At 38.2% G+C, this 72089-nt stretch overlaps 2 protein-coding genes and 1 pseudogene across 5 annotated transcripts in view; all 3 read left to right on the forward strand.

Annotated features, from left to right (window-relative positions):
• Nucleotides 1–21560: 21560 nt before the first annotated feature.
• LOC308502622 (translationally-controlled tumor protein-like) lies at nucleotides 21561–22064 on the forward strand (annotated as a pseudogene). Its single transcript has one exon. The product of its transcript is annotated as a translationally-controlled tumor protein-like (transcript).
• Nucleotides 22065–28612: 6548 nt separating this feature from the next.
• RXYLT1 (ribitol xylosyltransferase 1) lies at nucleotides 28613–46125 on the forward strand. Of its 2 annotated transcripts, XM_081060589.1 has the most exons (7): nucleotides 28613–28954; nucleotides 29843–29998; nucleotides 33203–33305; nucleotides 39865–40179; nucleotides 42111–42281; nucleotides 45001–45413; nucleotides 45956–46125. In XM_081060589.1, the coding sequence occupies exons 1-7, from the start codon at nucleotides 28786–28788 to the stop codon at nucleotides 46003–46005; spliced, it is 1377 nt and encodes a 458-aa protein (XP_080916715.1). In that variant the 5' UTR covers nucleotides 28613–28785; the 3' UTR covers nucleotides 46006–46125. The 2 variants fall into 2 exon arrangements, with proteins under 2 accessions (XP_080916715.1, XP_080916716.1); XM_081060590.1 differs by lacking the exon at nucleotides 33203–33305 and having other exon boundaries at nucleotides 28619–28954.
• Nucleotides 46126–64936: 18811 nt separating this feature from the next.
• SRGAP1 (SLIT-ROBO Rho GTPase activating protein 1) overlaps nucleotides 64937–72089 on the forward strand; it is a 247823-nt gene continuing 240670 nt past the window's right edge. For both annotated transcript variants that reach the window (XM_081060579.1, XM_081060580.1), the window contains exon 1: nucleotides 64937–65897. In XM_081060579.1, coding sequence (XP_080916705.1) covers nucleotides 65831–65897 — 67 coding nt within the window. In that variant the 5' untranslated portion in view covers nucleotides 64937–65830. The remainder of the gene's footprint in view (nucleotides 65898–72089) is intronic.

Consider the following 72089-nt stretch of genomic DNA (forward strand, 5'->3'; position numbering starts at 1 on the left):
TGGTCACGTAGACAGATGCAGAGAATGAGGAATTTGGAATTAACTAGCTACAGAGGCATGGGGCAGGGAAATGGAAACTTAATTTCAGATCCTTCTCAAAGTCACAATGTGAATCCAAGCCAAAGCCTGGATTGGTAGAAGAAGCAAATAAATGAGGATAAAGTCTAAGTAGAATATTCTTTCAATGCGCTGCATAATAAATGATCCAAAAATTTCGTGACTGAAAATAACAATTGTATTGCTCATGATACTGCAGGTGAGAAATGCAAGCAGGAATCAGCAAGGGTGGCCCTTTTCTACTATATATGTTTGCAGCTGAGAATGCTCAACTAGGTCTGGAGGATCTAAGCTAATCTCACGCGTAGATCTGGGGCTCGGTGCTGACTGTGAACCTGGGTCCCTTGTTCCTACTCCATATGGCCTCTCTCTCTTTATGCAGCCTCTTATTCTCCATGGAGAGGGAGACCCACATTAGGACCTGATGCAGATCACAACACACTGGACATTGAACCAGTAAATAATTGGATTATTTAGCAGGTCTTGAGAGCAAGCTGGGTAAAGTTTGCGCTCAAGAGAGACATGAATTGCTGTGGCCAGAGGAAAAATTATAGAAAATTATTTGCAAAGATGGCCACCAACATGTATGTTTATTTTCCCATCAAGTAGCAGAAATCTATTTTCCTTCCCCTTGGATTCATCTGGGAGCTCACCTTGTGACTTGCTTTCACCAACAGAATGTGGCAAGCAATAATTCAGTGCCAGTTTGCATCCTACCCCTTTAAAATCTGGCCACTTTTATTATGATAAAAATAATAAATGTCTTAGAATACAGCCAGCATGGAAAGAGTTAGGCTAGTAAATGATGGTAGATTTCCAGAAGACAGAGAGAGAGAGAGAGAGAGAGAGAGAGAGAGAGAGACAGAGAGACAGAGAGACAGAGAGACAGAGAGACAGAGAGACAGAGAGAGACAGAGAGAGAGAGACAGAGAAGGAGAGATCCAGCCAGCCCTTAGCCATCCAGTTACCTTGAGCCTAGGTGCCATGTGAGTAAAGCCATCTAGGACATTGCAGCCCTAGGTGAGCTCCCAGCTGAATGCAAAAACATGAGTGACCCCAGCTAATGCCACATGGAGAAGAGACAAGCCATTCCCAATGAACTGTGATCTAACTTCCAATCCACAAAATTGTGCAGGATAAAATTGTTGTTTTAAGTCACTGAGTTTTGGAGCGCTTTGTTAGGCAGCAATATCTAACTTTAACAGATATTATCACTCCAGCCAAATGAATGGAAACTTAAGACAGGTCTTCAGTCTGGGAGAGAAAATAGGGTACTAAGCAGAGACAATGATGCAAAAGTTTAGTCATATGGGCTTGGTGGCACTTAAGGAAGGCTGGTATCAATCTTAACTTCCTCTACACTGAGAGGAATTAGCTGTTAAACAGGATAAAGAAGGTTAACGTCCCTCCAGTACTTTGGATCTTTGGTGTGCCCCTGTTCATGTTCTATGCTTCTCTGCAGGAATATTCAATTTTTGTTCCAGGGCTCTTTTTACATAAGCAAGTGGATTTACCATGAAGCTAAAGAAATTTAAGTTCAGGATCCCTTACTTTCACTGATCCCTTTCAAGGCCTTAGAAGTTCCAGCAATGTGTTCACTTGATGAAATATTTTTTTTTAATTTTGCAAATAATTATATGTGAATGACGTCATGAGAATTTTAGAGATCTATCTAAGGGGAAATTAAATTAAGCATATATCTAGTTTGGGTTCAGAAGAATACGTATATGTTTTACAATCACTTCCTTGTATAGCTAATCTATTGCTGGTCTTTTGCTACTACCCATTGTGCATACACATCAGGCATTGTTATGTGAAGTTGCAGGCCAAAAATTATTATCTTGATAAAGGTTTTCCCAAATTTGACAATAATCCTAAAAATGTATATGGCACCACCAATGAGTTATGAAGCAGAAATAAACATTCCTAAATGATCAATAATTTTTAAAAAAAAAACACATTTCAAACAACTATGCTGGAGAAAAAAATAATCTAGCTTTAAAAAGAACAGGAAGTAAGCTCCATTTTTTCATAACCGAAAGTGACAAGTGAAATAGAGTTAATTTCATAAATAACAAGTATGATGGGAGAAGTATAAATAGGGCTCATTAGAGAAAATATTACCTTTCAATCAATTTTAATGGACTTCTTCATACTCCAAAGAGTTTAAGGCACTAGATTATTTCCTATGAAAAATTCTGAAAATAGTAAATCAAACAGATTAAAATTTTAATTTTTGAAACAACATTGAGTAAAGACCAACTATCCATGTTAATCAATTACATAGGGTTGTATTTGGCTCAGTGGTCAGGCAACAAATTGCTCTATTTACAATACTAATTCATTTGTGAGAAAATGGCATTAAGCTTAAAGTAACTGATTAAAGCAAACCACACACACACACACACAAAAAAAAAAAAAAAAAAAAAAAAAAAAAAAAAAAGAGGAAGAAGGGCCTAAAATAAATGAGGAAAGACCCAATAGAATCAGAGGAGAGAAAGTTCTTCCCTGAAAGAACACTACTGTGGTTCTCTCTCTTGGGGTTTCCCTTACCCCAGGGCCGCCTACCTAATCCTACTCATCCTTCAAATCCCAGCTTCCAAGCCATGATTCTAGTTATCATTCCCTGTTGTCTTCCTTCTTCTTTGTGCTTCTTCAGTACATTGTTTTCTTTCATTCTTTTTAATTTTGTTTGTGTTTATCAACCCCACGTAAAGCACATTATATGCCTTTAGTATATAACATACAATTTAGAGCTGGAAGGAAACAATAATCTCTTATTTGTGCTCTTTCTGGCAGCCTTGGGGAAACGAAGTGGCATCATGGGCAGCCATTTTAGTCATTGATGGTGAATGTTACAAAGGTCTGGGATGAATTAAATTACGGAATTGATGTGTGCTATGTGACATGACACACATGTGATATGAGGGGCCTATATTGGGCTTGAAGATTATAGCAATTTTTTGTTCTCTCATATATCATAGAAACACTAAAAACAACTAATAGAAATCATTCCTTTACAATTGGATGTTGACTATATATATAATCTCATTACTAAATAGAGACTTTTTTGAAGTGCTCGATTTTGTTTTTTAATCATTCCATGTTTCCATGAGTTGCTAGACAAGAGTTTGGTTTTGTTTTGGGAGTGGGAGGATATGGAAGGAGGATGAAAGTTCTGGGAAGAAGTGAGAGACAGACAGTACACAGGAATGGCAGCCAACTACGAATAGCCTAGAAAGTTGGACTTTGTTTTTTGGGGGAAATAGATGCTTAAATGGCTAATTTCATGAATGACTTCATGAGTCTCTGAAAGTAAGGATTGCAAATTGGTGTTGTGTTAAGAAAATGTTGAGCAAACCTGGTGCGCGGCCATGCCTGATCCTCACCCTACCAAGGGCTCAGTGCAGTTTGGTGTACCCCGAAGACTCCAACATTACCAATGCATGGCCTGAAAACTATCATCCTCATGAAGAGCATTGGCAATAAAAATGGTATTGAGGCACAGTGGCAAGAAGAGATTATGGAACACTAAAGCAGACTTGTTAAAGAGAACCTTTGAGATGTCTCCTCACTATACCACCTGGAAATATCAGAAATAACAGGCCACAGAGAATTTACAGGATTGCAGCCTAGGATCCTGGGTGAGCAAGGGGTGATAAGTGCCATCATAGCTGGGGCATTTATGTGGCCTTGCTTGTGCTCAGAGGCTGAAAAGAGCATTTAAATTATGTTCTCATTCTACAGATAACAAAACTATGGTCAAGTAACCCCAAATGACCTGCCCAGGATTTTACAGCAAGCTAATGGCTGAGTTAGAACTACTTCTCTGTTGATCTCCTGGGAGACTATACCGTTAATATGGGGTTGCTGGATCAAGTAAAAGTATTATTTTCTCTAGTATTACACGTCTATTGAAATTACTAATGTCTAATAAATGCTTTGATTTTCTACTATGAGTAACTAGAAGGCATTGTTTAAAATGGATTTGTTATTAAATTAATGTAACACTATATGCTTGAGATTCAGAAAAACTTTAAATAGAATTCCCGACCTTACTCTTGATACAGATATTTAAATTAATCAACTAATATTTATTGATTTATTGATGCCTGACTACTACATCATCAAGGAAAAATAATTTCTTTGCATTAATCTTACATTCTATGGCCTCCAAATCTTGTGCTTTTGTGTTCTTACATCTGCATTTACAATCTTTCCTTCTCCTTTGGCACACAGTTACTTCTTTCAGTTCCAATGTGCCTCCATCTGGTAGCTTTCTTCAAATTGCATTCTAATTACCCACTTTTTATTTGCTAAGAACTAGGAAGTCCGTTGAAAAAATGGTTGAACTGCACATAGATGGAGAATGAATAGGCCCTGGAAAAGCACCCATGTGCTGTCTTAGAAGCGGAATACAGTGGCTTTAGTGCTTGGATTAAATAGTATCATCTTTGGCTGCTCAGAAAATTTTGTTGAGGAATTACAACCGCGAGATTGCATTCCAGAAGACTGAGCTACCAAAATAAGTGATTTTCACCTAAGTATTGCCATATGGACGTAATGCCCTGTACACAGGTTATGAGCCTGGTTGCTAAACTCTACAAGAATTCTAGATTAGAAAGCTGGATTATACAAATATGCCATTAAGATACTATTTACAACAAAATAAAATTTGGAGATTATTTAAATGTCCAAAAATAAATAATGGTTAAATAAATTAGATCACATTCACACAACCGATATTCATAGCTTAAAATACATTTATAACATGAGGAATTATTATTGTTATCCAATAAAGTTAAGAGGGAGCATTTAAAAATAGCATATGATGGGGCGGCCAGGTGGCTCAGTTGGTAGAGCGTGAGCTCTGAACAACAGGATTGCCAGTTCGATTCTCACATGGGCCAGTGAGCTGCACCCTCCACAACTAGATTGAAGACAATGAGCTGTCAGAGGGGTGGCTGGATGGCTCAGTTGGTTAGAGCACAAGCTCTCAACAACAAGGTTGCCAGTTCAATTCCCACATGTAATGGTGGGCTGCACCCTCTGCAACTAAAGATTAAAAACGTCAACTGGACTTGGAGATGAGCTGCGCCCTCCACAACTAGACTGAAGGACAATGACTTGAAGCTGATGGGCCCTGGAGAAACACATTGTTCCCCAATATTCCCCAATAAAATTTATAAAAATAAATAAATAAACAAATAAATAAATAAAAATAACGTATGACAATAACAATAACTAAACTTTACTGAACACCTATTTCATATCAAGCACTGTTCTAAGTGCTTTATATGCAAAAATGTCTCAATTATGGGGGGAAATGTACTCAGAAAAATGGGACTAGAAATTTACCAAAAATATTAAATAGTAATGTAACTTATAAATAATCTTCTTTTATATAATGAGCATGTATTATATTAATGAGAAAAATATTTGTATTTTGAGGTTGACTATCTTTCAAAGAAAATCTAGCTCATACAAAACAATAGCAGAACAGATTTTTATCTCATCTCCCCTTAATATAGGACACAGAGACCTAAAGCAGACAAGTGCGCAGTTTCTTACATATATTTTGGAAATCCCAGAGCAGCTAATCAACAAGCATATCTCCTTATACTATTCTATTTCCTCTATAATCTGGTGTAGTAGTAATTCAAAAGACCTATTTCAAATGGCTGGCATTGACATATACATACTGAAACATTTGTTGTTTGCTATTAGAAACTTTTTTTTCTTAGCAACTTTCAAGTATATAATACAGTATTATTAACTATAAACTTCTGAGGTGGCTTGTTCACTCTGACATTTGAATACAGAGTCATTTATAACAAAGGAAGAGCCAAAGAGATGAAGGCCAAAGAGATCAAGGGAATTGTCTCAGGAAAAAATATAATAAACAGGTATAAATTAGTCCCATAAATCTTCTGTCTTTGGATAATCTTAATTTTCTGTTCATCCCATGCCAGTCCCTAATGCCAACAATGCTGCTAGGAAAAAAGCTTATTGAAACCTTCCGCTAGATAGACCAGGTTGATAAAACCTAAGCTCATCTGATCAATCTTAACAACACAAAAACAATTGACCATTATATGCCTTCTGATTTGTTGCAGTCAGAAGTACCACATAAGTGAAGGGATTAGACAGTGCAAATTAGTAGTCAAAATATAGTCACAGGGATATGAAATACAGTATGGGGAATATAATCAACAATGTTGTAAAGATTATGTAGGGTACCAGATGGGCACTGGACTTATCAGGGGGATCACTTCATAGACTGTGTAGATGCCTGACCAATGTGCTGTACACCTGAAGCTGAAGTAGAATAATATTGAATGTCAACTATAACATAGAGTACAGCATAGGGAAGATAGTCAATGGTATTGTAACAGCTATATACGATGTCAGTAGGGTAGTAGATTGGTGGGGGGGGGTGTTATTATTTTGTGAGGGGTGTAAATGTCTATTATGTTGCTTTGTATACCTGAAACTAATTTTTTTAAGTACTACCTCAGAAGTATTCTTGCCAAAAATCAAAATAAATCTGATCTCTGTTTTTGTGTGTTTGAAATTTTCTACAATCAAAAGTTTTTAAGGAATGTTGATGAATTGACTGCAACTTGAGGAAGGCTCGAAGCAAAGCTGCCAGCAACAATGCCTGACCTCCACAGAACTGTCTGAGCAGGAGAGAGTCATGCTCCATCATATCTTCATAGCTTTGCCTAAAAAGCTCTTTCCTTTCTTTCTCACCTGGACACCTACAATTCATGCTCAGTACTTACTAATTGAAGCATTACCATCTCCAGGTCTCCTACCTTGATTCTGCCAGCAAGAAGCAATATAACATGGTATATAAGAACAAGGTTCATGAGTTCAAACAACTGGCTCTGTGATCTTTGTCAAATAATTTAATCAATCTGTGCCTCCATTTCCTCATGTGTAAACGGGGGATAATTTCTCATAGGGTTATTGAGAAAATTGAATAAGATACTACATATAAAAGTGGTTGGAACTGTTCCTGGAATATCGTACGCACTATTTTTCTTTCTAAGATTAAGTTAAATTTCTTAGTTTTGTGGTCGCAGCCTTCCATGACCGACCCAAAGTGTAGAAGTTGTGCATTGGCTCACAACAAGTCTCATCTGCTTGTCTTCTGGTTGAAGAAATTAGAAAGCTTAAAATATTACTCTGACTCCCTTGGGCCTTGCATGCAAGTTATGGCCACAAACAAGATTTGAAGGGCAGAAATCAGTGGGAGTTCATCATCCAGCCAGTCTCTGCTAGCAAGCATCACCTTGGTAATGACTGAGTCTCAGATTCCTTGGTATTTGGTGGACACACCAACATCTTAAGCTGGATCCCTAACAGTAGAAGTTATGAATAGCTACGAGGATACATTCTTTGGTTTCCTAGTGTCCAGAGGCAAAAGCACAGTGGCAGTGAGGTGTTGGTGGCAGTCTTAACTTTGACACAAACTTTATGTGGCCTAAAGGATGGGAGCTCCCTTGTAGGTCAGTTCTTTATTCTTCTGAAGACATTCTTGGAGGCCCAGCCTAGAATCTGCTCCTCCTGCCTTCTAAAAATTTTGTGAACAACTAATTCGCTATTTTATTTATTTGGGTGTTTTTTTGTTTTTATTTATTTTTTTAATTTTTATTAAATTTATTGGGGGTGGCATTGGTTAGTAAAATTATATAGGTTTCAAGTGTACAATTCTGTATTACATCATCTATACATTACATTGTGTGTTTACCACAAAGAATCAGTTCTCCTTCCATCACCATATATTTGATCCCCTTTAACCTATTCTAACATCCTCCCTCCACCCTTACCATTTGGTAATCATTAAACTGTTGTCTGTGTCTATGAGAATTTTTTTTCTTGGTTTGTCTTGTTCGTTTATTGCTTTCAGTTTTATATCCCACATGTGAGTAAAGTCATATGGTTCTCTACTTTTTCTGTCTGACTTATTTAACTTAGCATGATTATCTCAAGATCCATCCATATTGTCACAAAGGGTAGTATTTCATCTTTTCTTATGGCCGAATAATATTCCATTGTATATATGTACCACATCTTATTTATCCAATTATCTTTCGAAGGACACTTCGATTGTTTCCATGTCTTGGCCACAATGAACAATGTTGCAATGGACTTAGGGGTACATATAACTATACAGATAAATGTTTTCAGATTTTCAGGGTAGATACCCAGAAGAGGGATTGCTGGGTTGTATGGTAACTCTATTCTTAATTTTTTGAGGAACCTCCATAATGTTTTCCAATTTACATCCAATTGTACCAATTTACATTCCCACTAGCAGTGTATGAGTGTTCTTTTTTCTCCACATCTCCAACACTTGTTATTACTTGTCTTATTGATAATAGCCATTCTAACAGTTATGAGGTGGTATCTCATTGTGGTTTTGATTTGTATTTCCTAAATAGCTAGTGAAGTTGAGCATTTTTTCATATATTTGTTGGTCATTTGTATGTTTTCTTGGGAGAGGTGTCTATTCAAGTCCTCTGCTCGTTTTTAATTGGATTGTTTGTTTTTCTGTTGTTGAGTTGTATGAGTTCTTTATATATTTTGGATATGAGCCCATTATCGGAGGTGTTGTTTGCAAATATCTTCTCCCATTCGGTTTGAATTCCTTACTGCTTCAACTATCTGGGTGGTTCCATTTCCTGCAATGAACCCTAACTAACAATCTAACCTACGCCATTTGTTGTCATTTCTCCCAACATAAACTCTGCAGTCCAGTCAGTGTGCTCCCCGCTTCCTAGATGTTCCATGCTTTCTTCACCTTCCCACTTTTCTCACGCCAAATCTACTCAGTCCCCTCCTCCCTGAAATCAATCCTGTGATCCCGAATCTCCTATTTGAAACTACATTTTTAGCACGCTCCTTAGCTCATATATAGTTGTAGCTCTAACATAAATAATTTTTATTTTGCCATTTTTGGTAAAAGCAACCTGCAACAGTAAAACAAATATTAGGAAAGTTTACATACATATGTTCACAGTCTAGCCAAGAATATTTCATAAATCACTTCCAGATTTCTGTAGATGTCATCATATAACTTGGAGATTTTTTTTCTCAGGGCTTTGTAGGGCTTTTCAATATCTATTTAATGCCTCTTACTTCTAGTAAAAGAAATATCTACAGCTCCAAGTTCAACATATAAATAGCGTTAAGCTAAGTTATATTACCCTTGGGGAATACAAGATTTTAAATCAAAGAAGCCAGTTTAGACCAAAATATATAAGTGTTTCAAGATTTGAAATTTTTATTTTATTTTATTAATTTATTTTAAGGATTGCACAGCTCACAGTGGCCCATGAGGGGATTGAACCAGCAACCTTGGTGTTATTAGCACCATGCTCTAACCAACTGAGCTAACCGGCCACCCCAACATTTGAAATTTTTAAATAGTGATAAATTTTAACACCTTTTACTGTGAAGTAGGATATGGACCCCAATCTATATTCAGGTATTTATTTTAAGGTCTGAAGATAAAGATTTTGATACCATTTGTACAGTAATCTTGGACAAGTAGTTTATCTGAGAAAATTATACAATTTATCTGAGAAAATTATACAATTTAAGTAAACAGCAACATAAAATATGTAATTCTAAAACAACTGAGATTGTCATGGACTCAATAAGAATTCTACGGGGGGGTGGGGATAAGGGGGAAGCTGAGGGGATTAGAAAACAGTCGGTAACCACCAGATGGCCTCAGGGTTTTTGAAAATTAATTTGGGGAACGTAATCAATAATCTTGTAAAGATTTTGTAGGGTATCCGATGGACACATGTCCCATTTGGGAGACCACTTTAGGGATGCTGTAGATGCCTGATCACTGCACTGTACACCTGAAGCTGAACAATAATGAATGCCAACTATAATTTTATATATATAATGTGATGGCTTGGTGCGATGTCGGAGGGATAGTGGATGGGGGGAGGGGGGTATAAATGATGAACGTCTAAGTATTACCTTGTCTTGTGCACCTGAAACTAATGATAATAAAAAAAGTTATTAAAAAAAAAAGAATTCTAGACACATGTTCCTCTCCCATGTCTTCTCTGAAGTGGCTTTTTCATTGCCCAAACCACTCTGAACATTGTGGGAACCAACATGCTTCAGTAGAAATCTTCCTGTGAGGAAAGAAATCGTAATTCAATTTTGCTATACTCTGATACCTGTGCTGTAAAAAAAAAAAAAAAAAAAAAGGTAGCATCTGATAGATTCAGGGTCTTATGTAAATTTTTTAAAAACTTGAAATAGCTCAAGTTTTAACTCCCTGCTTATTAAAAACTAGAGCTAAGGCATGCTTCCAAAGGGCTAACCTGACAAGCAATTTGAATAGACAAGCAAAGCTATATGCTCAAAATTGTCTTGATTTTCTGACACTGACCCACTGTCAGAAGAAAACTCCAAGTATCCCAACCTTCTCTTCTCTTAAGCCAAGTTCATTCCAAGTAGACATCTTGGTCATAACACCCCTGATGGGCCATCCTTCCAACCTCCACACATGGCCAGTATATTTGTTTTCTGTTGCTGCTGTAACACATTATCACAAATTTGGGAGCTTAAAACAACACCCACTTATTATCTCACTGTTATGGAGGTCAGAATTCCAGAGGGGCTCAGATGGGTCCTTTGCTCAAAGTCTTATCAAGATGCTGGCTGGCCTGGACTTTTCTGGAAACTCTGAAGGAGATTCCACAATCAGGATCATTCAGGTTGCTGAATAATCCCCGCTTCCTTGCTGACTGTCAGCCAGGGGTCATTCTCAACTTCTAGAGGGTTCCCGCTGTCATTGGCTCATGCCCCCTCCTTCAAACCCAGCGACAGTGATCCCAATACTTCTAATGTTTCAAATCAATCTCACTTCTGTTGCAGTTCTCTTCCTTTTCTGCCTTCTTCTGGTTTAAGGGCTCACGTGATTATGTTGGATATACCTAGAAAATCCAGGAATCTCCCTATTTTAATGTCAAATGGCTAGTAACCTTAATTATATCTCCAAAGTTCCCTTTTACCATGTAAGGTAATATATTCATAGTCCCAGGGATTAGGGACTACAGAATCTCCTTAGGGACCATAATTATTCTGTTCACCACAATCAGACATGTCTGAAACTGAGACTTTCCAGCTTGAGTACCTATTTCTTACAGCATTCAGTGGACTGGGGTCAGGGGGCGGAATATCTTTATTCACAAGTGACCACTTCAAACCCCTGAGAATAAAATGTATTTGTTAAATCTTATAATCATTGCATAGCAATAAATGTATTTATACTCTTGCATCCAGTGTCTTTTACCAAAAAATGTGGAAACTAGTTTGATCCTATGCAAATTATAATTACAAGGTCAGTATTCTGGATAATGTATTATATGTGTTTGACAGTGTGTGACTATGGGTGACAATCAGACTAATATGAAATGTTGTGGCTGTATGTGTGTAGAATCAACGTAATAAACTGTGGGGGGAAAGCCAATTGGACAGCCAGACTTTTGAGTTTTTGCATCAGTTCTACTACAAACTATCCATGTGACTTTGAACAAATCGTGTAAGAAAATCTGGTCCCAGTTTTTTCTATTATAAAGTTGGGTATATTGTTAGGTTAACATCTAACAGATGATTACTTGATGTATCTCAAGTAACTTGTATTTATATAAAGTAAAATTGCACATAAACCATAGATCAACTGATTAAAAATATTTCTTCATAGGAAAATTGTAATTTTATTAAATTTTCTACTATTATCAAAAAGATAAATAACTGTTGGAGAAGATGTGAAGAAAAGGGAACCCTTTTGCATTTTGGGGGTGTAAATTGGTACAGTCACTATGAAAAACAGAATGAAGGTTCCTCAAAAAGTTAAAAGTAGAACTATCATCTGATCCAATATTATCACTTCTGGGTATTTATCCAAAGGGTACTGTCTTGTAAAGATATATGCACCTCCATATTCATCGCAGCATTATTTACAATAGCCAAGACATGAAAACAACCTATGTGTCCACTGAAAGATGAATAAAGAAAATGTGGTATATATATTCAATGGAATATTATTCAGTCATAAAAAGAAGGAAATCCTGCCATTTGCAACAATATGGGTGGACCCTGAGGGCATTATGCTAAGTGAAATAAGTCAGACAAAGACAAATACTGTATGATCTCACTTACATGCAGAAGCTAAAAATAAATAAATAAACTCAAAGATACAGAGAACAGATTGGTGGTTACAGAGGTGGAGGGTGTTGGGAGAAATGGGTGAGGGTGGTCAAAAGGTACAAACTTCCAGTTGTAAGACAAATAAGTCTTGGAGATGTGATGTACAGCATGGTGACTGCAGTTAACAATACTGTGTTGTATATTTGAAAGTTTCTAAGAGAGTAGATTTAAAAGTTCTCATCACAAGAAAAAAAATGTTTAAGGACATGTAATGGATGTTAACTAATCTTATTCTGGTAATCATTTTGCAAAATATACATATATCAAATAGTTATGTACACCTAAAACAAATACAAAATTATATATCAGTTACATTTCTATTATTTAAATTTCTATGAAGTATTTTTTATTTCTTTTTAGAAAAATAACCAAATTTTGTTCCTTATTCATCTCACTGCTAACAAAAGGGAAGTTTACAAGTTTACTAATCTGCTCCTTAAGACACAAAACAAAGTTTAGTTGTAAAAACATTCAACATTTCAAGATTCATATATCTCCTAATGTGAAGCAGGTAATTATCATAATTTCTTCCTTAGCGGCAACATAAGCAGAATAAATCCTGCAAATGTTTTCACCATCATTTTTTTCCTGTGATGAATTCCAATGCTAATCACTCTTCCTCTTACAGTCACAACAAGCTCCCTTTGTTCCAGTTGGCAGCATCTATTTTCCAGTGCACAAGCAATTGCACAAAACATTTTTAGTAAAATATACATAATATGTGTTTTGGGTACAAGAGGTAATGTCAGCTATTACTTGTGCACCCAAAACCCACATAATGTGAATAATATTTTTGACTGTACTTAAGTGTCCCTGTTAACAGAATCTCGGGTTGTTTTGCCCTGAAATTGTTCATGGTTCGAAAGATCTTACAAACCAGATAATCCCACAAACTCACATTTTCTGTTACTTGCTTTAATTTCAAACTACCTAAATGCAATTTTTTTCAGTTGAACGATGACAATCAATCTCTTAAAAAGTAGTTTGTATTTCCCAATAGCTGCTGATATTTAGAGTTTATAACTTCATTCATGAGACAGAAGTGTACAATGCCTGGAATTTATATTGTCTGTTCTATTTCCATGTGACATATTCATACTGTTTCTATTATGGTTACTTGAAGGTATTTCAAAAGGCAGAAACCACCTCTACTTGTATTGCTCTGTATATTGTGGTTACCCAATAAATATTTTTGCATACTTTATTAATAAAGTTCATAGAACTCAATAGAGTATATAATAAAGTAAAGAACAGTCCAGTTCTACATAATGCTAATTAATTATGACCTGAAGGATTATGTTCAGTTCTTTTCTGTTCTGTTCTGGATGCCACATTTTTAAAATTAATTTTATTCAGGTATAATTTACATACAATTATTTGCACCTATTTTAAGTTGTTAATGAGTTTTGACAAATGCATACACCCAAGCATAACCCACCAGCATCATCAAATATATGTGTATGTATGTGTATACATATATATAGGCATACACATATATTATGTACATGTGTGTGTAGATTTGGGAGAATATTTTTGGTGTAAAGTTCTTTCAGTTTTAAAACCAGTATTAAAACTGTATTAAAGTATACTGTATTTCAGTATTAAAAACTGTATTTCGGTATTAAAACCAGTATTAAAACTTATGTAACTATCTCCACAATCAAGATACTGAATAATTCCTAAAATTGGATAATTGAATAATTACCCTAAAACACTCCCTGTGGTGCTTACCCCTTTGTAGTTCAGCCCTTCCTAGACACCCAGACCCTGGCAACCACTGATTCTGTCCCTGTAGTTTTGCCTTGTCCAGAATGTCATTTAAATTCAATCATATAGTAGGTAACTTTCTGAGACTGGCTTCTTTCACTCAGCATCATGCCTTTGAGATTCATTTATGTTGTGTACATCATAGTTCGTTCCTTTTTATTCTTAAGTACTATACTATTATATGAATATATACCACAGTTTATGTATTTAGCCATCAAAAGGCACTTGGGTTGTGTTCAGTTCTTGGCGATTATAAATAAAACTGCTATGAACCTTTTGTACATTTTTTGCATGAACTTAAGTTTTCATTTCTCTGTAGTAAATATGCGAAAATGGAATTGCTGGGTCATATACTAAATATATGTTTACACTTATAAGAAACTGCCAAACTATTTTCTGGAATGACTGGGATGTTTTGCGTTCCCAACAGCAATGTATGAGAGTTCCAGTATTCTTACTACCACTTGGTAGTGTTGAGGGGTTTTTTGTTTTTGTTTTAGTTTTTTGTTTGGTTTGGTTTTGTCAATCTAATTGGTGTGTAGTGGTTTTAATACACATTTCCATAATGGTTAATAATGTTTAGCATCGTTTCATGTGCTTATTTGCCATCTGTATATCTTATTTAGTGAAGTATGTTTAAATCTTTTGCCCATTTTTTCACTGGTGTTTGTTTTCTTGCTGTCAAGTTTTGAGAGTTCTTTATATATTCTGGATACATTGTTTTTTCAGATATATGATTTTCAAACATTTTCTCCCAGTCCATTGTTTGTTTCATTATTCTCTTAATTATTTGCTCTTTTGCAGAGCAAATCTTTCTAATTTTGATGAAGTCCAATTTATTCGGGGGTTTTTTTGGGATTTTTCATTTTAGAATTCATGCTTTTGATGTTACATCTGAAAATTTTTTGCCAAACTAAAGGTTATACATATATTTCTCCTATATATTCTCCTAAAATCTTTGTAATTTTATACCTGTGATCCATTTCAAGTTAACTTTTCTATAAGTTATGAAAATTTGGATGTTTTTGCATATGGATGTCCAATTCTTTCAACACCGTTAGTTGAGAAAGTACGCTTTCTTCACTGAATTGCCTTTGTACCTTTGTCAAAAATCAATTGACTATATATTTGTGCGTCTACTTTTGGACTCTCTATTCTGTTCCATTGATCTATAGTCCATCATTTCACCAATACCATACTATCTTGATTACTGTGGCTTTATCATAATTCAAAATCAAGTACCATGCTTCCTCTAACTAAATTTTTTTTCAAAATTATTCTAGCTATTATAATTCCTTTGTCTTTTAATGTAACTTTAGGAATCAGCTTGTCTGCATCAACAAAATATCCTTATTGGATGTTTATTTGAATTTATTTAAATTTATATATCAGTTTGGGGATAATATCTTAATTAGGTTAGGTCTTCCAATCCATGAACACAGTATCTCTTCATTTATTTAAGTCTTTCTTTTTTATTTCATCCTTGAGTATTTTTTAGAATTTAGCATATAGGTTCTGTACATGCTTTCAGTTAGAGTTATACCTAAATTATTTTTTATGGAACTATTGGAAATTATATTGTTTTTGTTTCAGTTTACAATTGAACATTGTAGTACATAGAAATACTAGGTGTCACAATTTATAATGGAACTTTGCAGAAGAAAATATAAGATGGTGAACAGACTCAAAACCATTTCAAATGAGAAATATTTAAGGGATTTGGGAAATTTTAGCTCAAATAGAAGACTCAAGGAGACTAGAGTATGGTAGCTGACTTCAAACAATTGAAATGTTCTAACTTTAATAGTCATATATTTATTTTATATGAAGTCTGAAAGCAGTTTAATGTTAATAGGTAATTAATGCAAAAATCAGAATTTCAACTACTTACCGTGTTTCCCCGAAAATAAGACCTAGCCAGACAATCAGCTCTAATGCATCTTTTGGAGCAAAAATTAATATAAGACCTGGTCTTATTTTACTATAATATAAGACTGCATCTTCATAACATAATATAATTAATATAATATAATATAATATAATATAATATAATATAATATAATATACCAGGTCTTATATTAATTTTTGCTCCAAAATACACATTAGAGCTGACTGTCCAGCTAGGTCTTATTTTGGGGCAAGCAGGGTAGTATGTTTAAAATTCATCTGTAACAACCTGGAACTCGGTAAGAAAAAAGATCTGTGAAAATTTTATCATAACTTTTCCTATCCAAAATCAGACAAACTAAATGACCTACATATTCTTAAGCTTTTAGAAACATGTTCTCTGAGCTTCCTGGATCTGTGGTTTTGTGTCTGACATTAATCTGAGGAAATTCTCGACCATCATCATTTCAAATATTTCTTCTGTTCCTTTCTCTTTTTTCTCCTTCTGGTATTCCCATTATGCATATGTTACAGCTTTTGTCGTAGCCCCACTGTTCTTGGATATTCTGTTCTGTGTTTTTTTTCAATCTTTGTTATCTTTGTTTTTTGGTTTTTGAAATATATCAATATGTCCTATTGATATATTTCTAGTTCCGAGATTCCTTTCCCCTTGCTTTTTTTTTCTTTTTAATCTATATGCTGAAAAGCTTACATATCTTTCTTTAAAAGAGTCAGGAACTGTGACAGGTTTGAGATTTTACCTTACTTGGAAGCTAATAAATCAGCCTGGCACAGTTTCATGGTGCTGGCAGAAGACACAGGACTCCAGCATCAGAGTCAAAGACGTGGCGAGTAGCCTGAGGATCATGTTTGCGCCAGTCCCCCCCCATCCCCTTAGTCTCCCAGGGCACTGCAGAGGGGTCCAAGTGGATGCTACACACGCAGAGTGTTTTCATCAAGCACAGAAACCTTGAACTTAGGGAACTCCAATCTTTTATAATGGTCAGTAAACCTGCTTGAACTCTTTGCCTCAAATTAAATCATCCTTATGATACTAGACAGTAAACAAACCTGCTTTTTGCTCCAGGGGAGGACACTACTTCCATCTTCCAAGGCTGTTTGGTATACAAACATCTCTGACAAGATAGTCCAGAACAAAGATGGCCAATGCCTTTGCTCACAAGACATGCAATAACATGAGTGATCCATGTAGAATTGTCTTGAAAAAGAGAGAGAAGGGAGGAAGGGAGGGAAGAAGGGAAGGATTAAGAAAAAAGGAGGAAGAGAGGGAGGGACAGAGTTCAGCATTTGGGAGACTTATATACCGTGTTTCCCTGAAAATAAGACCTAGCTGGACAATCAGCTCTACGTGTCTTTTGGAGCAAAAATTAACATAATTATTATATTACATTATATTATATTATGTTTATTATATTTTATATTATATTATAAGATGTATTAGAAGATAAGGTCATATAGTAAAATAAGACCAGGTCTTATATTAATTTTTGCTCCAAAAGACGCATTAGAGCTGATTGTTCGACTAGGTCTTATTTTCAGGGAAACATGGTATATTCCAAAAGGAACAAATTACCTCTAGAGGTAAATGTTGCCTAAATTAAACTTGTTAGCTACCTATACTGGAATTGTGTGAGGCCAGAGAGCAATATACCATAGCTCTTTGTATTTAAATGACAAGAAAATTTATAGCTAATGGGTTATTTGAGGAACAGTTGCTGGAATTTTATCCTCACGTCCATGAGCAAGTTGAAATTAGATTATATTATCTCAGATATACTCAGCAATCGGGGTTCTCCCTCCATCTCTGACCTTTGCAAAGAATAGCAATAAAATTGTCCTAAAAGTTCTTTAAATCCAAGTTTGATTCTAAACTGCCTTTATTCAAGAATATAAGCAAGACTGAGCATAGTATTCTAGAATATAAGCAAGACTGAGCATATTTTGAGGCCTGATGGTGTTATAGGAGTGTCAGTTCTTCTGCTAACGCAATGAAGAATCAAAGGTCAGCCAGCTGATTAATATGCAAGGAGGGTTTATTAGTGTCTCAGGGAAGAGAATGGGCCTAGCCCAGTTGGGGGAGAAGGAAGGCGGAGGAGAGAGAGAGAGAGAGAGAGAGAGAGAGAGAGAGAGAGAGAGAGAGAGAGAAAGGACAAGGGCCAGAGAGAGACAGAGAGAGTGCGCTCATCCGGAGGACTTATAGTTTGGTGGGTGGGATGAGGGAGTTACATGTTGATTTGGCGGGAAAAGGTGGTACATGCTCTTCCACGGGAGGGTGTGACCTCCTAAGATGAGTGGAGGTCTGTTAACTCCGATCCTTATCTTGCTCCAGACCACGTCTTGTCATCTATTGTTGTACAAACAGATTCGTGGCTGGAAGCAGTTAATCAAAGCTAATTATGAACTTTTTCTGTAGACTCAATGGACCTTTTCCCACCCCTCGTCCTCCTCCTATATTTTCTAACTTCTACTTAGCAACGGAAATAAGACTAAAGAGATCTATTTAGGATGAAAACTTGGGATAAAGACCTGCGTATAAGTGGAATTAGTGACAGTATTTTTATATCTGTGGAGGCCATGCCTGCAGTATGGGCCGTGATGAAAGATTCTTGGCACAAATATCAATATGGCAGAGCAGTATCAGTGTAGACATCTCCCAGAACCAGCTGATGGCACCTGAACTGGGCCTTACCTTGGTGCTACACACACAAGACATATTCAACAAACCACAGTGAAAGAGGAGGCGAATAACAAACATCATGGGATATCACATGTAAGACACTTTCAGCAGGAATATCAAGGCGGTAAGTGTCCGTGCAGAGTGGATGGTGGCAGAACCAGATAAACCTTTCTTCTTTTCAATTGGTTTTCTGTTTTGCTCCCCCAGATTGGAGTAACCTTGGAAACATGACTTAACTTATAGAAGAGTGATCTCATTTCTGAACACAGATATCTTTAATGACAAATTTAGAACTAACCTGGTGACATCCTTTTTCACCCCAAGCAAACTCTGCCAATTCAAGAATACAGAAACATACAATTTTATGTGCAATACAATTTTAATGTTACCATTTATATTAGCATATATCAGAAATCTCTAATAAAATAAGTTGTATTTATATAGTTAAAACTGTGTCTGCAGCTCCCTCCTCTGTTCACTTTCTTTAAATGCAGTTTCCCTTCTGCCTGAATAATTCATCTTGACAGTATTGTTTAATTCCAAAGTTTTCAAGGTATTTTCTTTGGACAACTCTATTTCTATTAAGTAACATTTTTTTTTTCTAACTTAAGCTACAATGTCAAAGAAAAAGAGCAGAAACTCTATTACAAAGATTATATAAATTTCTCTCATCAAAACACTCAACATTTATTTTAATCACCAGATAGCTTTCAAGCATATAATATTTTTAGTTTAAACTGGAAACTTGGCCCATATCATTCAGATATTATTTTTCTTGGCTGCCTGTATTACACGTCTTATACATAGTTCCATACATACTTGTAGAATGAATTATGCCACAAACTATTGATCAAAATGTTCTCAGAGTAACTTTTTTTAAAATTTTTATTGGGGAACAGTGTGTTTTTCCAGGACCCTTCAGCTCCAAGTCAAGTCGTTGTCCTTCAGTCTAATTGTGGAGGGCGCAGCTCAGCTCCAAGTCCAGTCGTGGTTTTCAATCTTTAGTTGTGGGGCGTGCAGCCCATTACCCCATGTGGGAAGTGAACCGGCAACCTTGTTGTTAAGAGCTCATGCTCTAACCAGCTGAGCCATCCAGCCACCACATGAGTAACTTTTAAGGTAATAAACAAGACTAGTCCTGTCAAAGACTATTAAGTTGGCTCTGCTGGTACTACCTCAGTGTCAGGGGCATAGCTTGTCCTCTTGCCCCAAGAAAGGTCCTTTTGAGCAAGATCTCTATTTTTCTCACAGCTGGTGCCATCACTAAAAATAGTGATGAGCACATAGTCACTATCTAATACTTATTTGTTGAATGAACAAATGAATACTTAAGACCATTCACCAGATTCCTGCTGCCTTCAGGATAAAGCCAAACTTCATTATTGAATACTTGGGTCTCAGTGGCCTTTCTAACTGTGTCTCTTGAAGAGACCACTGATTTCTGTCCTGTAACAGAACTTCTTTGCCCCAGGACAGTTCTTGGACATTCTAGAACACATTTACAATCTCTTGCTTAACTACCAAAATAGACAAATCATCATATTGTGGATAGATTTTACCAGATTAATTTTCTGGAGGCAAATTCATCCCTAAGCTCTTGTCAGACACTTCTACAAACATCATTGTATCAGTCAGGGGAAGCTAAGTAATACTGGGTTAACAAATAATTGTAAAATCTTAGTGGCCTATAAAACCTGAGGTTACTTTTTCTCGCTCGTAGCATATGTCCACAGCTGATCAATAGTGAGGCTTTATGTATAATAGTCACCCTCAGTCCATCAGCACCCACGCTAAGGGAACAGAAAGCCATCCAGAACATGCCAAAGTGACAGAGGGGAAAAAAGAGAAAGGCAGAGAATATGCTGGTTCTAAGCTTCTGTCTGGAAGTGACACACAATGCTTCTGCTCAAAGATTTATTAGCCAAAGTAAGTTATATAGTCACACCTGAAATCAAACAGGCCAAAAATGCATAATTCTCCTCTGAGGATGGAATGCAAATATTGGTAAACAATAATACATTCTACCACCATATGTACTGAAAATTGAAATGTAGAATGTCAAATGTCATTTAGTGGCCTCTGGATCTATACCCAGGATAATCTCACAAAGACTGGGGGGGAAAAAAGATCAAAATATGCCCTTTTGTTTTATACTTTAATAATTGGAGAAATGTAGGCTAAAAGTTGTGTTCATGAAAAACAAAACTTACAAAACTATTATAAAATTAATTAAAACAGTTACAGAATTCCTTCCAAATTCCTAGAGAAGATAAAAGCAAATTAAAGAAAATTCATACAGCAAAAGACTTTTTAAAAGAAAAAGCAAAGATGCACAAAATATATAAAGCTTAACAAAACAATGCAGAATACTACATATAGCAATTATACATACACAAACGGCTTCAAGTCCCATAATGAAAGGCAAATACTAGTTAAAAAGTAAAAACCAACTGTGTGCTGAGAGACAAGCCTAAAGTAAAATTTTAAAAAAAGGTAAAAATAAAGGAATGGACAATTTAAATTGTAAGCACAAACAAAAAGAAAACTGATAGGGATCAAATATATGGTGATGGAAGGAGAACTGACTCTGGGTGGTGAACACACAATGGGATTTATAGATGATGTAATACAAAATTGTACACCTGAAATCTATGTAACTTTACTAACAACTGTCACCCCAATAAACTTTAACTAAAAAGAAAAAAGAAAAAGGAAAAAAGAAAGCTGAGAGTGAAATTTCAATTCAGGTAAAGCAGAGTTTAAATCTAAACTCTCCATCCCACCCCCAGTGCCTCTCCAGCTGCATGGGACTCATTCATGGGACTCATTCGGAGCTCCGAGCTCCTACTACTCCGAGCCAGTACCTCTGTTCTCTCCTTCCCGCCGCCACCTCACCATCTACCCCGACCTCATCAGCCATGAGGAGGTGTTCTCCGACATCTCCAAGATCCGGAAGTTCGCAGACAGCCTGTGCCTGGAGGTGGAGGGGAAGATGGTCAGTAGGACAGAGCGTAACATTGATGACTCACTCATTGGTGGCAATGCCTCCAATGAAGGCCCTGAAGGCTCAGTACCGAAAGCACAGTAATCACGGATGTTGATATTGTCACGAACTATCATTTGCAGGAAACCAGCTTCACAAAAGAAGCCCACAAGAAGTACATCAAAGATTACATGAAATCGATCAAAGGGAAACTTGAAGAGCAGAGACCAGAAAGAGTAAAACCTTTATGAAGGGCACTGCAGAACAAATCAAACACATCTTGCTAATTTCAAAAGCTACCGGTTCTTTATTGGTGAGAACATGAATCCAGATGGCATGGTTGCTGTGCTGGACTACCGCGAGGAAGGCGTGACCCCATCTATGCTTTTCCTTAAGGCTGGTTTAGAAATGGAAAAATGTTAACAAATTTGGCAATTTGGATCTATCACCGGTCATCACCATAACTGGCTGCTGCTTTTCATCCACCCACCAGGACTAGAACAATTGGGACTGATGTTATCTTGAGCTCTTCATTTATTTTGACCTTGATTGAACTGGAGCGGAGCCATTGTTTTTAAGAAAATCATGTCATGTATATTGTCTAAAAATAAAATGCATTTAAAGTCATTTGAGAAAATGCCTCTTACTTTAATACTTATTTAAATCCATCTTGTGTAGTGTTTCTGGAGAAGCTAGAGCCTGGTTGTAGGCCACTTTGTAAAGCATAAGACTGTCTGCAGATAACTTCTACAAAGAAAACTACTTCTGGGACTAGAACACCAAAAAAAAAAGATCAAAAGTCTTAATTCTGAGTTGAAGAGAAGGACAAGACCATGCTCACAGCAAAGCCAACACTTCAAGTGAATTCCTTAGACATTTCATCACCTACAAACGGAAGTAGTTAACTCTGGAAGACATTACCAAAACAACAAAAAGAGACTAACACAGTTGGAAAAAAAGAATTAAATGGGACAATTTAATAGTGATAAAAATAATAATCGACAATGGAGAGAGAGTAGTTATTAACTATTATATATCAGATATGTCCTCACCAAACAGGAGCTACAGCGTCAGTCCTGTGTGAAGCAAGGGAGTACAAATAAACCCGTTGCATAAAGTCTACAATTTTAACCTGTCTTATTTGAAAATGTGAAATTCTGTCCGTAGTACTGGGAAGCTGTGAATTCGCTTATTGGCTGCTCAGAAACTTGAAAGAAAAGCAAAGTCACCCAGAAAAATAAAAATCTAAAGTCTTCTACAGTCATATATGTAGAATCTACATGTTCAAGACCTGCTTAGAATAAGAACCAAAAGCTAAGATCGTATTAAAATTAGTCTAGATAAATAAACAGAGGTATCTTCTCACAGTGAACTGTTAATACTCTATAGCAATGAGAATGATCAACACCACCACACACAAATATCGATGAACCTCACAATTATGATGTTGAATGAAAGAAGCCATTCAGAAAACTATATAAAGTTTAAATACAAACAGACCTAATTGACAGTGGTAAAAGACAGGCTGGTATAAAATTAACAGCAACCCAAACCTTAAACCTAATCCTAGTCCTAACCCTACACATAACCCTATTCCTAAACCTAACCCTAAACCTAACCTTAAACGTAACCATAAACCCTAACTTTAATTCTAACCCTAACCCTAATTGTCACTCTAACCCTAAAAAGAGAGAGAGAGAGAAGATGGTGGTTACTTCTGTGCAGCTTAGGGGTGGTAGTGACTAATAGGGGGCCCGAGGCTGGCTTCTGAGATATGGTAATGTTTCTTCATCTCAGTGAGCGTTTCAGAAAGGGGTTCACTTTATGAAAATGTGTTAAACTGTATACTTATGATATTGCCCTTTTCTATACAGATGCTGCATTTTATACTTTAATAAATATTTGCCTTATAAGTTATACTTCACCAAAAAGGAAGGAAAATGGGTTCTAATTCATTGAAACTCAATTAAAAAACAAAACCCACTCTTTAGAGACACTTTTCCCAACCCAGGGCAATGTTCATTTGTCCTTTAACCAGGAAACACAAAGCTTCCTCAGGAGAAAATACCAACCTTTACCTGATGAAGTCACCTGGAAAAAATGACAAACATTCAAATACAACAAATACCAACAGTGATGTTGGTAACAGAATTTTGTAACGTAAGTTTTGAGATCCCAAAAAGAATATCGGAAGAACCTGTTGATCAATGAAAACTATTTATCAATGAAAGTTATTAGAATTACTGTAGTAAGGAAGAACACAACCTTGGTAGAGTCTAGGTAATGTCTCGGAAGAGGAAAATCAAGACAAGGTATGTATAGGGTTTTAGGGCCTGGGCTAGGCGATTTTAAAGTGAGTCTTGGAAGGCAGGGAACTGGGTGAGATTGTATAAAATGTATGACATAATAATGTTGGATAGATGAACACAGTGAAACTAGGACCTTGAAGCAAGTTTTTGATAAGTAAGCTATTTACAATCTTAACCTCCAGGAGCAATTATTTCCTAGACCAAGTAGCTAAGTTAGATTGGCCTGGGCCTAGTACTGGATAGTGAAAATCAGGAAAGTATGATTTGGTCCAGAATTGATTAGCATAGGGACAAGAAAATATGTTGTTTTCAGTGATGTATATTTATATTTTCAAATATAAAATAGATACATATATACAAAAATATTTTCAAATACAAAAAATGATATATTTTTTCAACTACAAAACATTTATAACCATAGTAAGTAAAAATGTAAATTAATAATAAATGTTTAAAATATATTGCTATTCAAATATGTTATTAAGAAATAATATTCATAAAAATTAATTTTTCAAAAATAATAACCTTAAACATTAAATAAAAATAAAATAAAACCTAGAGTGGGGAAGGAGGACTGGAAGAGTTCTCGTGCTCTAGAGATTGTAGTCGGCTATCATTCTAAAGGAGAGTATTCATATACTACCAATAATAAGTATTTTAAATCTATCATAACTACCATCATCATTTCTAAAGAGTGTTCTAGCCCCTCTGCTCCTCCAGGTTCTCTTAAATTACTAACGATCACTGAATCATTGGCCACCTCCAATGCCAGGTTCTGTTTAAGGCAAGGTTGAAATGCACTTGTGATCCCTGTCGGTTATTATCATTGTAGAATAATGTTATAGAATCCATGCAGAACATATATACAGAAACAAAATATATATTTAAGTTTTGTGTTTTAACTAATATCCATTAACTCTATTATTTGTTAACCAAATAAGTTGTCATGAGAACAATTTCAACCCTGATGTTAGACAGAGCTGGTTCAAATCTCAATGTTGCCATCACAGGTTGTACAATTTAAGCCTGATTTCTCGAATGCAAAGTGGGGGATTAATGTACTCTGCAGAGTTGTTGTGGAGGTTAAATGATAACCTATGCATAGGAAGAAAATAATTAAAATAATACACAATCTAATAAGTGCAAAATAGAAAAACAGAACTGACAAATCAAAAATGGTTGAAAGGGAAGGGAAAAACAAATAATAAAATAATCAAATTAATAATAAAATCTGAAAAATCTAATATAAAAGAAAAAACAAAAAAAAGGAATGAAAGAAGAGAGATGTCTGAACATTCTTGAATCCTAATCAAGTAAATTTTTCTCTTGGAAAACTTAAATTGCCAAAACAGACTCAAGAGCTATTTCTTTACAAACATAAACAAACCAAAGAAATGTTACTAAAGATTACCTCCAAAAATAGTTCTAGGGCCAACAAATATTACTGGAAAGTGCAGTCAAACTGTCAAGGACTAAGTGTTTTGTATGCTATATAAATTCTTCTAGGCCCTAAGAAAAGTTGGAATGCTATCCAATCCATTTGAGGTAGCTAGCAATAACCCTGGTATAAAACAAACATAGCAGAGTTTATAAAAATAAAAGTAAATCTTAGACTATTAAATGTGCAATATTAATATAAAGTGTCCATTCTGTTGGATTACAAGCCATCAAGACCTTGTGATGAAAAGTCAAAATTAAGAGGGAGAGTATACCAAATGTTTACATTCTTGCAAGCACAAAAATGAGATGAGCGACACACAGAGAAAGGTTTAACTAAACAGCACTAAGAGAGGTTGAAACATATTTTCATCACTCCTGGGGCCCTCAAGTAGACAGACTCCTTTTCCAAGTGGATGATATTAGAAAAAAAGCACATACAAATTAAGTCAGTGGTATATTAGAGATGAGCCAAACGGGTTCTAAATATCTGTGGCTATTTCCCAGGATGATGGCTACCAGGAGGGTTTCTAGTGAAATAGAGTCCACAGATATCTGTAGCATTTATGGATATAAAAATAATAATCCTAAACAGCTTTTGATTAAAGCTGGTGGATCACATGTAATACAAAAAATATTTGTAATGAAATGTCACAGCAGTGATAAAATTGTGCATGGAGTTTAGAGGCTGCTGGGGGCGGGGGCATAAATGAGAGAAAGATTGACAGAAGTGATGCTTGCACAGAATCTGTATCTACTCATCATCTAGCTTCAGTTTCACCTCATGATTCTGCTGTCTCTAACCATTATATTCTAGTTTTGTTTCTTCGGCTGTTTATTTGTTGGGTTGATTGTTTAAAGAAAATATTACAATTTACTTACTATCTCCCAATGTCAATAACTTTCTGTAGTTGCTTCATTTATTTTCATAACCATCATAGTCACACAGAAAAGAAAAACGTGTCTTATTGAGAATGATTCTTTTAAATTTAATATAGCTATAGTTAATGACTTATGAGTTGTTACATAGCCAACCCTTTCTAGAAGTATCTTACAAAGGGTTTGAAGCAAAGACTTCTGGCCAAGCTGTGAAAATCTCTCTAAGTCGTTAATACATTTCTTGAGTATTACTGAAACCTTGATAAAGTTAGGGGAGAATTTTGGCCAGGTAGCACAAGAAATTTGTACTGTGGACTTCTAAAAATAAACGTGTACTATTTTCAGGCAGCTAACCGAAGGCATTAGGGTTTAACAATATCAAATCCTAATGATTAATAGTTCTTCCTTTTGCAAACAGAGAAGAAAACTTCACCAAATATGATCAGAGTTCATTATTCGTATCTGATATTGTTAAGCAAAAAACCAAAACAGGATGATCTGAGGGGCAAGAACACAGAACTGAAAACAGACACAGGGATTCTAGTCACAGCTTAGCCACCAACAAAGTATAGTCAAGTCACCTCAAATATCTCGACCTAAATTTCCGTCAAGTCATAAAATTCTTATCAAATTATCTATGATGTCATTTTGGAAGACACAGACCTGACCCCAAGAGCATAAAACTCAGGAAATATAAGTTTGTGCTAATGGAGGGGATGGAAACTTTATCTAGAAAAATTGAGGACTCTACATTGGGGTAGAGAGTTGAATCAGTCAAGGTACAGTGTGAAAAGGCTAGTGTGAAAGCCACACTAGCTTTCTGGCCGTCAAGACTACCAGATACCTTGAATAGCAATTACAGACACAACTGACAAAAAAATTGTACTCCAGTTTCACAAGGCTTGACATAGAAAGCTTATTGGCAACATTCAATTTTACAGCCTCTATTTGACAAAATACTGCACACCTGGGTGCTTTCAAGTCACATCATAGCAATAAAACTTAATTTTTAAAGTATTTTTATTATCATAAGATATATATGTGTATATATAGTGCCAAAAAATGTATACACATTTTAAAAAAGGAAAACTGTATTAAAATTGTAATGCTCAATATATACCAATAACAAAAGATGAATACAAGTCACATTTGACTTCTGCAATTACAAGAGGTGCTCAAAGTGGTTATATTACTGTCCAGACACTTCTGAATACAGCGAACTACCTGCTTGAGCAACATTAACCAAAGCATCCGTTTGTACACATTTTTTTGGCACCCCCACTATACAGGGTCTGACAATTAAGATCGTGAACTCATCCTAGAAAAAGTGTTACATACCTTATTGTTGAATATCACTATGGTCACCTTTTAAGTACTCCCCTTGAGAAGCTATGAACACCTAGTTCACCCTTCAAAGCAACTTTGGAACTCTTCTGGAATGGCTGTCAGAATTGTTGTCATATTACCTACCCTTCATGTCCTGAATGGCATCAAAATGTCTTCCTTTTTCCTTTATTTTAGGGTAAAGAAAGAAGTCATTGGGGGCCGGATCAGGTGAGCAGGGAGAGTGTTCCAATACAGTTATTTGTTTACTGGCTAAAAACTCCCTTACAAACAGTGCCGTGTGAGCTGATGCATTGGTCCTGATGCAAGAGCCATGAATTGTTGGCAAAAAGTTCAGGTCGTCTAACTTTTTCACACAGACTTTTCATCACTTCCAAATAGTAAATGTTGTTAACTGTCCAGTTGGTACAAATTCATAATGAATAATCCCTCTGATATCATAAAAGATTAGCAACATTGTTCTCGAACTTAATTGTCAGACTATACATACATATATATTTCATAAATTCGCCATTCTAACCATTTCGAAGTATACCATTGCATTGAGGGGCATTAATCACATTCACAATGTTTACCACTGTCATGACTTACTTATTTTTAATGGACATTTATATTCATTCATCTGTCAATGTAGCAGGCCCCACATTAAACTCTGGGGATTACGTGTTAAACAAAAATGGATATGATCTGTGCCTTAGTGCCTTCATGGACCACGGGTGGGAGGTGTTTTATTTTTCCTTTCCCATCAGATAACGGCAGTCTTTATGTATACGTGGAGGAATGCAGGGTTGACAGGGACAGTGGCTATACCGCAAAAGTCCGGGAGCAGAGCGGGGTATGGGCGGTCTTCCAACGCCAATTCCAGAGTCAGAGGCATGCCAGGTCTCTGCGCCCCCGACGGGGCGGGGCTGACGATAGGGCGGGGCAGAGAAGGGATGGGAGGGGCTTGGGAGCTCTGGGGGCGGGGCCTGAGCTGGGCTTGGAGTGGGGAGGGACGGAAGAGCTGGGGGCGGAACCTGGGCGGAGCGGAAGAGCCGCCAGCCGGGCGGGTGCCGGTCACTCCCTCCGCCGGGACCCCGGCCTGCAGCGGACGCCGGCGGGGCCGCGGCGCTGGGGCGGCTTCTACTCGGGCCCGGCTCTTTGGTGGCGGTGGCCTGACGGGAAGCCTAAGTGGGATGCGGTTGACGCGGAAACGGCTCTGCTCGTTTCTCATCGCCCTCTACTGCCTCTTCTCCCTCTACGCCGCATACCACGTCTTTTTCGGGCGCCGCCGCCGGGCGTCGGCCGCGTCTCTGCGGAGCCTCCGGAAGGGGGCGGCCCCGGTGCGGGAGAGGCGCGGCCGAGGTAGGACCCGGGTTGGCGGCCGCGCGACCCGGCTCGGATTGGCGGGGAGGTCAGGGCCGGGCGGAGCCGAGCAGTGCGGCCGGGGTCTCGCTGTGGGTCCGGGAATCTCCCTGTGGTGGCCGGTATCGCTCCCGGGCCCCGGCGCGCTTTCCCTCCGCCTGCTCCCTGGCCCCTGCCCCGCGCTCGGCCCTGCCGCGGTCCTCGCCCGGCTCCCACGCGCTCTCCCCGCTTCCTACCCCAAAGCTGACGGGCTCGCCCACCTTTAAAACTGGTCTTACGTATCCGAGACATTCTCACAAAATGCCTCAGAGTCGCGGAAATGCCACTGGGTTTAAACACATCTATTTCCATATCGCAACAAAGAGCCTCCTCTAAATGCAATGATTTCGGAAACCCAGGGCCCTTTACCTCCAAATCCTGGACCCCTGTCCTGTATTTTGACCTGTGCCAAGATCGGTCTCAGACTCATCTCTCCCTTTTTGCAGAATTTTAGCACAATAGTATCTAAACCTGTTGGACACTTTACATTCTGAAGTCAAGTTTTTATGTGTAGGTTACGTGTATATATACAATCGATAAAGAAATGTGAAAGTTACACTTGTAACTTGATACATATTATCCAGTTGTTTTAGAAGGTTTTTGTTTGGGAAAGATAATTTTGTGTCAACATTTTATCTCTGAGATCTTTCAGAGTAAAGGACTAATAAAAATTAGATTCTGATATCCTTTTTTTCTTAACGTGTGTGTTTAAATTCAGTTGAAAATTCAGTTGCTTTACCTCTTAGGTTGAAATTAGAGCTCCCTAACGTCTAATTGAAATGGCTCGGATTTATCTACAACGCCAGATCTACCTTACTGATAAACACTGTTACTCTCTTTAAAACACAGAGCAATCTACTTTGGGAAGTGAAGAATGGAACCCTTGGGAAGGAGATGAAAAAAATGAGCAACAACACAGATTTAAAACTAGCTTTCAAATATTAAATAAATCCACAAAAGGGAAAGCAGACTTCCGAGTACAAATCTGGGGCAAAGCGGCCATTGGTAAGTTACTGTGTAGAGCTTAGAAATGTAAAAAGCATGTCTAATGTACTTTATTTTTTTAACAATTCATTTTAATACGTTTATAGTTTATTTCATCATTTGTTAAGGTATCATGATACATTTTTTTTTAGTTTTTTCAATATTTATCCTTTCTGTTAAGCAACATCTATGTAAATACACATGCACACACATATTCTATTGTGGGTCTTTAGCTGAGCACAGCTTTATTTGTATATACAAAGTGTGTGCAGACCTCAATATAGTTAAATACCTACGTCAATTGAAATTTCATGAATCTATGTTTATTGGATGCTTGATACACAGTATAAGATGTGGCTGCTGTCCTTGATGGCCAAACAAGTTTGGGAACCATTGAAGTAAGCAAAATTCATTGTCAGTGTCCGGGAAGGGGACATAGTATATAGTTGATTAAACTTGATTGCCCACAAAAACATTTTGCACTGAGTATCATGAACGTCTAGCATACCACGTTATATATTATGCTCAGTTAGAGAATGGAACCCTCGATTCTTAGAAGAGTCAGAAAGAATTTAGTGAATTCGAAGGGGCTTTATTTGGCCTTTAAACATGAGTTGGATTTATATGTTCAGTGAGGGATATAGATAGAAAGTACCAGATGAGAGGAAAGCGAAAAGAAGATAAAGCCTGGCCCATGTTGTTTCATAAATTCATTTACACTTATATGCAAAAATGCATCCTTGAAGATTTCTACCAACCTCTAAATTTCAGGTTACCCAGCCAGGCCTCCAGTTGTCAAGTTCTAACAATTTTTTTTCTTTATAACATCTCTAATATTAATTTCTTCTTTCAAATTACCATTTCCCCATTCTAGTTTTTAATTAAATATACATCTTAACAGGTTTTCATATTTCCAGATTGTCTCTTTTTAATCCTATAAGCACAAAGTGGCCAGATGAGTTTTGTCAAACACTACTTTCATCAACCTGTTCCCCAAGCACAGTCATAGGATATCAGTTATAAACATTGCTATTTAAAAGGGAGAAAATGGAAGTAAAACTGAGTCACTGGTCCAAGCAATTTTGAAATCCAACCAGGCAAACTCCATTACGTTTTAAGGGCTGGAAATAATCTGTGGCTCAAAACATTGCTTCTGGCCTTTCAGCTCTGCCCTTGGAGTCATTCTTTTCCTTTTTCATGAAGGGTAGCATGTGTTTTCAGAGCAGTTTTATCAGCCTGTTTCCTGCAGATGGGATAGGGAATCCAACAGCCTTCTTTCATTTCACCCTCTCTCAGTCCCTTATAGGCCAAGCTGGCAGTGTTTCTGCTGGTATACATTCTCAAGAACCTTGTGGGTCTTCTGTGTATGTCACAAGGATTCACTGCATTAGACAAGAGCTCTACCACCAATCTTTCCTGGATAATCCCATTTCTATTTCTGGTTTCTGCTAAGATTACTGAAGGAGATCGGAAAATTATACATCGAATACCTTCAGAGAGCTCTCTATGCAACTAAATAGTATGATCTTTTTATTTTTCTGAGTCACTGGCCTAAGGATATCCAGTCACATCCTTGGCCTTCTCTCCAGAGCATTCTTTCCTGACAGTGAATCTCCTAAATTTTCACCTTTTTGCAATCTGAATAGGCCGAGAATTTCCCAAATCATCAAGTACTGGTTCTTTTTTACTTAACAGTTCTTCTCTCAATCTCTCTTTCCTCTCATGTTTTACTATAATCAGCAAGAAGAAACCAGGCCACAGCTTCAGCACTTTGCTTGGAAATCTCTTCAGCTAAATATCCAAGTTTATTGTTCACAAGTTCTGCTTTCCACATAATTGTAGGACACAATTCAGCTAAGCTTTCTGCCGCTATACAGTAATGTGACGCTTAGCAGCAGGGATACGTTGTACAAAATGTGTCATTGGGCAATTTTGTCCTTGTGGGAACATCGTAGAGTATATTACACAACCTAGATGGTATAGCCTACTACTGTAAATGTTTGTGCTACACTGTTATATGACTAAGAGCACAGTAGGTGTCTTTACACCAGCATCACCACAAACACGTGAGTAACACGTTGCACTGTGACTACTGCATGGTTAGGCATAGGAATTTTTCAGCTCCATTATAATCTTGTGGAACCACCATCACATGCAGTCCACTGTTGACTGAAACGTCATTATGTAGTACCTGACTATATAATAAGAATCTTCTTTTCTCCAGTTTCTAATAACATGTTAACTCGTTTCCTGAGCCTTCGTCAGCAACGCTTTTAACATGCATATTTCTACAGTCTGCTTATTCTCTAAGAATGCTGTGCTGCCAACTTTTTTGCAAATTCTCACTAGCTGAGTCATTAGCGTCTAAATTTCTACCTACAATTGGTTCAAGACAATCTAATCTAGGGTTTTTAAAAATCATACTCTCAAAATGCTTCCAGCCTTTTTCCACTACCTAATTCTAAAGCCACTTCCTGAATTTTAAATACTTGTTACGTCAGTATCCCATTTCCAGGTACAAATAATTTATAACTACATAATCTGTAGTTTCCTATAGCTGATATAGCCTATTCCTGAAAATTTAGTGGCTTAAAACAACACAAATTTATTATATTAGATTTCTGAAGGCAGAAGTCTGAAATGTATCCAGAGGGCTGTATTCCTTTTGGAGGCTTAGAGGAGAATCCATTGCCTTGCCTTTTACAGTTTCTAGAGGCCACTGCATTCCTTGACTCATGGCCCCTTTACTACAGTAAAGGACTTACTGTTGTAATTTACCGTGTTTCCCCAGAAATAAGACCTTATTATAGTAAAATAAGACAGGGTCTTACATTAATTTTTGCTCCAAAAGACGCATTAGAGCTGATTGTCCGGCTAGGTCTTATTTCCGGGGAAACACGGTACATAGTACTGTAACACACTTCAGGATAAAATAGGTAGTAAATATCCAGTGATAGAGTTTTCTCAAATTTAGAGTAACATTATTAACCCATATTTTCCCACATATTATACTGGCAACCTCTGAGTTCTATCTCATATAGTAGCCGCCATGCTGATGGTTTTGAGCTATTGCTTGGTAGCACTGCCTGCCAAGGGACCAAAGAGGAGAAATAAAATCTGGTTTCATAGTCAAATGATATAAAAGAACAGAACTTAAACTCATCCCACACATCTGAGTAGATCAGACAGTAAATGTTTTTCTTTTTTTTTTTTTTTTTTTACCAGGTTTGTATCTCTGGGAGCATATTTTTGAAGGCTTACTTGAGCCCACTGATGTGACTGCTCAGTGGAGAGAAGGAAATTCAATTGTAGGAAGAACACATTACAGGTATTAATCATACAACATTAACCTTTGATGTGTTGCCATACAATGTTTTATGTAAATCCTAGAAGGAAAATCTATTCATAGAAAATATTTCCACTTCAACTTGTTGTGAAGAATAGAGAAATAAATCTCATGAATATACATTCATAGTTAAAGCTTACCTTGAACATTTTCTTATGAAATTGGAGTACAAAATACTCCTTTTTGAATCATATGTCTTTAATTTTTATCAAAGCATTTCTGATTATATAGAAAAACTCATGTTCCAGATTTTGTAACATTTCATTATTGATGAGCATTTAACATTTCATACCTTGGAGGAATAATACGTAAACTTAAAAATATTTTCATTTTTCTCTTTCATATAATAGTTCTGTTCACATATTTTTTTATAATAGGTGATATCATAGCAATTGCTATGACTTTTGAATTTTTATCAAAACATTTCATATATAAGTTCTATCATAATTTAATGATACAGATTACCATTTTACTATAATACTCAGAAATCTCTTTTTGGACTTAATAAAACCAATGTATCATTAAGACTTTGAGCTTTTATTTTTATAAAACTTTTATCTATGACGGTATATTTTCTATTTTTAATAGAATTAAGATTTTACTTACCAAAATTGTGATAATTTTATATGATATTGTGATAATTTTATTTATAAATTTACGTATCAGTTGAAATCAGAGGTCACACATCTCAGAGCATTGTCAATTGTTTGCTGTAATGTGACCAAATCTATATTGTGTTATTTTTATATGAAAGAATGCTATTTTCTATTAGATTTTGCTTTTTATTGAAATAAAAATACAAATAATTAAAAATGCTTTTTTCATACAACAATTATATTATTAGGGGGGGAAATGTGAACCAAAGATTCTGGTTTCTATTAGGATTCCATTTCTTTCTTACTGAAATCAAGAGGAAAAGTTATACATAGTTAATCTCAATTCTGTTTGAATTTTCACTGCTATTTAATTATTTACACACACTTGAAAAGCAATTTCATTGCATGACTCTTTTCAAAGTAATCATTTACTTGAAAAGTAAACAGGTTTTTCAAATCATCACTGGTAATGATTATTTTCACTTTCATCTCTAGGTTTCTATCGATCTACTCCCATTCAAGAGCTTATACATAGTCCTAAACTTACAACAGTTAGATTAGGGTGTTTGAAAGTAAGTGTGTATTATGCATATAAATCTAATATTTTGGTTTTTAAAAAGTAAATGTGTAATGGGTATTAGTCTAATAGTTCTACCCATAATATATAGAATTTTCAGAAAAATTCTTAAAAATTCATAGAGAAGTTAGTATGTACTGTTACTATAATGATAGCAAAGGATTTGAGCAAGCAGCATTAATTCCCAAAAGAAAATCTTCCCCTCTGAAATTTTTACCGCAGATTTTATATTATGATCAAATAGCAATGCTGTTTTCTCTTAGGATTTAAGAGAATCGTGTATTCAAAGAAGTTCACTATTGTGGAAGATTTTTTTTTAACAACTTATTAAAATTTTAGGCTCATGAAAAGTAGTATACTTAATTTATCCAAAATTAGTACTTTTATGGAATTGCAAATTTTGAGTTGAATTGAGCTACATGGGTACTAACTACTTAAATGTTTTAACACGTTCATCCTTATTTGACCAAAAGTGAATTAGAAGTAATGGGTCACCGTGCAGAAATGGAAAGTTTTTCTAGTACTATCGGGATACTTGTTATAAATAAGTATAAATACATTTTGTTTAAATAAACCTGTTAGTTTAAAAGAGCTTAAAGGGTTGATCCAGCTCATGAATGCTTACCAATTCGTAGTTCCAACGAATGTAATCCAGTATACTAAGTAAATAACCCAGAACGGAACTGGAACCATCAGTCAGTTCACATGCTTATATTGACTTGACCAGCACATTCTTTTCATATAGGCAGGCTACAGTTGATACCCAATTATTTGAGGGTTGTTTGATTAAACATGGAATCAAAATATGGGCTTTAACTATATGTAACACTTCCAAACTCCACGTGTTTCTGAAGGGAATAAAGGACTCATTATTCACGACTGAATCAGAAACATGCATCGTCTGTGCTCAGGGTATGAATACTCGTACATGAACACGTGTGGGGCACACAACTTCTGAGTCAGCCTGATGAAGCCCTGTCACCTCTCGGGAGTGTAGCAGTGCAATTGAGTTGTTAAGAGCACAGACTCTGCAGCCAAACTATCTTCAGTTCAAATTCCATCTTTACCTCTTACTAGCTATCTGAGCTTGGGCAAGTGAGTTTCTTCTCTGTGCCTGGATTTCCTTACATTTAAATAAGGAAAATATAGTTTCTATTTCAAAGGATTGTTTTGAAGATTAAATACATTAATAGATGTATAGTGCTTAGAATAGTCTCTGTCACACAGTAATCACAATAGAAGTCTTGTTATTAGTTTTAATATTTTTACTATTATTTAGTAAGGTGATGGGGTGGGTGAGGCCAGGAACAAATCTGAGAAATCTTTTTGGGCAAAATTATCAGAATTTAGGGGTTATTATATGCGAAGATGAGAGCAAGAAATGAATCTGACAACTCCCTGGTTAATAGCTTGCATGACAGGTTAGTTGGTGTGCAGTCAAGACAGAAAATACAGGAAGAGGAGCAGGTTTGTCCACTCTTCTGGGCCACTGCACAACACTTCCTGACCTTCTCTTTCTCAGCAGACAACCCTGCCTCCTGTTTCTTCAAGAAAATTGAATATACCCGTAATTATCTCCTTTAACTAGTTCCTCTAACATTTACCTACAGGATCTCTCTGATCCCTCGCCTAACCTTATCTCTTTCCTCAGCTCTCAGGGAGGTGATGTCCATGGTTTAAGGTTAGCTCCCTAAACGCGTGCATGCCTTCTGCCTCTTCCAAGACTTTGCTCCATCAGTTACTTCCTTGGTCTCCTTTATCATCAGCTTTCACTTGTTTCTGCTTTCTCACCTTCTCATTTGAACTTTCAAGAGTTGTCTACACTCACTATCACCACTTTCTTATTTACTTCTTAACCCACTGCAGTTTGACCAATACACCTCCCAACACACACACACACACACACACACACACACACACACACACACACACAATTATCTGAATCTTGCAGGATTTTTGAACTCCTAATTTTCTTTACCTAAATCTATGCTTCCCAGACTGTGTACTGAGGCTTCCTGGGACACCACATACCATTTCAATATTATCTGTGGGAAACACAGTTAATACCTCACATCTGTCAGACACCATACAAATTGCTAGCTTAAGGTAGTTCATAGTTTCAACATTAGATTGCCTTACATTCATTTCAGTGATGTCATACCTTTGTGAAGCTGTATTTTCCATGGTTGCTGTGAAAAAATGCAGGTGGAAGAGGCAATGGCAGTGGCAGTGTTACTCTGATTCCGAGATTTGGGAAGTTGTGTAGCGCTCAATAGGTGCACACATTCCTTTGTAAGTATTTGTGGTTAGTTAAGAATGAAATAGGAACTTTTTTTCTTTCAGTGTAGTATATGTATTATTTTTTAAAGTGGCTTCTAAGCTGTTGGAACATAAATACTTACTAAGTTGTTTGGACCTAACAACTTAAAAAACTGAACCATTACTCGTTTATTTTGGCTTGGGATACACTGAAAACAATTACTGGAACCAAGGTACTGAAGGTACTGGAACCAAGAATGTTTGGGAACCTCTGATCTACACCTTAGCTCCACAGTATTGACCCTGTCTGCGGCTTTCACCATCACCTAAACATGGCCTTGAGGTCTGGAAAGCCAGTTAGTCAGAGTGGAAGGGCCAACATGCCTGCTACTAGAATGTAAGAGCACTCTATAAAATGGAGCTGTGGAGATTCCAAGATGGGTCAAATGTGCTCTGAATGAATCATACTTCATTTTTGTTAATTTGTGTGGATCAAAAAATTTAGAAGTATTTCTTTCACATGAAAGTGACATTTGAGAGACTATCTTACTGTACTATTTTAATACATGAACTGCAACCAAGTATTAACAACACTTATAGCTCCCAAATTAATGGCATGTGAACAAAAGTTTTGCAATGTCCACCTAAGTCAATACTGTGGGAAAATTTTCTGCACTTGATCTTAGCCAAAAGGCCGAGAAGCGATTGAAAATTTTCTGGTCTGTTGTTTTTTTTCCTGTACAAATACAGCATATTTCCAGTTACACACTCTTGAATCACAAGCTTAACTGCTTCTCTGCCTTTGTTCATATTGCTTATATTTCCTGGAATACATTTCAACCTTCACCTTCTTTTCCTGAATCCCCTTTCACTGGAACTACCTCAGCAATTTTATTCTCTATCACTTAATACAGTATTTAATATATACTCTCATGATAATGTTGTACTATAAAACACTGGACAAGTGTTTATTGTATGCTTACATAAAGTGATGATGGACATACGTCATTTGAAAAATGCATTATGCTTTAAAGTTATATCAAAGATAGGCAATAACAAATAACGCTATATCTTTCAAGGCATAGTTAGAGAATCATGGTATTATTAGATGCTCTTATTATAAACTATCCTGATTAAAAAACATTTTTAGGCATATTCATGTCTTATCTTGTTAAAAATCAAAATGAAATATTATTAGATAATTATCAGTGTCATCCATAGTAAAATGTTTAATGTCTTTTAAAAAATAACACAAAAGTTTGTACAGTACTCTTTAAAATAGTTTGGGCATATGATCTGTATGGGCTTAATGTCAAATAACTAAGTTTGAGTCCCATCTCTGCCATTGCCTATCTCATGTCGACTAGCTTTATGCAAGTCACGTAACCTCTCTCAAGGTTTTCATTTCTTCCTTCATAAAGTTGACCTCGGGTGGGGAAGGACAACTGGAATGGTTCTCGTGCTCTAGGGATTGTAGTCGCCTATTACTCTAAAGGAGAGTATTCATATACTATCAATAATAAGTATTTTAAGTCTTCGTAACTATCATCATTTCTAAAGCGTTTTCTAGCCCCTCTGCTCCTGCAGGTTCTCTTAAATTACTAAACGATCACTGAATCATTGGCCACCTCCAATGCCAGGTTCTGTCCAAGGCAAGGTCGAAACGCAGTTCTGATCCCTGTCGGTTATTATCATTGTAGAATAATGTTATAAAATCTGTGCGGTACATATATCCAGAAACAAAATACATATTTAGGTTTTGTGTTTTAACTAGTACCTATTAACTCTGTTATTTGTTAACCAAGTAAGTTGTCATGGGAACAACTGAAACCCTATAGTTAAGGCAGAGCTGGTTCAAATCTCAATGTTGCCATCACAGTTTGTACAATTTAAGACTGATTTTCTCAAATGCAAAACGGGGGATTAATGTACTCTGCATAGTTGTTGTGGAGGTTAAATGATAACCTATGCAAAATGCCTATGTGTCATGTATGTAAAAGGCACTTAATAATTGTTAGAGTTTATCCCCATCTATAACAAACAATAAAAGTAATAGTTCAGCATATTAAAAGATTCTAGCAGGTTTTAAAGAATCCAGGACTGTTGTGACTAATTTTAAGATATAGTAAATTATGTTTTTTATATTTAATACATATTAGATAAAAATATTTCAGTGGTATTGGTGGTTCTGAGCAGCACCTAGTATGAAAATATGAATTATAAAACAGTCCTATTCCTTTTATGATAGTTTTTTAATACCATAAAGAACAGAGTAATACAACAGATTCTCATTTACCTACCACCCAGAACTAACAAATTCCAGCTCTCTTTCATACTTGCTTCAGATATGTAACTTTTCTCTTAAAAGAATTAAATATTTCCAATAAAAGTGAAGCTCTCTTTGTACTGTTTTCCCAGTACCTTTCCTCAGAAGCAGCCACTGTCATGAATTTGGTGTGTATCCTATCATTCACATTTTTATGTTTATGTTTATATTAGATACATATACATAAATTATATTTTTCTGTATTTGCTTTCAAATTTACACATAATTGTCATATTTATGAGTGTTCTACCTTTTGCTTTTTTCCTTAACACTATACTTCTGAGTCTTAACCTTCATGGGATGTTTATAATGCCATTCTCCATTTCTCAATTCATCAACACGTTCTCATCCATTGATTCAGACACTTCAGTCAGATGGAGAGTAGAATAGCAGCTCACACCATGAAAGGAGTGGGAACTCCTGGCTTACACACCTTTCCAGTATTAACTACACAGGTTCACACTATTCATCTGTATTTTTTTGTTTAACAGCTCAAAAGGCTAGCCAGCACTTATTCTAAATGTGGGTTAAAAAAAAAAAAAAAGCTACCACATTTCTGATTATCATATGCAAATTGATCTCTGCAACCAAAGCTTCCCATTAGTCTACAGCGATCGTCCAGACTTGTTCAAAAGAACTTGTATTATAGAGATTGTTTCTAAAAAGAATATGGATTAAATCTTGTAGATTTTATATAAAATGATTAAAAACTTTTGGTGCCAAATATTTTTGTTCTTTTTTGTGATAATCTCTTGTTTTGTTTTTATTGTTTGTTTTTAACAGCTTCCTCACTGGTCCAGCTGTAGTCCCAGGGTACTTCTCCGTTGATGTGAATAATGTGGTACTCGTATTGAATGGAAGAGAAAAAGGAAAGGTCTTTTATGCCACCCAGTGGTTACTTTATGCACAAAATTTAGTACAAACTCAAAAACTCCAGCATCTTGCTGTTGTTTTGCTTGGAAATGAACATTGTAATAATGAATGGATAAACCAATTCCTCAAAAGAAATGGAGGCTTTGTGGAGCTGCTTTTCATAATATATGACAGCCCCTGGATTAATGACATGGATATTTTTCAATGGCCTTTAGGAGTAGCAACGTAAGTACAAAATATGATACATGTTTCTAGACTCTAAGACCTGAATTTCAGAATCAGAAAGATTGTTTTTTAAATTTTCAATGAATGTAATTCTTTTGAGGTCATTGAGACCAGGTACACTTTTTTCCATGGGCAGAAAAATGGTATGGTCTCATGCTGCAGTAACAACAATGAAGTTTTTAGAGTATTTAAGCCTTTTATGAGGACAGATGTGTTATTTTTTTGTGTTTTAAAACTCCGAAGCGTAGGATAGTTTTAAGTTTATCAGGAGTACCTTAAAGAGATGTTTAACAAAGTATAGCAGATAGATCTTCTTAAAACAATTATGATAGAGTCTCTATAATTAACAGTTTAAAAAAAATCTTCCTTTAAAGGCAATATTAAATCAGGAACACATCATATCCTTGGGCTTGGGAGCATTATAATATGCTCAGATCTGCCACTAAGACTGGTTCGATTTGCACAAATTTCTATTAAAAAGATGAATTAATTAATTACTAATGTTTTTCAGTTTGTCATATATATAAAGTCTTTCTATAAAATGGAAAACTTAGTTTTTTATCTTTTTGTTAATAGGGTTTTTAATTAAGAGTAAGTTGATGAGTTGCTACTAGTACATAAGCTTCCCGATGACAGGGATTTTGGTCTCTTTTTGTTCACTACTTTACCTTTATCTGCAGAGCCTAAAACAGTGCCTGCACAGAGTAGGCACTCAGTAAATAATATTTGAATGGACAAATTGTGAAAAAGCTCACTAACATGATGTCTGAATCAGGTGTTCATTGTTTCATAACTGATAATGAGGTATGACCTTAGAATGCTGCCCAGTTGGCTACACAAATATCACCAGAGAAGCACATTAATAAAACATACTCCCTGGCCTACCACTACAGTCTTCTGATGCACTAGGTTTGGGGTCGGCCAGGCAAAATGGTTGACATTAGGTATAGCCAGGTTTAAGACCTCTGAAAAGTCTATCCCTGGAGTACAGTTTGTATTTGTAAAATGTTTGAAACCAAAAAAATTACGTTTCACAGTAATACGACATAATTTATGAATACAGTCCAAATGTCTGTGTCATTCTGGTATTGTTGGACTAGGCCAACCTCTCTGTTATAGATCAGTGGTTCTCAATCAGGGGCAGCTTTTCCCCCAGGAGACATTTGGCAATGTCGAGATATTTTGGATTGTTGTAAGTGGAGGGAGGAGATGTGATACTGAATCCGGGAGACAGAGGCCAGGGAGGCTGCTCAGTAGCCTGCGATGTAGAGACAACCTCCGTGGCAAAGAATTTTCTGGCCTAAAGTGGCAGTGATGCCGAGGTGGAGAAAACCTATTACAGTAACTGTTATATAAAGGTTTGCTGTTATGTGAAGGTTGTATTTCAGGCACACAATTTGATTTCTGTTATTTCCAAATGCCCATAAGAATGGTCCATTCGCAACCAGCCTCTCCTGTATGGCACACAAGGTTTTGTGTTTTTTTAAATCTACTGGAAAAGCCTTTGGAATGGGAGTTCTTTGCTGTAGCCATACGTATTCTGTAACCTTTCCATCACCTGGCTAAAACATTGATTAAATCATGATCATTATGAATGCAGATTATTTATACTTTGAAGGTCTTGAATTCAACCTGCCTTACAACTAGGTGTCTAATAAAAGTTGAAGAATACAAAAAACAAAGCACTTTAGGCACATAATCTCTATAGCAATTTTGTAAAAGACGTCAACGTCAGAATTTTTTTTTTTTTTTTAAGTCAGTAGATTCAGGGACTCTTCCAAAGTAAGCATGGAAAATTACAGTTTGGGGTTGAGAAAGTCATATTTTAAATCTTCTTTCCATATCATAATGCTATCTAAGATGTTGGATTATGGAAATTTTGCCAATCCTATTGTCACATATTGTTAACTCATATGTACTTGTTTTTATAGATACAGGAATTTTCCTGTGGTGGAGGCGAGTTGGTCAATGCTGTATAATGAAAGGCCCTACTTATGTAATTTCTTAGGAACTGTTTATGAAAATTCATCCAGACAAGCACTAATGAACGTTTTGAAACAAGATGGGATTGATAAGCTTTGTTGGGTTTCAGTAAGAGAACAGTAAGTTCTGTGTTTACTTGATTCATTCATTTCATTCTCCAATCTGAGAGTTGGTTTATGTGGCAGCACAGGTTTCCAAAGAGACACTGTTAACTCCATTGATACCAGCTTTTTCTCAGAAAGTAAGTTAGTAATTAAAGCTGTGAACAGCTTGGGTTGTATACATTTAGAACAGGGAAAATCTCTTCTAGCTGTAGTCCATCTTGAAGAAGAACACTAGTAACTGTCATATGCAAATGTCAATTATTTAGGTTTCCCTAATAATATTTGTTAGTCAGGCTTGACCTACAGGAGATTCTGAATACAAGTATGTCATCTTGGGTTCATCCCTGAAGTGTTCTGCAGACCAGTTCAGTATTCCAGGATTGGCATGGAGTACTCTTCATACCTTCAGGAACCTGGCATTACCTTGAAGACAGGAGCCACGTATTATTATTCTTTGAATACCTAGATCTGACATAGGATGTTGTATAAAGTAGGAAAGGCTAAAAGGGTAGTAGATGGATAGATGGGTGGGTGGGTGGGCGGGTGGATGGATGGACGGGTAGGTGGGTGGGTGGGTAGATGGGTGGGCAGATGGGTGGATGGATGGATTTAATAGGGTTGATTTTTCCATTGTCTTACATGGTAATCATGAAACGGGTATTCATGGAGTGAAAGAAGAAATTTTGGAATCATTCATTGTGTTGTTAAACAAATGGAGTTTCATGTGTATGAAGCAGAGTCAGAGAACTAACAATGCCTAAAAAAATGTCCTTTTAGATCTAGAAATGTATTGTGTAACCACATATATCCATTCAATCAACAAATACTTATCAAGCAACTGCTGTATGCCATGAGCAATGAACAATAGTCATAAGTTCAGGCCTTCTTAGAACTTAAATGCTTGTTGGAGGAGACAAACCACATGGGAGAAGAGTGGGCCAGGCTGAGGGAAGAGCGAATGTAAAGAGCCTATGGCAGAAGCGAGCTTACCATGGTTGAGAAATGACAAGGGACAGTGTGCCTGGAATAGAATGGTAGGACAGTGTAAAATGACAAAGTTTAGTGTGGGCATAGAATTATTCTTGTAATTCCTGTCAAACCATTGGGCCAGGAGGTCGAGTAAGTATCTTCCTGGCTTCTCATTGCTGCTCCCAGACCGTTCTCCCTTTTCCCCGCCTAAAACTTCCAGTTTTGAATCTTATGCCAGGAGACAAAACCATCCATCCATTACTCTTCCTCTTTGAAGTTACATTCTGACCCTTGGGTTCATCTCCTTAATTCTTTGAAGAGTTTAGTTCCGAGCATAATCTCATTCTCTCTGACATTGCTCCAGTTTCATTTTTGGTGATTCCCAAATCTACATAGATGGTCCTTTCATTACCTTGATCTTGCAGTTCCTTTACCTTCTCTCTCCTCCAGTGATCTGGTCTCCAAGTGACCTTAGCTATTCACTATCATGGTACTTTCCGAGACCTTATCAGTACGATACTGCTTCTTCTCCCTGATCTCAAACTCCAACACTCTCTCTGTAACCAGCATATACTGTCATCCTAGCTTATTCCCTGTAATAATCTCCTGCAATTTATCTAGGACTTACAATTCATTGTTCCTACCACCTGTTCATTGTCCTTTGCTCCCATCATATCTTTACTCCACTTAAACTTCATAGATAATCACGACTAGTGCCCTAGTTCCCTAATCTAGCAAACCCTAACTCCGGATAAATCCAGCTCTCTTCGCTGCACCATATCTCTACCCATGCAGCCAAACCCACTTGGAGAAAGGAGCCAATCAGTCTCACTTTAAATACATGACCCGCAAGTGCCCAACATTTTCCTTGTCCATGTATGTTTCCACTCTCCTAGAAGACTGTTTTATACCTTTTCCTCTCTTCCAAACCACTCTTACCTTACGACCCGATTGCTCATTTCACTGAGAACATTGGCACAGTCAGCAGAAAATACCTAGCTTCCTAACTGTACGCTTGCCCCTGTATAGTCTGTTCTTACCACAAGAGCCAGATTGATTCTGGTAAAGCATAGACCAGTTGTCACCCTTCTGACCCAGACCCCGCAGGACAGACGCCCTGACCCCACTCACTCTGCTTCAGCCGCCCGGCTTCCTGCTGTTCCTTGGACGTGCTAGGCCTGAGCTGTCTTGTGGCCTTTATGCTTTCTCTGTACTCTGTTCTCCCCTCAGGTGTCTGCATGGTTTGCTCCCTCACCTCCAGCTCTGTGCTCAGATGCACCTGCAATGAGACATTCCCTGATCACCTATTGAAAATGGCAACACTACCCCCTTCAAAACTCCCTCCTCACTTGTCTGCTTTATTTTTCCTCACAGCACTTGGCACCTTCTAAATAATTGTACTGACTTGACTTGGTTATTGCCTGTCTCCACCACTGGAACTAGAGTGTAAGCTCCAGAAGGGCAGGAATGTGGAGGGTGGGGTAGAGAGAGAAGACTTGGCACTCAGAAAATATTAGCTGAATTAATACTCGTTCAGAAATGTGATGGTGACCGCTGAAATTGAAAAATGTGTAGCTGTAAACTTTTCAAATTCTTAAATATTTTCAAGAATTCTTTCGGGCAAGATTTTATTTATCTTGTCTGCCTGTCATCTCTATAACAGGTTTACTATTGCCTGTAACTGCCATTAAAAAATAAAATATTTTCTTTCACAAAAGATACACTTAGTATAGTGAAAACAACAGTTGTGTTTCTCATTTTCTAGGTGGCAGCCTCAGGAAACGAATGAAAGCCTTAAGAATTATCAAGAAGCTTTACTTCAGAGTGACCTCACGTTGTGCCCAGTGGGAGTCAACACGGAATGTTACAGAATATATGAGGCTTGCTCCTATGGCTCCATTCCCGTGGTGGAAGATATAATGACAGCTGGCAGCTGTGGAAATACATCTGTTTCCCATAATGCTCCTCTGCAGTTGCTCAAGTCCATGGATGCTCCCTTTATCTTTGTTAAGAACTGGGAAGAACTTCCTGCTGTTCTAGAAAAAGAAAAAACTATAATTTTACAGGAAAAGATTCAAAGAAGAAAAATGTTACTTCACTGGTATCAACGCTTCAAAACAGAGCTAAAAATGAGATTTACTAACATTTTAGAAAGTTCATTTTTATTGAACAATAAAGGTTAACTATTGTCTTTTTGAGCTAAGATCTGATTTTTTAAAATCGTTTATTTTTTTTATTAGTTTCATGTGTACAAAACAATGTAATAGACATTTCATTCCTCACAACATGGTAACCCCCGTCCCCAATCTATTGCCCCTGAGATCGTGTAACTCTATTACAATTCCATTGTCTCTATTCCCTATGCTGTACTCCACATCCTGTGACTATATATGTATATTAAATTATAGTTGACATACAATATTATTCAGCTTCAGGTGTACAGCACAGTGTGGTCAGGCATCTACACCGTCCATGAAGTGGTCTCCCTAATAAGACGTGCCCATCTGACCCTTCTAACACTGGGGGGGGGTGTGTGATTGTGTGTTTATAAATGTTCTTCGTGATACCCTTGTAGACCCTAGATTAAGTCTGTCATGTTAACCCGGTGCTCCATTGCTGGGCCATTTCTGTAAATGCAGTTAAAATGTTACTCAACTCACTTTTACAAAGGTGAATGATTCAACATTTATCAGCTCTTCTAACCATTAAACCCACTCTAGGGAAGCAGCACCGTGTAGTGGAAAGACTGGGCTCTGGAGTCAGAACCTGAGCTGAAACCTCGCCTCCGCGCCTACTGTCTGGGGACCTTGAGGGAGCCACCTACTCGCTCTGAGTCTTGGGTCCTGTCAATGTAAAATGGAGATAATGGTACGTCCTGGGGTAAGTTATAAGTGTGAAATGAAATAATGTATAAAGTACCCAGTATATGTAGTAAACTCTATATAGTAATTTCTAATTCATTTTTCATTGCTTACTAGTTAGTAGGGCTAAATTTAAATATTTAACACACGCTCAGTTACAACATTTTGGGAGTAATCGTGCCATGTTGGCAATGTATGTGGATGAATCTTGTAGAGTTAGACTTTTAGATAACTCAAGTTTTGTTGGATCATGTTGAGGTGGGTGCCTGGATGCAGAATTTGGTCATAGTTCATACAAAACATGGACTGGGGGCAGTCCGAGCCAGAAAATTAGTGTCTAAATTCAACAGAAGTTGTCGTTGAAGGACGGAGTAAGACTGGCTAACTCAGAGGAGCGCTTCATGCAGAGGCTGCCGGATGCTCTTGAGAGCAGTGGCTTTGATTAAGTGATTTTCATCTTCAGGTCCTTGGGCTCCTGAGAGGATGAACTTGGGCTCAATCTGTTGCTTTGTATGGCTTTTTATTTTCTCAGGAATCCTATGGCTTAGCTCCTGTGAAACCAGGGTATTAGCATCATTGTTAATAATGCTTTTTTGTCTCCAGGAGCTTTTTGTCTCCGCATTATATGAACGGCCATAGATACTCAACAGGTATAAGTTCCCCCACACTTTCTTGGACCCGGACCTCGCACAGGGGTCTCCACATCATCAGAAGGTCTGGCAGCCTGAATATAAAGGATCGTACCATTGCATCATATTGAAGAATCATGGTGCCTGCCACAACCCTATTCAAGTCTAAGGAAACTGTGCCTGATAAAAGCACCAGACAGAGGGGGCCTTTTATACCATGTGTCTCTCCAGGGACACTTTATTCAAGAGCACCTTGTTGATAGGCTTCCTGATGACCCTGAACACTGGTACAAAAAATAACAACAGCAGGCCAACAGCTAGTCCAAAGCCTCTGTGAACTAGGAAATACTGAGAACCGGGGAGTCAAGTGCAGGAGCAGAACTGAAAGGATGCAGTGGCGTGGGAGCTCTAAGTTAGAGTTGGGCGGTGAGGGAAGCAAAGACGACGAACAGCTCGAGAAGAGAAATCTGCCCGAGAGCTGTTGTGATGCTTCTGAATGGGTTTCTATAACTCCCATGAATTTTGAGATTGCTTTTTTCTTTCCCTATTGTGTAGCTTCAGAATTATCTCCTTTCTTCAGCCTTCATCTCTCTTGGCCCCTGGTTACTTGAACTGACTTCCAAACCCAAAGAGCCAACCCAAAACAATAAGCACAGGCTTCATCTTGCAGAGTCCCCGTTTTGTCTTTCCCTTGAGCAGCGGCGCTGCCAGGTCCAAGGTGATAGCACGATTCTCCTCTGACTAGGTTAAAGAAGCCTCTGCACTACATTTTACCAACAAGGCTGGATCATCTTCCAAAGAATGCTTTCTGCATTGACGTATCTGTTGCCAGCAAAGCCTTCGTAATGTCAAGACCGTGGGGCAAGACACAAGTAAGTCATATCAAAAGAAATTTTCTAATGTCCTCCAATATCCTTTCTTACCATGTGGAGGTTGTGGGTAACTTACTGAGAGGCCAACTCTAAGCTATCAGTTGCCTCTAGAACTAGTTGGAAATCTGCCTTCAGAGTTCTGGTGGTCTGCTTACAAAGTTGGAATCCTAAAGTTTGAAGCTCCATAAACTATTAAAGTCAGAATGCAAAGCTTCACTGAAGCAGAAACACAGTTTGAGGCCAGTGCTGGGTAGGACTGCACTATTACAGGTTCCTTTTCTGTCAGCACCAGAGAATTTTCCACCTCAGTAAGTAGCCAGGCAGCAGAATGCAATCGTATATTAAGTATTTTGTAACATACGCTATGTACCAGGAACTTACCTAAATGTTCAGAATTTTAAAAAACTAGCTCTGTTCACAAGGGCTCACAGCCTGATGGGAGAGACAACTACATAGATAGTTACAGCATATTTGTGCTAAGAATTCCAGTAGCTGTATTTACTAAGAGCTATGGGAATTCAGAAAAAAAACCTGTTCGTCCAGGAGTAAAACTTCCAGATTTGTCTTGAGTTGAATTTAAAGGATAAATAGATTTGGTGGCATCTTTCATTATTGGCAAAGGGACGTTGGGGCAGCATTTTTTTCCCTCTGAAAATCATCTGGGCTTGAGCCCTTCCAAGTGCACCGGTTCAGGAGGAAACTAAGGCACCTGGGATGGTTACAGACTACTCAGGTGAGCTCCCTCTAGCTGCACAGTCACTGACCGCAGGCAAAGGCTTTCTGTCATCTCCATCCATCAGGATGGATTCACAGAGGGGATCACTGAACACCGGTCCTCTGCGGTGGTAGTTCTTGAGTATTCTCGGAAGGAATCAAAATCCCACTTGCTTCAAGTTGTCTGGCATATGACTATGTGTCACTGTTCCTAAAATGACTCTTATAGCTCCATTTAGATACCTTTCGTGTAACATGAAACTAAACTATATTAAACTGTATTAAACATATAACTAAAACTGTATTCATTACCTTCCTCTTCCAAGACACACACATACGCAACCTATTTCCACTCAAATCTCCTTAATCTCAGTGAATGGTGCACTAACCATGCTATTTCTCAAACTGGAATCTCTAAATTCCTGTTTATTCCTCCCTATCCCTCCAATTAATCACCAAGTTCTGTACTTTTACTGCTCTTCAAATTCATATTTGGTTTAGGCAAATTTTCTACATAAAATAATCTTTTTCAGGTAGCAAGTTTCTACTGCAGAAATAATATAATGTTACTGAGATTAATTCCAAATTTAGGAAAATATGGATGAAATATCGTGTAGAAATCCTTACCTGTGAAATATTATTTGATAACTAAAAGTAAGATTGAATTGGCAAACAGAACTTCTGAATATAAAATTTAATACGGTATCAACCATTTCTAATATAGTCCTTATCACAAGAAAAAAAATTCTTTGTAACTATATGTGGAGACGGATGTTAACTACACTTATTATGGTAATCATTTCCCAGTACATCCGAATATCAAATCGTTATGCTGTACACATAAAACTAATGTACTGTTATGTCAATTATTCCGCAATAAAAATAATAATTTCTATTATAAGTCCTCCATAAATTTGGAACTACTTAAATGTCTAATGAAAATTAGTTTTCATAAATATCACCAATTATTGATACTTAGTCATTAATTATATTTGTTACCAAGAAAAAAGTAAATTAAAACATATTAAGGGCTATACTTCTTTTGTTGAAGTAAAACAATTAGGCAAAAATGTATCTATGTTTTATACACTCCAGTGGCATTATTTTCTTTGGGAGAAATACAGATATTTTTAGAAGTTACCAGTCAAAAAGAAACAGTTATTTCTTTGTGACTTGCAATTTCAGCCCCCAAGAGTCCTACATTTATGCTAGAAGTGAAGCTGCTGCCACAGGGGAAATTATGGTCTGGGCTGTTCAGTTGCCAGGATGTATTTTTGTTGAAATCATTTTATTGCCGTGATTCTTATGTGTCCTCTTTTTTACTGTTAAAATAACTTTTTCAAAAAGGAGTGAATTGTGTAAGTGAATATAGTACATGTTTTACAGTCTGATGTGTGACTGTGGCAAAACTAAAACATTCGTTTAACAAATCTCAGTTGAACACCTACTGTGTTGCTAAGCAGTGGACCCACAGAGTCTATGAATTAATTTCACTGTCGGCCTTTGAATTTTAGTCTGTAATGCTTGAAAAAAAAAATCACAAATTAAGCACTTGGAAATATTCTCAGCTGCTCTCCTTTGTCCTTTATTCTCTACACTACATGTTTGTCTCTTTCATTATAACAGTGATTATAGGTTTTATCAACCCCAATGCAACTGATAGATTCTCAGACTGTTTACTGAGAAAAGTTAGTCAATCAAGCTACCGTTGGTCAATCGGTCAACATATCCAGATGGCTAAAACAACGTGGTATTTAAACTCTTGGATTCAACCATGATTTCTACAGTCTGTCTTGCTTAAAATAGACTTTAATTGCTTTAATTATATTGCCTCATTTACCTTTCTGAAATGAAAATCGAAAATAATTATTGCAGCTTACCTTACACCTACAGTAAAGACTTGTTTTTGAAAACCACATAATATAAAAGGAATCCCCCAGCCAGGCTGGAGGGGGCCTCCTCAAACCACTCATAGCGTCCCTAACCCCTTTCCAGGAAGGTTCAATTTGGGCCTCTATTTCTAAAGTGTCCCTTTTTTGTTTTGTCTCTTTTTGATTTGCTCTTCTTTTGCAATGTGTTGTTTGAGACAGTTGATTTGTTTAAAGCTTTTTAAAACTTACTAAAAACAAAACAGGAAATATGATAATACATCAACTCAGAAGCAGGTTTCTAACTGCTTTTGATACTTTATTCATTATTGTCCCTTACCTTTTGCTAAAACTCCAGCTGGGATTTGTTTTAGTTGCATCAAAACTCATTTTCTTTGTTTTGCTAAGATACACTGCCTGTCTTGTCTTCATTCAGACTTGATATTTTGCTCATCATAGACTCCTTTGCATTTTGACATTTAAAAAAAATATTGCGTGAAAATACCACTCATCTTGATTACTGAGTAATTTGAAACCCCAGTGAACTTTGTACCCAAGGAGACCAGTGCCTCATTCCCATCACCCTCATCCTGGCCCTGATGACACCCAAACTCAGCATCTTAGGGTCTTACAACAAATATTTATTTCTTGTTCACATCTCATTGGGGTTACAGGTCAGCTGCAAACTCTGATAGTCTAAGCTGGGCTCTGCTCAACTTGGCTGCACATATCTTCTCTTTCCAGAACCCAAGATGAAGGAGTAGCCTCTGTCTGGGATATTCTGTTCTCATGGTGGAGGATGAGGAGAAGGGTATCATAGTTAGCTTGGGCTGCCATAACAAAATAGCACAGAATGAGGGGCTTACACAACAGACATTTATTTATTTCTCACAGTTCTGGAGGCTGAAAGCCCAAGATCAGATTGCCAGTATGGTTAAGGCCAGGAGAGCTCTCTCCCTGGCTTACTGATGGCCACCATCTCACTCTGTCCTCACATGGCAGAGAGAGAATGAGGTCCAGTCTCTCCCTCTTTTTATAAGGACTCCAATCCCATTATGGGAATCCACCCTCGTGACTTCACCTAAACCTAGTTACCTCCCAAAGGCTTCACCTCCAGATATTGAGGGTTAAGACTTCAAAATATAAATTTGGGTGGACACAAACATTCAGTCCACAGCAAAGGAGCAATTACTGACATAAATTGTGATAAGTTGTGCCCTGTATCTTCAAGCTTCTGCCCAGAACTAGCATTTGTCACTTTGCCCGTGTTCCTTTGGTCAAAGCAATCACAGGGCCAAGTCAAAGGGATGGGATGTATATTCTGTCTTCTGAAAGAAAGTAAATATTTGGAAGCACAATCCAATTTAGCACTCTATTTGGCTAAAACCTGAACTCTGGGATACATAGTGTTGGACTCCTGGAGCCCATTCACAACCATTCACGTCTGCTCTCCTGAGCACATAGGATTGCATTCAGTGCCCCCATTTAAAGGTGGGTATAGCTATGTGGTTTATTTTGCTTGATAGATGTTGTGGAAGTCATGTTTCACTTCCAGGCAGAAGCTCTAAGAGATAATACACAATTGACTTCAGTCCCTTTTTCTACCTCATCAGTTGTGAAAGGCTGTGTGAAGAGTAACCTCTGTCAGCCTGTGTCTCTGAGTGAGCACAAACCCTCTGACAGCCGGCATTGAACATGGAGAATGAGATGGATAAACTTTTATGAGATTTGAGGGTTGTTTGTTGTAGCAGCATAACCTAGCCCATCCTGACTAGTACATTTGACTTTGGAGGGTGGTTCCCCTTCTTATGCATTTGCATTTCTAGGAAATAGAAGATAATCACCCTTCCCTCGTAGGTTAGACCAGTGGTTGTAAAAACTAGTGGGTGAAAAAGTCTGATAAGAAACAGTAGATTTAGGTGTGTGTGTGGGGGGGTGTTGGTTGTAGGTGAAAAAAGTGAAGGGAATTAAGTACAAACTACCAATTATAAAACAAGTCATAGTGATATAATGTACATGGAAGATAGTCAATAATATAACTATGTACGGTGACAGATGGTTACTATACTTACGGTGATAGCTTTGTAAGGTATATAAATGTATAACCATAAATTTTTTTAATAAGATTTACATGGTCTCAAAGTATCTCCTCACAAAGTACTTGTTAATTAAATATATTTCCAAATAAAGAAACAAAAAAATTAATTAAAAATCAACACAACCTTGACTACACGAGTCACAAGAGTAATTGAGGAACCCTCTGAATATATTTATGTGTGACTATCATCTTCCCCATGTTTGGTTCCCCAATATTCCTCGCATTTGAAGGGGGCAGAGTTTGCCAGACCAAAATATGCCTCTTTGAGGATATTGATTGTTTTAGGCTGTTAATTTTTCCCCCTCCACCACGCAACTCTAATTCGAGCCGTTGTTCTCAGTCTAGTGTAGGACACAGCTCCCTGGCCCATGTTGGTATTAGGAGTCTTGCACTCCACCCGGATCCGGCTGCTCATTGTTCACAGTCTTAGCTGTAGAAGGCGCAGCTCACTGGCCCATGTGGGAATCGAACCAGCTACTTTGGTGTTAGGAGCACAGCTCTCCAACCACTTGAGCCACTGGAGCACCCCTAGGCTGTTAATTTTAAGAAACTGCAGACTTGGAGAAGCTCTGAAAACCAAATAGAGGGTAAAAGGAGATTCACATTGTAAGGGAAATCTCCATTTGTAAGGGTGTCTCCCTCACTCTTCCAGGCCTACCTTCACTATCAATGGAAAAGGCATGGACTTAAATCTGCATAACAATCTTACTTTGTTTGCTGTGCTGTGCTTTTCCTGGTCACCTCCCATAACTGACTCTCCACCCCCAACATATTCTTTTGTCTTTAGCTGAAGGTGGTGTTTAAGGTGGTGGCTTCTGCCATTTTGGCAAGTTACTTGGTGTTTCTGGGTTTCTCCCATGTACTCATACACAGGAAGTATAGGTTATAAACTTGTTTTTCTCTGGCTAATCTGTCTCAGGTTTGTTTATTATTCCAGCCAGAAGATCTTGAAGGGTAGATAATGTTTCCTCCCTGACACATTGTGGTAAAATTTATTTAAGTAGTTACAAAAGATAGAAAGGAAAAAAAGGAAGTAAGAAGGAAAAGTAGGAAGGAGGGGAGGGAGGAAATGAAAATAAAGGAAGAAATATAGGCTGGTATAATAAAGTTTGTGATTTTTTTGCTGAGTAAACTACACTGAGAGGGGAAAATTATTTCAGAAAACTAGATAAATATCAGGATGTGGACAAAAAAGGGGTTCTATGGAAAGTACCCCACAGTGTGATCTGATCATAAATTCTTAACTGGGCAGGTCATGGTGGGTAGTCATGCCTCAGGCGTAGCACTTCTTTAGTAAAACGTTTATCTTTGCCTTAAGCAAGCCCTGTCCATTGTTTCTGTGCCTGTGGGTTGATACACCTTTGAAATGCCCCTTTTCAGACCTGTCCTTCTAAAAGGTGACCATCCTCGAGAGAGCATATAATCTTGTTACTATCCTGTAATCCAATCCGTACCTTGCTTTCTCCCCCCTTCATGTAATCTTCCTTACATTCCCTACCTAATTCCAAATGCATAAGAGCTGCAAACCATCTTTGTAGGCAGCATTTTTCTCAGTCTGTTGAGAGCTTGCTTCCAGGTGCATCTTGTTTGGCTCAAATCAAGTCTTACAAAAATTCTCTACAGGATTGGACATTTTTTACATTGACTGGATTAAAGGGTAGAGAATAGATAGAATATGAAGAAAAGACATTGTCAAAGGGAAGTTGTCAGTTGATAACATTTTAAAATACTTTATTGACGGCATTCCCATGTTAGCATCAAAGAGGGAAGGAAAACAAGCCAAGTTGTCTATCATCTCCTTACCTGTATTGCTCTATCTGTAACAGATTAGATGGCAGATAGTAGATAGGCAGATATATAGATAATAGTAGATAAAATATATCGTTTTGAAGTTTTACGTATTATATGTATTTTGATAAATTTAGGTTATAAAGTAGAAATACAGAAACAAAATTTTAATTGTATTATGTAGTGAATGGTGGATGACATTCAAGGTGCAATTTCAGGCTTTGTCCAGAAGAGAGCAGTGAAACCACAAATAACGTCATGGTTTCCAGAGTTTTTGCTTCTTTTATTTCTCAACTGAGGAAGTGAGAATAGGGAGCTGGGGATAGGAAGGCTATTGACATTTAGACAGATAAATTTTTGGAGTGAGCGATTGTCTCCCGTACTGCACTTTAGAACCGTTGAACAAAACACCCAGCCACCACTGCCCAGGCATGATTTTCTGTCTTGTTCCTTTCCAAGATGATATCCATTATTAGAAGCTTTTCATTCTTAAATGAACTGGTTAGAATCCAGAATGTGTTTATTGTTTAATGAAAGATGGGTTTGTGTTATTGAAGTTTGATTGTACAATCAGAAACAAAAAGTAGGACATTTTTCTTAAAAGATCAGTGTTCAAGTTTCTCAGAACTTCAATAGTTTTTAAATTCTTAATGTGAGAAGACAACTGTGATTACTTATACTTTATTAAATGTAATACATTCCTTAGTTTCACGTGCAAATTTTACTTAAAGTTGCTGAAATTGACTAATTCCTACTTAAATAATTATCAAGGCCTATGGGGATTCAGTTTCATGTTCACATGCGCATATCCTGTATGAGTAGGTCTGTCTCCTATATTGTTTCACATTACCCAGACAATTCAAGGAAGGGGAAAGACAAACAGCCAATAAACACGTGTGTAAACATGTTCATCCGTGCTAGTAATCAGGGAAATGCACATTTTAAAAGTATTTTACAAATGTCTAACCACTATGCTGTACACCTTAAACTAATATGAAAAAATACTGAATGTCAACTGTAACTAAAAAAAATAATTTTAAAAAATTAAAAGTAGATACCATTTTAGGCTCATCATATTAGCAAAAGTCAAATTTGGGCACATTCGTGCACTGCCGGAGGCATTGAAATTGGTGCAACCACATTGGCAAGCTATTTAGCACATATAATAAAGTTGATGATGCGTATACCGGGCGATCCAGCAATTCCACTCCGCTTAAGTTGAAAACCTGGGCTGCACATTACACTTTATCCCACTGGGTTATCAACCACCACCTGTGCAAAGCTCTTGCATATGTGCATAAGGAAACAAATTTAAAAATGAATATAGCAACATTGTTTATAACAGCAAAAAAACTGGAAATGACATAAATGTCCATCAACAGGAGTATAGAGAAATAAAATGTGGTATTAATGAATGATTTATTGAGTAGAAAACTAATGAAACTGCACAAACTCCAGACACATGCAGCAACATGATTGTATCTCCCAAATATAATTTTGAGAATAGGCAAAGAACACATACAATGTAATTCTACATCACAGTTAAATGAATGCATTAAGCCTGTATATAAATCTTGTATTCGTTTTCTATAGCTTCTATTTAAAAATTTGCAAAAATGTAATGGCTTAAAACAACATAGATTTATTATCTTACATTTCTGGAAATTAGAAATCCAAAACGGAGTGCACTAGGCTAAAATCAAGGTGTCAGCAGGACTCTGTTCCTTCCTGAAGGCTATAGGGGAGAATCTGTTCAGTTGCTTTTCCCAGCTTCTAGAGGCCACCAGCCTTCCTCTGCTCATGGCATCCTTCCTCCATAATCAAAGCCAGCAACATCATGCTGAGTCTCACGCTGCTCTGTCTGTTTCCCCACTTCTACTGCTCTTTAATTTATAAGGATCCTTGTGATTACACTGGGCACACCGAGATAATCCAGTACAATCTTCTTCCTTTAAGGTCAGTTAGTTAGTAACCTTAATTCTATCTGTAACTGTAATTCCCCTTTGCATGGGAGGTACCATATTCATAGGTTCCAGGGATTAGGATGTGGACATCTTGGGAGTGGGGGCGGGGGCGGGGGGGGGGGCAGGGAGGTGGATTTTCCTGCCTACCACAAATCTCAAAAATAAAATGTGTAAAAGTAAGCAAATTAAAGAATGATGTGTATTATTCATATAAAGTTTTAAAACAATAACACTATATTGTTTTAAACACGACCACTACATATTGCTTATGGGTACATACACGTATTAAAAGTGTAAAAGCACACATGTGAATGAGCAACACAAATTTCAGGATAAAAAACGCCTCAGGAGAAGGACAGATTGGCAGAGGAATATATAGAAGCTTTAATTATATAGCAATGTTTGTTTCTTTTGAAAAAAGTGAGAAAATGAGATGTAAAGCAATACAACAACGTTAGATTTAATAAAGCTTGATGACGGAAACATGGGTATTTTGGTATTTTCTGTGTTTTCTGTATGCTTGGAATATTTCATCACTTAAAATGATTGCATGCAGCCCCATTACAATGTCTCAGTAGGGTGCCCATGCAAGTTGACCCATCCTGGGGACATTTTTTATCAGTGAACTTGACTTCTTTACTCCCTATCGTCTAACAGAAACGCACAGGACTTAGAGTCCAGAGGCCTGTGTTCAAGTTCCAGGGACTTGTATAATACTAGATATATGGCCATACGTAAGTCCCTTCACCTCTGCTTTTCATTGAGAAAGAAGGACTTCCAAGGACTACCTACCAAGAAGGACTGCTTGTGGCTAATTGGGCTTAAACTTTTAAAGAGCCTAGCAGCCATTTCTAAACAGGGGCCTTTCACACAAGCTGCACTTCAGGGAGAAGCCTGCACTGAACTTCATTATATGTATTATGTGATGTGTATTATATGATGTGTGTTGCCTCCTGCAATGAACTGCCTGCCTGCACTGTGTTCCTGCCATCTGAGCAAACCCTCATAAAGGAGTTCCTGGAATCCTATTTCAACCAATACCACCGAGACTTCCCCCATTTAATCAGAGCTATACAGCTATACCCCATGGCATGGGCATCTTCACTGACCAATCAGGGCAGCTCCATTCTGACCAATCAGGACAGTGCTTTTTGGACCAATCAAACTGAAGATTTGGAGTCCTCATTTGCATAAAGACAGACCAGTCAGTGTCCAGGGGCAGGGACTTCTCTTTATATATGTCAGCTCCCCTCTGGTTGGGGTGTGCACTTTCCCTTTCCACTGAAGACAGAAGACTGGAGCAGAGCAGGCCAGTGCTGAATAGAGCAGACAGCCGCAGGTGGAGCAGAGCTGGGCCACCCCACCTCATAGCCCTGCTTGCCAGCCATGCTGTTTCATAATTGAGCTGATACTATTGAGCTGTTCCAGAGCCATGCTGTTCTCACAATTGAGCTGTTTGCGCTGAATCAAGTTTCCTGCTTCACCATACCCCAAGGTGCGGATTCCTGTTGGCATTGAAATAATACCAAGGACCGTTGATTGATACAAGGTAGTTTTGTTTTTTTGATTTTTGGGTTTTTTGCTTTTTTGTTTTTCACTGAAGTAGCATTGGTTAATAATATACGTATAAATTTGAGATGTACAACCTTATAATTTGATAATCCATATACACTGTAGTGTACCCATCACCAAAAGTTTAATTTCCATTCATCACCATGTATTTGACCCATTTCCCCATCTCCACCTTGTCACAAGGTAGTTTGGAGTCAAAAGAGACAATGCATATGAGTCCTATGAAAATGTTCAGCTAGGCTGCCACATTAGAAAGTAAATTGACAAACATCGCCTCTGAGTTGCTAATGCCACCCTTGACAATGGGGCTTAATGTTTTACTCTGTGGGGCTTTGTCCATCAGCACTTGCTATGTTGCAAATGCCAGGAAACCTATCTCAAACCTGCTCAAAAAACAATAACACGGGAATTTGGTGGCTCACCAGCATAGAAATCGGACAATTTTGGTGAAGTCTGGTACAGATTGATCTAGAGCCTCAAACCATGGCACCAGGTATGATTGCACCTCTCAGTTTTACACTTGTGTCTCTGAGCTTCAGCCTCAGGATGGCTTTCTTGGTGGAGGCAAACCTTAGAGCCTTGAACCACTGAATCCAGCAGAAGACCGAGTTTCTCTAACTCTCTCTTTTCACTACAACATAAACTTCTTAGAACCTTATTTGTCTCCTTTCATTGCTGGATCTCTGGCATCTACAGTGCTTGCACATGGAATTTTTACTCACTAGACCTTTACTGAATTATAAATGAATAAACCTCAATAAGGCTGAATGAATTAGCCTTCGTTTATTCACCCTTTCATTTTTTAATTTGTATTTAAGATAAATGTATGTTACATATATGTGAGTAGATAGTACTATCTACCAATATGCTTCTTTCTGATGCTTGTTTCCTCCTTTCCGAAGTACCCACAACCCTGAATTTTATCATTTTGTTGTCTTTATTAAAAAATTACATATGTCTGAAGACATTGTTGATTGTACGTATTTTTGACCTTTCTAAAAGTGGTTTCATTTTGTACGTAGTCCTCGAGGACCTGTTTCTCTTGTTTTTCCTCAACATCATGTTTCCAGGAGTCATCTGTGCTGTTAAGTACAACTATAGTTCCTTTATTTTTCACTGCTGTTTTATATTCCATTATATGAATAGATGAAAATTTATTTCTGCTCTCTCTTATGCTTTCTGCCCTCTGTAAACTTCAAATTGCTCAAAAAATAAATTTAAAAAGAAAATTTTAAGGCGGTACTGGTTCTGATTGGTTTGAGAACTACTGCTTTAAAGAAAGACATAATACATACAAGTTTAAATTTATACCAAAAATTAGAACAGATGATAATCATTTTCCAAAGATGTTCTTTGCTTTGCAAAATGCTATCCCTTGAAATTCTTTTAAACAGCAAATATCTCCATTATATTTAAGTAAAGTTCTACTTACCAACCTTGGCTTTTCTGGTTCACTCTCCAAGAGCATATCTATGTGTAAAATGAGGAATAACTGTGTACAGACTTGGTTCTCTGTGGGAGAGGTGACAAAATTAGGCAGCCTTAAAATGTCTACTGCCAAAGTATAATGGCAAGAAAGGGGGGAGTCTGTCACTTATTTCCTTAGATATAAGCTTTAGAGATACACCCACTTATTGGTATAATAAATCTTTTTGTTGAACTTGGCTCTACATACTAATCCATCTCTGATTCTGACAACTGAATTGCAGCTGCCATTTCTTGCCTAACTTTGGCTGTTTTCCTCTGAGTAATTTTTTTTTTTTTTTTGTAGAAGTGATTGCGTTTAATACTTTCATCAGGATGAGCTCACTGAATATTCATATTCTGCTTATATTGTGCAGCAGCCACATGGGAAGTTGTAGTAGGATTTCAAAGCAGAAAATAGTAACTTGGATGAGAAGGCTGCTGTGTGTGGGTGTTTGGAAGTTATGAATATGAGACTGAACACAGCAAATTCTATTTTAATACCGGTTTGTGCAAAATGGAACAGGTGGTTTTGAGCAGTTGGTTAAAAATATTATAAAGCAGTTTTATTCAAAGAAAATTAAAGATATTTATAAGCCCTGATTTTTTTTATTTTTCCTTTAAAGAATTTTCTTGAAAATCAGAGACAGTGTGTTTTGGGGGAGGGGAACTAAATTATACAATTGAACATTTTAGAAGAATCACTCATTTTATTCTCTTTTGCTTTTTCTCTCCTTGTGACCTTTAGTTTCATTACCTCTTTCTTTTCTAACTTTTCTCTCCTGAGGTCTCTCCTTAGTATCTTTTGCATTGACCCCTCTAGAGCCTCATCTAAACTCACCCTTATTATTACATCTACCCTCTTGCCTACCAGGGAAAAATGCATCAGAATGAAATTGGCAAGATCTCTTGACAGCTTGTCTTTACTACTCTGATGCCAGAAAAGGGAAAATGGCTACGTATTTATATGGTCCATTTCCACAAGCTGCTGTTACATTATGGGCCAAATTTCTTTTAAAACAATGGTTAATATGTCCTGATTGACTACTTGGCAAATCACACTGGACTAATCCAATCTATGAGTGAGTAGGATTTCCTTAGATTTGGGCCTTACTTTATTTGGATGTTTGGAAGTGAGTTTTTATTGTTGAATTTTGTTTATACCAGTTGCAGAGTGTGGAGCTCTGGTATTGCGTTGACTCATATGACATTGCAATCTTTTATGTTGAAAATGATTCAAATATCAGCAATGTCATATAGTTCAGCGTCATATAGTTCAACTTAATAGATAGTAAATATTTGTTGATTATAACTGAATAGACTATAGGACTCATTCTATAAAAGATTTGAAATGGGATAAAGGAAATGCAAACACACAGTAAACTAATAAATTACAAAACAAACTGTCACGCAGGGGACCCTGCTCGCTGCGCCATTTGTCGTGCAGGGTCTCAGCTCCCACTCCCCGCCCAAGAACGCAGGACACGGTAAGGCCAAACAGGAACACCCACGGAGCCATAGATAGGGGAGTCAAACCAATCAATATATTCTCGCTGGCGGCTAGGCTGGAGACACAGGAAGCAGGATCTACATAATCTGCCTAACATCAGTCCGCGCTTGCCAGCCACCATCTTCTTGCTAGCCCCCATTTCTTTCTGCTAGCGTAGCCACAGCCGTTATATTAGTGGCCAATGGCCTACGGGTTACAGCTGACGGCCAACTAGCCACAGCTGCTGGCCATCTGATCACAGTTGATGGCCATTTACTACCCGAGCCAGCACCTTTCTATGTGAGGCCGAGAGCCTGGAAACTGTTTTTTGGGGGCTTTGTCCCCACACAAACCCATTAAAACCAAAGAAATTCTCAATTGACATAGGAGGTTTAAATAAGGAGGTAAATAAGACAGAGCTAAACACACTATAAGGTCCTTCAGGATTGCAAGAGGTTTGCTATAAACTTGGAAGTGTACTTCTGCACCAAAATAATAATGATAATGACAAAAACAACCAGCATTTATTTAGCACTTACTATGTGCCCAGCTTGGTACAAAACGCTTCATACACGCTTTACATTTAATCCCTTCACAAACTAGGTAATTATTATCTCTATTTTACAGATGAAAAAGTTGAAACAAAAATTTTATTATCTTGCAAGAGAAAACAGTCCAGTTTCTTAGAGCTACATTAAATTGAAAAAAATCTTGACAATGTCAAGCAGTACTTGAGTAAATGCAGCACATCTTTTGTAAGGATGTTCTTTTAATATCCCCTTGGCCTTGAGCAAAGATTCTCACTCAAAAGAATCACCTGGGGACTTCCCCCTCACCCAAAATTTGGACCCTGTGGGTCCTTGCTCCTTAAAGTGTGATCTTTATGACAACATTATCAGCCTGGCTTAGATTATTAGAAATTCAGACTCCCAGGCCTCAATCCAGAAGGCATCAAAACCTTATTTTAGGAAGATTCCCAGGTGATTTGCATGCACATTAAAGTTGAGAAGTGTGGCTTTAAGTGTAGAGGACGTCCCACGTGGCCGAATTCTAAGTCTCCCAAGGTGGTTCTGATGTAGGTGATTAATGGTAAGACCACACTTTATAAAACACTGCCCCAGGACATGATACTGAAATGCAATCCTCAGAAAGCATTACTGCAAGCAATTTGAGAAGCCTAGGGGTCAAGGAGTCAGGACAATGTCAGACGTGCATGCACAACAGTTGCTGTTCTGATGCTCTCTGGCTGGATTCAAGAATAAAACTTAGGATACTGGCAGGACTTCCATCTACTTTTCCATCCCAAAAGGGTAGAGGAGAACATACCCCTTACCTAATGGGGAGTAGCAGAATGGCCAACCTCACACCTGCCATTCTTAGATACTGAAACTATAGCTAAATAAATGGTGTGAATTTGGCATTGACTCCTTAATGTATTTGTATTTAACTTTTTTAAATGATTTAAATTATTTACCACTGGGTCAAAGTGATACTGTAGTAAGGTACATGGTTTATTTTGTGGCTGCAAGGGCCCCGACCTACTCCAGGGTATATAGTCAGATGGTATATTAACTTCTACTTCTGAAAATTTGGAGTGGTTCTGAAAGGCAGATACTAGATAACAGGGTGGATTAATATATAGTAGGGATTCCAGTCTGAGGCACTCCAGATTTCTCACAACATGCCCCTAACGTGTGGGAGTGTGGCAGGGGAATGGTAAGCTTTCGGGGACAACCTGCAAACAGCCATCCCAAGGTTTATAGCTAACAAAACAGCTACCACAAGGTGGAGCAAAGTCATAGAACTAGAATCACAGTTGCCAGTCTTCCAAACTTTGGTCACCCTGGCTCTCTGAATTTCGTCACAGGCATTCTCCATATCCAGCTTTGTGAAGCTGTCAAATATGGGAAAGATAAGGAGAATCTGAAAAAGAGAAAACTATGAAAAGAATAATTGACTTGTTAATCAGACTGAATGGCTGGGTCAGAAAAGCTTCACCAAGGAAAAATCATGAATCTGTCACACACATTTCACTGTAGGTAAACCTGCTTCACAAGTTTAAAGGGACCATAAGTCATAGGAAGCAGAATGGAAAGTTAGGAAAACCCACTTTGGAGGCAAGCTGATATAGGCTGGAATTCTGGCCCAGCCGGGCCTTTACACATTTATTTAACTTTCCAGATTCTCATCTGGACAAAGGTGTATACAAAATGCTTTGTTTCGTGGATGGGACCCAATCCTCAACGACAATTAGATGGTGGCTTACTAATATTAAGACATTAACATTCAAAAAAATGTACTGACTATTTATTTCACACTATGATGAAGTCAAAGATAAAGATACTGACCCTACTTTTCAAATAACTTTCCTTCAAAGACGATTAAAACTGAGATGATAATAACAGAGATAAATAACATTCACTTGGTATGTATAATGAATGGTCTGGTGTTGCTATAAGCACTTTTAAAGGAATATTTCAGTAAGTGCTTATAATATCCCGAGGAGCTAGGCACTAACCCATTGTACAGATCAGGAAACTGAGGCCTCAAGAGGTGCAGTCATTTTTATCAGGAAGCACAAGAGCTAAGATTCAACACCGGGCACCCTGTCTTTGGGGCTTATACCTACCACAGTGGTTTAGGTTAGATCCAGCCAACAATTCATTTCTAGGGGTTGCATTCTCTGCTGCCAATTTGCACTTCCCAGGTGCAAATATAAAATAAATTCCAGGAGCATCATGGATGGATGACATGAATCACATTTAGATTTGACTACAATAATCACCAAAGCGAGCTGTTTGCTTCTGGACTCTCCCCATGGCCAGCTCATGCTTCTACATTGCCATCAGTTATCTTTATAAAGCATGTATGTGATCATGACACTTCTCTACTTAAAAGGCTCCCTGCTGTCTGCAGAACTGTGTCCAAGAACTCAACACAGCCTCTCCCAATTGGCCCGGACCTATCTCCCCAGCCTCTGCTTTGGATATTCTGGCTCTTCACCCTACACTCTTACATAAGATAGTGGCACATGAATTTAGGGCAATCAGGGGTTCCATAGTTAACCTGTGCAGCAAAATGGAGAAAAACTTTAATGAAAAAAAATTTCCCCTTTCTATTCTATTGTTATAAAGAGATTTGCTAAAACAAATTAAAATTTAAAAAGCTGTACAAATTTAAAACAACGTGCACACACAATCAGTTGAAATGTACTCATAAATACATTAAAAATTCTAAGATTTTTCACTTTCTATCAGAGATCTTGTATTTTAGCGGAAAACATCTTGTAACTCTATTTGCAATTGCCCGAGTTTGATACCCCGTTTTTTTCCCTGGAATGCTACCCTTTACCTCTCAGAGGTGATAAACTACTTACTATTCACCTTTAAATCAAGTTCAAATACTAATTTTTTGAAAAGCCTTTCTCCCCAAACCCCTTACTCCGTCCATTTTCCCTTCCTCAGGGTTCCCAAAACCAGGCACATTTCTGTCTCTTACATCATTATTGTACGGCCTATAATTATTCACTTATACAACAACAGACGGTGCGATCCTTTAGGGCAGGATTCTAATCACTGAATCCCTCACTCTTAGCTTGGTATTTGGCCCGCTGTAAGAACTTGAAAGTGTATCACTGGAGACATGAATGATCAAAGTCTAAAATTCCCTCCTCTCTTTAGATCTTGCAGGGAAAACATTTTTATACTGGACACGCCTTGGGACACTTCGATAAGTCAGGCCCATAATTTTGGGAAGTGATTTGAAAGGAGCCAGGGAAGGTCCCAAGCGGTAAAGGTGTCCGTCAAAGAGCTGGTGACCTCCTAAATGGGACGCGTTCCTACACCCAGCCTCTCTCACCATCCTAGCTCCCCGAGCTACTTCTACGATGGGGAGACTATTGTAATCAATCATTCCGGATATTGTCTCGGCCTGGATTCATGCATTTTTCGCCCTCCTTTGATTTTTAACAGCCAAGTCGTTCACCATCAGGCTCCAGTTTTCCTACTGGGGTCCAGCACCTCGGAGTCATACCCCTTTCTGTGATGGAGACATCCAACTCTGGACTTGGCCACTGGAGTCAGAGAAGAGCCCCCTCCAGAGCTCCCACCCTCAATTAAAGAGAGTCCCTCTGGTCGGGAAGGGGTTTCCAGCTGGGGGGCTGCGGTCCCCGCGGGCGCCGAGCCGAGCACCGCCGAGGGGGCCGGGGGGCGTCGCCCAGGGCTGCGGGGCTGAGCGCGCGGGGCGGGGCTGCCCTTGGCCACGGGAGGCGTCCGTCTTCCCGGACCAGCCGGCGTCTCCTCGCCAAGCAGGGCGGGGGCGGGGGCGGGGAGGGGCACGGGCGACACCGCCGTCCCCTGCAGCGAGGCCGGCCCCGCCTCGCCGAGTCCCGCGCAGCCCGCTCGGCCGCCGCCGCCCGCATCTCGCCGACCGGGCACCGGGAGCCGCGGGCCGTGGGCGCGCCGGCAACTTCGCGGCCGCTGGGGGCGCGGCTCCTCCTGGTGCGAGCGCGAGTGTGCGTGTCCCCGAAGGCCTCCTGGGGGCAGCAGCGGAAAGGGGGACGAAGGGAAAGGTAGCTCGGCGTCCGGTGGCCGAGCAGGCAGAGGCCCCTCGCGGAGCCGGCTCTGGAGACCTCAGCTCCGGCGGGGCTGGCGCACGGCGCGGCCGCCGCCCTCCGGCCGGCAGCGGGACTAGCTCCGGGGCTGCGAGTGCGTCTGCCTGCCCCGGTGGCAGCAGCAGCCTTTGCGGACGGAAGAGCGGCGGCCGCGGCAGCAGCATCGCACGCCGGGCGGGACCGCTGAGCGTCGGGGCCCGCGGCCGGAGCAGGAAGGGGGGTCGCGGCGCCCGCCCGCCACCGCCCGCCTCGCCCGCAGCGCCGGGTGCGGGTTGCTAACAATGGTGCGAAGCGCCGGCGCGGATCCCGCGTCCGCCCAGCGGTCGTAGAGGAAGCGGCCCGCGCCGGGCGGGGTGGGCGGGCAGGGAGACGCCCCCGCCGCTCGCTCGCCGGAGTTTGCCGCGCGCCGGGCCTCTCCGGCCCCGAGCCCCGCTCCCCCCCGGGTCACCGACGGCAGCTCGATGCAGAGAGCATGGTGCCAGCGCCCGGGTTAATCTAGTCCCCCGCTCGCTCCTGTTTCCTCCTCGCCCTCCTCCTTTACCTCCTGTCGGTGCTGCCTCCGGCGCCCTGCGTGTGGGAGTACAACTCTGCCTCTCCCAGGAGACTGGTGTGTGACCACCTCACCGCACTCGCCCATTGAAAGCCACCCCCGAACAGCTGGATAATGTCCGCTCCGAGCAGATTCAAAAAGGACAAAGAGATCATAGCCGAGTATGAAAGTCAAGTCAAAGGTAAGGATGGGAGCGGCCGCCCTGCTCCTTTTGTGTGCTTGCCTGTCATTGTGCCCGGGGAGTTGCGTTTCTAACTTGAGATCTGCGTGGGAGGAAGGTGGCGAGGGACAGTTGGAGCGCCGGGCTGAGCCACCTGGGGCTTCGTACAAGCCGATTCCAGTCCCAGCCCTGGTCCCATCAAACCCGCGGGGAGCTGGACACCCGCTGGCTCTCCCTGGCCATCAGCGCGCCTCCGAAAGGGGGAGAACTGGCTGTAACTTAACCACCTTCAGCCGGGCAACTTCCATGGGCGGCAGGCAGCGGCACTGGTTCCTGCCCAGTTATTCTCGTCTTCATCCTTAGTGTTCTTTTCAAATAATACCATTGTCACAATGCGATTTTTTTTAAGGAGTCATATTTCTGAAGTCTGCACGCCGTGTGATCCAGGGCTTGATTGAGTGCAGGCAGTTTTGACATTTACACTGTTCACTCTTAAATTATTAGGGCGAGGCCCCGTTTTATAACACAGCTCCCGAGAAGCCTGGCAGTTCAACCAAAGAGGGTCCAGTGGAATCTGACTCTTCCTTTATAATGGGCCGGAATGGAGTACCATCTTTCACAGTCACACCGGAGTGTTGGCTTTATCATTGGCTGGAAGCCATTGCATGTAAAATGAAGGTTTGAATATTTAAATAGTAGTTTCAGTCCATTTACATTGTCAGCTAATGAAGGAACCTAATTAAGATCGTTTTTGCTTAACGTGTTTTGTGGTTTAAAAAATATTTTTTTTCTCTCCAGTACAGGTATTTTGTGTTGCTGTGGAAGTGTTTCATAAACATGTTTTTGTCCTTTTTTTTTCTCTTTTGTGGTCTCTCACCTGGTAGCTTTCTCTATTGAGACAATGGATGGAATGTTGTGGTAGCTACTGTTCTTTGGACTATTCAATGCAAAGTTCATTAAAATTGCTATGTAGACACCTGTGTTTGTACAGATACAGGCTTATGAAAGGGCTATGAGAAAGGCATTCCTGTACTTGCCTTGGGAAAGGCAGGAGCAGCCTGGGTGTTCTTTTGTGTGGTCAAGTTGTGAAAATGCCTGGAGTCCTGTGAGAGGACCTGGTGGGGGAACTCTGTCACCTGAGTGTGAATCTGGGCCAACTCATCGTGATGCTGGGCAAACAATGTGCAAGCCGAGGGACTCATGTTTCCTTTATGCTGATCCCCATAATGGAGTTAGGCTAAACATGGCTCAGGAAGATTTTTATCTGCTTGTAATTAAGATAATTTATACGTATAGGAACTGCTTCCATTGACATGGAAGTTTTATTACTAGAGAAGTAATTATTTCCTTAGAGACAGGTAAACTTTCTAATGAGCATAACCTTTCTTTTCTTAATGAGTTCAACACAGCTTAACACCTTCATTCTAAGGCAGAACTCTTGTTCATAATCACCATTCCTCTGTGCAGTTTTTCCACGTGGCTCTTTGTGGCAGGTCTTCCACTGGTGGCAGTCTGGCTTTCCTGCTGCCTGGAGCACTGGCTGGCTGAGTGTACTTCCTAGTATTGGTTTAGTTAATTCTAGTCTAAGGTCGTTTGTCCACGATCAAATCCTTATCTGAAAAATATTCTCATGATTCATTTCTTTCAGTATAAATTCTAGAGTTACACGGTTACTTACATGCTTGAGAGTACAGACCCTTTACATTGATTAAAACTCAGTCACATGGGGTGTGTTGCAATGTTTAAAATGCGTATATCAAATTCAATCCAAGGAAAAATTATGAACATGGTGAAGATTGTTTTTGGAACAAATTCTGTCCCATAGAAAGTGATCTCTCTATTCTCTTCAACCCTCCGCGCTTATAAACACCCTGTGGTCTTCAGGCTGCTTTATGACTCTACTACATTTGACCTGCCCTCTCGTCAGGACCTGTGTCCAGACTTTTAATCACCTCTCCTGCAGTTCTTACACATCCTGTGTCCAGCCTAAATCATTATATCCATATGGAAATATGGGAATAGGATAATACAGTGAAATTGGATCTTACACACATTTAATGGCACAAATTCACCTGTGCTTGTTGGCAAGATCAAGAAGAGAGTGGGAGAGAAATGTCGCTTAAGTAGTTAGTGCCTGAGGCCAGCTGTTCTTTGTAGTGTGAGTAGGTTCCTTAGTAAGGATAGCATGAGAGTCAGGACTCCGGTTTTGTTTCATTTCCTGAGTCCCTCTTTAAGGCTGAGTGTCTTACCTCAGCAGAGTGCTAGTCCAGTGTTTAAAGACATGTGTTTTTAGAACAACCAACTCTTTTAATTATAGCCAGCTAGCTCATCTGATGATAAGCAAAAGAAACGTGGCCTCTTTTATTGCAGAAGGGAAACCTGGCTTTATTGGCCTCATTAGGAGAAGATACATGTCTGTCTCAGTGAATGAAGACACAGACATTGGACTCTTTGGGTGATTTGGATGTAAGGGTGATTTCAAGAATCATTTTTGATTATGTGGGTGTGGGTGTTTTACCTTCTGACTTAGAACAGAGTATTGTCCTTTCTTATTCTCTTCCATTTCCCTAAACCAGTTGCATTTATTTCAGAATTTCTGAGATAATGATTTGATCCAGAGGAATGACTCCAGATGTGGGATTTTGCCTCTGTGGCTGCCTGCACATGTTTTGGGAACAGACTTCATGGAGCTGGTCTCAACTGTGAAAAGAAGGATCCTAAGTGATACTATGTCATTTTATGTGTCAGACCATAAATGTATCCAGTTAGATGTATCATATTGGGCAAGTCACTTAGCTTTTCTCTGAGTTTTGGTTTCCTTGCTGGAAAGATAAGGAGTTTGGATTCTCTCAATCCTAAATTCTTTGAGTCTAATTGAAGATGTCTTGTCAGTTCATATTAATCACCTAGTAAAATTTTCAAGCTTTTTTGCATTTTTTTCTTGGCTGCCTTGTTTTGGAAGAATCATCTTTGCTTTCACTTTTTTTCATAATGAATTCGCAAATACTATCATGTTTCCCCAAAAGTAAGACCTAACGGGACCATCAGCTCCAATGCGTCTTTTGGAGCAAAAATTAATATAAGACCAGATATAATATAATTAATATAATGTAATATAATACCAGGGAGGAGAATTAGAAATTACACAAGTACTTAAGAATAGGTAGGTTTAAATCAAGGACAAAAGGACCAGGAGCAATAATTTAAAAGAGGTGTGTTAGCTAGTAAGAAAACTGACCATTTTATACATGTTGGTCAACTTCCCAAAGATTTAGAATCCAGAGAAATTGATTTCTTTTTTGTGTGGGACCTTAAAAAGCAAGCTTGTGTGGAAAATATGTGAAACGCAAACGATTTGACTAGGCTACTTGTTAGCAAAAAACTTAGCAATGAAAAAGATTGTTAACAAGTGGCTAACAGAAGATTTGGGGGTTGTCTGTGGGTTTTAGTGATCTAGGTAAATTTTAGATTCCGCAGCAAAAATACTGTAGAGCACATATAAAAAATACTGGTTAATATATGGGAACCAAAAGTATCGAAAGATAACATTTTGTGAGCTGGAACGCATAGATGGGACACTGCGTTTGCTACTAATAATGCATGTTGTTAGTTGCCGAGAGTTGACAGCTATTATTTGCAATATTATCCTAGGGATTATCTCATACTCATCTCCATGCCATATGTACAGGAAGTGCCAAGAAAATCTGTTGTTCTTTGACCACTCTGCGGCCTGAACTACAAAGAATACATGTTTGTAGCAGATGGAACATGAGGAAATGCCAGTTCAGTTTGGTATGGCCCCATGTCATGCAATAGGTTTTAGTAGGGAAATTAAAAGTGCTACTGTCATTAATATGGAACCTGTGTCTATATCTAATGTTCTGTCATCTAATGTGGAATAGAAAACAGCAACAGTTTAAATTATGAATTAAAATTTTACAGCTGGGAGGGACTCTTAAACACGTCCTGTCCAACTCACTCATTCACATGAAGCAAGGAGGCGTGATGACACAGTTACACAGTTAAGTACCAGGGACTAGAACTCAGGGCCTCTGCTTTTTAGTAGCAGTCGTCTACTTTTAGATTCCTCACAGAGCACAGTAGAGATACAGCATTTCACCGATTTAGACTTTATATTTATTGAAGGAGTCATAGTTGGACTTAAGGAAGAATAGCAACGCTGGTCTGTTAGCAGGAGGAGTTAATTAAATTGGTGAACTGCATCTAAGTTGTTTTTTCATCAAGATCATTTCAAGAAACCACGATACCCAGGCAGCAGCTTCACATCAAGAAAAACAGTAGTGCATATGTACAAATGAAACTTGCTGGGTATTTTGCTCAAGGTAATTGTAGCAATTGCAGTAAACGCTCTCGAGTTGCCCAGAAAACCTCTTTAGTTTCATGGTGTTCAAAAAATATTAAGGGGGGGGTGGCCGGTTAGCTCAGTTGGTTAGAGCCCGGGGCTCTTAACAACAAGTTTGCCAGTTCGATCCCCGCATGGGCCACTGTGAGCTGTGCCCTCCACAACTAGATTGAAACAACTGCTTGACTTGGAGCTGATGGGTCTTGGAGAAATGCACTTAAAAATAAATAATGGTTTAAAAATACATATTAAGGAATAATTCTGGAGAAAGTTTTCAGCAAAAGCATGTCTTGAAACCGTGAGTGTTGGAGTATATGGAGGATGGGAAACCTCAGCTCTGACAATCTGTGCTGTGTTGTCCAGTTTGACAACCAAACTGGTTCCGGTCTGATCCAGTTTCTGGATTGACCACACCCTTATTTCATTTATGCTATTACCTCTTTTCACTTCAATTCAGACAGCTAAGAATTAGAATAAAGAAAAGGGAGTAAAGTGTATGTCTATCACTCAAGTCTAGTTTTAGTAGTTGGAAGGCAGAGGTTAGAATTAGCAAGTTACTTGAAGAGATGTTTTAGTTATGTAAGGTATTTTTATTTGTTGGTCCTGAGTTACTGTCTTGTTTATTGACAGTATGTGCTCTCCTGTTGATATCTCAGGATGGGAAGAAATGGAATGTAGTGTTTCAAAGCAGAAACTTTGGTGTTAGCCATCCAGCCCTGTCACTAATTAGATGTGTGACCTCCAAGAGTCAGTTTATTCATTTGTTAATTGGGGATAAAATAGTATTTACCTCCTTGTCTTTGTGAGGCTGCAGTGAGGTGATTTGTGGAAAATATGTACTACACCCTTGGCATGTAATAGTCAATAAAAATTAGTAATCGTTATCTGTTTAATTTTGGTTTCTTTGCTTCTTGTTACATTCTGACTTAGATAACCTTTTTGAAATTCAAATACTTAATCTCCAATCTGCTACCAAAATAGATCCCAAAGTGGGCGAATCTTGAATTACCCTGATAAAGTGCCATGTGTTAGGTTGGTGCAAAAGTAATTGCGGTTTAAAAGGTTGAGAATAATTACAAAAACCGCAGTTGCTTGTGCACCCACCTAATACTTACAGAATGGATTGCGTTTCATAGTGGAAATAAAAAGGTAAATATAATACGCAAACCAGACAGCTTCTCAGCTCCTTAGAAGGTAGATTTTATATTGTGTTATTCTTTTTTTTAATCTAAGTATAAGTAACAAAGCCTAAAAGCACATTTCCTATACTTGGGCTACCATGTGTTTGCTTACAATTTTTGTTTTGAATTTTCTATACCTTTGTTTAATGAAGCTATATGGAAAATGAAAACTGAAGTCCATTCAGTGGATTTTATTTACCTGTGTTGAAAAGGATTCTTATGACATCAAATAAAGTCACCGACTTAATTTCATAGTCTTGAGAAAAAGATTTTCTTTTAAAATCAATATAGAAATGAAAATTTCACTTATAACTGCTAATTTGCTTCTGCATCATTAGGAAGCACTTTGATTTTTCCCCCAGCTTTATTGGGATATAATTGACATACACCAGATAGCATCTTGCTATTAAAAATTATTATTTGTGTATCTCCCACACCTCCTGATGCAGTGCTTCATTAAACATTTATTAAATGAATAGAGTAATAATTTTGGATTCTTATTCCTTTATGGTGTTAATCAATAAATTGAAGCTGTAAAAGCAAATTAAAAGTTTATTTGGGGTCTTAAAGGATTTTAATCCAAGAAACGCAGATTCAGGTAGAAGTCAAACTGCTCTCTGGAGAGAACAAGGAAAGGCAAAGTTTACAAAGGCAAAAAAACCACAAAAT

This window comes from Rhinolophus hipposideros (genome assembly GCF_964194185.1).
Source record: "Rhinolophus hipposideros genome assembly, chromosome: 9".
Classification (NCBI taxonomy): Eukaryota; Metazoa; Chordata; class Mammalia; order Chiroptera; family Rhinolophidae; genus Rhinolophus; species Rhinolophus hipposideros.

Coding starts and splice junctions, on each gene's coding strand:
- RXYLT1 (XM_081060589.1), top strand. CDS start 28,786: ATGCGGTTGACGCGGAAACGGCTCTGCTCGTTTCTCATCGCCCTCTAC. Junction 29,999..33,202: donor CTGGGGCAAAGCGGCCATTG/GTAAGTTACTGT, acceptor TTTTTTTACCAG/GTTTGTATCTCTGGGAGCAT. Junction 33,306..39,864: donor GTAGGAAGAACACATTACAG/GTATTAATCATA, acceptor TGTTTTTAACAG/CTTCCTCACTGGTCCAGCTG.